The following is a 55,750-nucleotide window of genomic DNA, read 5'->3' as shown; positions in this document are numbered from 1 at the left end:
TTACCAGAAAAAATGCTGCAATATTTGTATCACAGTAGAGGTTGCCTCTGTCATCTCCACGTTCGTTATTACTGACTTTCTTCTTCTTCATTAAACTTTCCTCTTCTTAGTGGTATTTGTCCAGTATGGTTAATTAAGAGCGGCGCCCCCTGGTGGATTAATTAAGAAACGCTCATTCCAACACATTAAATGTCAGTAGCAGCACTTTGTTCCAGTCAGACTAATGACAACAACAAAAAAAGCATATTTACAAAAGGAACTAACAACTGGAATGGGATTATTAAGGACTTGTATCGGTACTCGGTATTGGCAAGTACTCAGATGTAAGTACTCATATTCGGTTTGGAAAAAAGTGGTATTGGTGCATCCCTAGTCTCTGTATTACGATCCAATCTATATAATTAAAGCCAAGTGGCCTGATGGTAGTGATGGGCTGCTGACACGCGAAGCTCCGGTGCATTCACCGTAGCTCATAAAGCAGATGTGAAGCACATTGCCGAGGCATGGTTTGGTCACGTGACTTGTGACGTTCGACACACATATGAAGCAGCTGAGTGCTTTGAATCACCTGAAATCACTTCGATACACACCCATGAACCCATTTACCAATGAACCTTCAAACATACTTTGCCCAAATCCAATAATCTAATCTGTATTTGCACCAACCCCATGTGAAATGACATCAGTCTGTATTTGTGGAGCACAACTCATGAATGTAGCAGCAACATTTAAATGTCACATAACACAACAAGTGAAGATCTATTTAGGGTTACATACAGATATTCCAAATTAGGATCATGGTTTTCAAAAATTATTGTCATTATTACTAGTACTATTACTATTGTGTCCACTACAAACATACAATCATCTGGTGTAGTCCAACAGGAATGTGCATGGACAATCAAATCCAAAACAATCCATGAACCACTGGGATGTGTTGTGCATTAAACAGGTCTGCTGCAGAATGGAAACAAGTTGGACTCTTCCACAAGTCTCGGTTGCCCTTCATTTTAATGACCACTAGATGTCCTCTTCGAGCGCTGTGTCATTGGAGCCTCGAGCAATGAACCAGGTTTCGTAAAAAGTGTCGAAGCTCCAACAAAGCCTTGTTCGGCCATCACTACCTGACAGTACATGAGCACTGCCTGTACAAATATAAGCCATAAACATAACATACTGTGCACTTTTAATCCCCCTTGGCCAAATATAGCGTAAGATTCTGTTGAAAGTTACTGCCCTATAATTTAGATTAGGGTGGCCGTGGCTCAGTTGGTAGAGCGGGTCGTCCAATAACCGAAGGGTTGGCGGTTCGAATCCCACTCTGTCCTAGTCAGTGCGTCCTTGCCTCCAGTGCCACTCACACTGGTGTATGAATGTGTATGACTGTTTGGTGGTGGTCGGAGGGGCTGTAGGTGCAAATTGTCAGCCACACTTCTGTCAGTCTGCCCCAGGGCAACTGTGGATACAGACGTAGTTTACCACCACCAGAGGGAGAACGTGAGAGTGAATGAATAATGGGTCAATAATGTAAAGCACTTTGGGTGACCAAAAAAAGCGCTATATAAATCTAATCCATTATTATTATAATTATTGTCTTTGTGTAAAACCTATTACATACATATTTATATTTGAAAGTACTCAGGTATTATAACTGCACAAGGACATGTGACCTTTAAAAAGTAAGTCATGGTTATTTATTTTCAATAGGCTTCTGCTCCATGACAACATGTATCCACAGTATAAATGTGGTGCAGATATATCAATGCATTCTACAGATAATGTGATTATGTCGTTGAATGGACAGACAGACAGACAGACAACAAAACATTCTTCACCTCAATCAGAGCAAAAGTGAATGTATAATTTTTGGCCCTTCTGATTTGCATTCTAATGCACCATCCACCCTCCTCCCGGCCCCTGTGAGCCAGGCTGTCAGGAACCTCAGAGTGATTTTAGACCGTCAGCTGAAGCTTGATAAACAGATTAATGCAGTTGTTAAAGCAAGTTTTTTCCAGCTTCGTCTTTTGGCCAAAGTGAAGCCATTCCTCTCTTGCAGAGATCTAGAGAGAGCGATCCATGCTTTTATCAGTTCACTTTTATCAGTGCACTTTATTCTGGTCTCACTCAGTCTTCACTCCATCACTTACAACTTGTACAAAATGCAGCTGCCCATTTCTGGACCAACTCCTCCAGATTCAACCGCATCAGCCCCATTCTCTCCTCTCTCCACTGGCTCCCTGTCTGCCCTCGTATAGATTTTAAAATTTTAATGTTTGTTTTTAAAGCTTTAAATGGTCTGGCTCCTCCCTATTTATCTGAGATTTGAACAGTTCACCGCCCCAGCAGAGCCCTCCCATTGTTCTCCCAGATGGTTTTGGATGTCCCCAGGTCCCGATACAAACAGTGGGCTGATCGTTCATTTGCTGTTGCTGCACCAAAACTGTGGAACTCGCTGCCTCCTGACTTGCAAGTCCTCACTGACCTGCCCCTGTTCAAGTCCAGGTTAAAGACTCACCTGTTTAGACTGGCTTTGAACCCGTAGCACTGAGACGCTACTAGGTTTGAATCTGTGCTCTCTTTTATCAATGTGTGTTATACCGTTAGTCAGATAGGTATGAACTGGGGCTGTTCTGTAAGAGCGGGGGTATTGGAGGAGACTGAATGAGGTATGCATGGATCGGGGCCGGAGCCAGGGCTGGAGCCAGAGCCTCAGCCGGGGCCGGAGCCAGAGCTGGAGCTGGAGCCGGGGCCGGAGCCGGGGCCGGAGCTGGGGCTGGAGCTGGGGCTGGAGCTGGAGCCGGGGCCGTACATGGCTGGGGCCGTACATGGCTGGAGTCGAAGCCAGCGAACTGTTGCTGTGCAACGCTCATGAACCCTCGGGAACAAGCATTGCGCATGCCAGTACTCTGGAGGCGTGGCTTTGGAGGGATGTCTGAAGAAAGGGCTTTGGACTTTTGAATTGAGTATTTTCAAAATGTAGCTTGCTTGAACCGTTTTTCAAAGATCTCGTACCCCACCTTTAATTGTCAAAACAATATAGAATTAATAATAAAGGTTATCACTTATAAGAATGAATGCTAACTTGCAGCAACACACTGACACATTTTTATTGTGACATAAACTTGTAACCTCTTTCTACAATGTTCACATCTTATTGCCGCTGACAGTTTGTTCACCTTGTTACAGTATTTAAATTACTATTTGTCATTTACTTAGTTTTTGTCCTTTTAAACTGGGGCTTCTGCAATATATTTCATTCCCTTTTATCTTAGGTAAAAGACACAAATAAAAACTATCTAGCTAAAACTAATTGATTAGAACCCAAGTGAATGTGTACATCTGTGTGTATGTACACACACATACACACACACACACGCACACACACACACTGTGTATGTTTAGATAATGACTGTGCTTGTATAATGAGGGGTGTGTATACTTATAAAGGTTAAAGGTTAACTTGCTTTATTTTCCCTTCTTTGAAATTTGGTCTGTGCATTTGACCCAGCATTAGCACATTAGCATTAGTACACATTAGGAGCAGTGCGCTGGTATTGATGGTACTCAGGAGCCAAGTCATCAGTACTGTGGTCAACAGCACTGACAGAGGACTGAACCAACGTACCTGTTTTTAAGGGGGGGGGGGGGGGGGGGGGGATCTGGAGGAAACCCACTGTGAGGTGTTACTGCTAACCACTTTGACACCATGTCACACCAAGGCATGCATAATGTTCTAATCATATTCAGTTAATTAGGTTTTCTTTTTTTTTTTTTTTTTTTTACCCTTTCTCCCATTCTTCTTCTTTTGTCCTCTGTTTTTCTTCTTTTCACCGGTTTGATTATATACTTTTTGTCATTGTTAGTTTTGCACTTATACTGTTATCATTGTGTGTTATAATTATCGTTGTGTATGATCTTTCATTAATAAATCTGAAATAAATCAACAGATAAAACTGCTGGTTGGTGAGCCAGTAAAACCAACTTTGTGAGTGTCCTGGATGTAAGAAACATAGACTTTGAAATGGAGTTGGCTAACGCCACCAAACTTCATAACTCTCACATAAACTTCAGGGACATGAATCTTTCATATTGAACCTTTGGTAATAGTTCCAACACTACATTTCCTGTGTAAAATATTAAACCCAAAGAACTCAAAAACATCATTATTAGGCTAGTCACAGAAAAATCACTAATAGAAAGAAGCTTTTGGGGAAAATAAAGATGACGTTAAAAAGATGTTAAGTAGTTACATGTAGTCTTTTTGGAGTATTATCTGACAATTCTAGTGTGTGTTAAATAAAAACCACTGCCTTTCTCTGTAAATAGAACTTTATTAATAACACAAGTGTGTCTACTGTCACATTTTATCCACAGGGACTTTAGCCCTGTTTGGCCCAACCAGTGACAGACTCTTTTCCAGTCCACCATCACAGCTGCTATAAATACATTACAGAGTGTTCACACTGCAGCAAAACAAATAATTAGACTGTATTCCTTTCGATGGGATCCAAAGTGTATTTCTTTTTCAAAGGCAGACTGAAAATTGCTACATATTGAGCAAAAAAAAAAAAGACATCCGCTGGTTAATTGAATCATCACACTTGAGCAGGTTTGAGATTAATTCCACATAAGGAGAAGATCAAAAGCGAGCCAGTTAGAAAGATGTCGAGCAGAATAAGAGCACTGAGGCTTGTGGTATAATCCCATTAAGAGCTGCACATTCATTCAGACTGAGGAACTGGGGTGTGTGTGTGTGTGTGTGTGTGTGTGTGTGTGTGTGGGGGGGGGGGGGGGGGGGGGGGGGGCACTAGTGAACCCGTCTCTCACTGTTTCAGATCACTGTGGTGTTCTTCCACTCTCTTAGAAGAAGCTCCTTTAATTATGATTCTGAGCAATGATCAGTCACTATGAAAGCTATTTTTAGAGTTTGTCTCTGGAACAGATGGGATTACAAGAAATGCACGACTCACTGCTTAATACTGATTATCAAAGACATTTTAATACACTGGGATACACTCATATACAGTGTATAAACACATGTTGTCAGCGTCTTCACTGCAAGCATATCATCTAAATGATTCTTTTGAAGCCTTTGTTTGCCGGTCTAAAGCCTGCTTTATATGTCTGCATCAGGGGCCATGCTGTGGGGGCTATTTGCGTAGATTGGGGGGGTATGACGTAAGAGTGCTGTACAGCAGTTGTCAGGATCCGAGTGTGTTTCCTTGTTTTCCCTTCCCTTTGAGGGTGTGTGTCTTGTTTTCCCTGTCTTGTGTGTGTGTTTGTCTGGAGCTGGAGTTAACCACCTACCTGCACACCTGCACCTCCTATCAAACCACCTGACCCCTGCCAACAGTCAGCCACTTCCACTCTCCCCTGGATAGAAACCTGGGGCAGATCACCACTCTCGCCACATTGTCAGCTTACCTCCATGGTAGTTTGACGTACATGGGCTCTGTAGTTTTGTCTAGCTACTTATTTTGTCCTGCTAGTCCTGACAGCATTTTCTGTTTTCTGGATCTGATGTTTTAACTTCACTTTAAGAGAGCTAGGACTGGAGTAACAGAATGCCTTTATTACCCGCCCCCCGAAGGGGAGGCAAGGGGCATGGTTTTTGGTTCAGTTTGTTTCTCTGTTTGTTAACACTCTAGCAGCAAAACTATTGGTTGAATTCATACCAAATTGGGTTTATAGATTACCAGTGACCCAGAATAGATGTGGTTACATTTTGGGAAAAGTAGGTCAAAGTTAAAAATTTTTAGGAATTTAAAAAAAAAAAAAAATTCTCCCATTTACTTATAATGGTGGTGAAATTTCAAATGTCTATATAAACTTCAATTTTGTTTCAACTTACTTCAAACTTAGCACATATATAGAGGCAATTGATATGCTGACATCAGTACATGCATAGACATGATGACACCAGCTGGATCAATGCAAAAATAAGCTACAATACATGTGAGGGGCGGGGTTTGTTGTGCTTTACACCATTCTATCTCTCTCTTTAAAACAAACAAACTGAATTCTGTAGTTGTTTAGAAAGGTTTAAGGCTAAACTTAACGTGTTATACTTTACTATCCCCTAAGGGGAAAATAAAGCACAGTACCTACTACACACAGTATTTTGCACATTACACATTAGGAGCAGTGAAGTGCCATTCAAGGCGCTCAGGGACCAACTCCAGATCTTCATCAGCTTTGTGGTCAGGGTGCATCTATTTAAGATGATGAACCAAAAGGGAGGGGGATTCAGAATCATTCATAAATGTGTAACTCATAGTAAAGGTGAAGCCCGCAGTGTGCTCATTTTTAAGTTTTTCATAAAAATGCAACATTTGAAAAAACATTCTGAATATTGCAAAAACAATTTTCTGTTCACTCGAGTTGGTTTTGGCCTTTTTTCGCAAAAAGAGTTTAAGTGCAAGGAGGAAACAGAACGTCCTGCCCCCTCAAATTAGAGGGGGTATTCCCACCTGGAAAGTCCTTTGGTCCACTTATTTGATTTGGATCAAATGTGGACTTTATTTTTTGTTGTTGTTTGGGTCAGATCACATTCTCATTGCACTTTTTGCTAGGGGACCAAAATGTATAAACAGAAGCACACATGTAATAAACTGCGCTGCCACTGGACAGAAAAGTTGGGGGTGGGGTGAGTCAGAGACAGCCGCTGTTGATGAAAACAAACATGGAGGTCCTACATGCAGTTATCATTTTCAGAATATGCATTCTATTTTTACAGACACAAATTTACAAAAATAATGTGGACTTTCCAGAACAGCTCATTTGGAGCCAGTTTCCTAATATGGACATCTGACCAAATGTCAGTGAGACATTCCATCTGCTCATTGGTCCACATCTGTCGTCGGCTCATGGCTGCGGCTGTTAGCTCTGACTACCCATGTGGCTCAGCTACTTCCAGCAGCTACGGTGGCTCATCAAGCACAAAAAGGTGCATGGTTCATTGGGTTCAAGGCCGGTTCTATTCACACCAGAAGTGAACCAGCCCAGAGTCTGTTTGGAAGTGAACCTAGGTGGTCTTGGTAAGCTTTTTTGATTCGAATCAGAGTTCAAATCAAATCAAATTTTATTTATATAGCGCCAAATCATTACAGAAGTTATCTCATGACACTTTACATATGGAGCACAGGTTCACATATGGTTCACATGTTTGTATTCACACCTAAAAAAAGTCCAGACTTCAGGGGAAACAAACTCTGGTACGTTTTAAATGGACCAAACAAAGTAGGTGTGAATACACCCAAAGTTTTCTAAGGTAGGGAAAAGGAAAAAGAGCTGCACAACAGTGGGAGACTTAGAGGAATTAGTAGTGTTGTAAGTTTCACTTTCACTTTGTACAATCATATGATCTGTGCGTACTCATTGTGAGGTCCATACTAGTGATGGAAAGTGCAATTCTTTTTACAAAGTTGATTCTTTTGGCTCGTTTATCTGTTGTGAATCACTTCAGAATCCATTCCTTTGATTCATCAATTCAAAAAAAACAAAAAAAAACAGCGCCGGTCATGAATTGGCAACCAATATGGCGGTGTCAAATTTCCGAGCATTTGCCTAAATGACTACACCACTTGACAAGCAGAAGTGGTAATAGATCTGACCCTTAATATCTCTTTTTTATGTCCATCTATAAATAATGTAATTGGAAAATTACAAAATTTAATAAAGATTTTCCACTAGTATATCAACGTAGCACTAATTTGACAACAGGTAACTGTATTTAGTATGCTTTTGACTTTTTATCTATCTATCTATCTATCTATCTATCTATCTATCTATCTATCTATCTATCTATCTATCTATCTATCTATCTATCTATCTATCTATCTATCTATCTATCTATCTATCTTCTTATGGTAGTGTAACAGGGTCAACTATTTAGCAGCAATGTGGGTATGTATATTGTGTATTGTTATAATTACACAAAATCTGTTCATTTTATTTTAATTTCTTTTGGTTTAGTACCTGACGTTGTGGGCCTCCGGATCAGTGTGTGTGGAACTTTTTGTTTTGGTCTGTTCCCCATCGAACGGTTTACAGTGTGACGCTGCACACTATAACTTGAGTTTTCGCGCCTTTGCCTCCTCCCTTTTGTTCAGGTTTTCTGTGGGAGAGGTAAGCAGCCGAGTAGTTTGTGAAAATTTTTGGTTTAACTTCTGTTAATTTAATTTTTTTTCATGAACCAACTAGTTTAGGCTGTATTAGGCACTTGTAATGTATTTAAACATATTTCTTTATTATTTGGTTTGTGCAGGAGTGCGCTTTACGTGGGGTACTGACCGGAGGTCTTTATGTTTTATCATTTCGTCAGGTGTGTTGTATTTTGTTTTAATAATTCAATGTATTTTGGCCCTTTTGTTCCGGTTTTCTGTGGGAGAGGATTGCGCTTTACGTGGGGTACTGACCGGAGGTCTTTATGTTTTATCATTTCGTCAGATCAATAAACGGAGACTACCTCCAAAGACACACACGTGCGGGTCTCATCATTAAAAGAAAAAAGAACACAACGCAGAGTCCGACACCACCGGTTACAGTAGGAATATCTACTCTCGCTCAGCAGTTCAATAGACTCAGCGATTTGTGAAGTGATTCAGCGAGTCATCGATTTATCAGTGATCCAGTGACTCAGCCATACTCCGTGGTACTCGGTCCTACTTGGTCACCCTTTCATTCAGCAGTTCACTACCTCAGTTTGGTCCGTCTGTCGCCGACAAGTAGTCACGTGGTACAATCAGAGATCTTACTGTAGTAGAGACTAGGGGTGCTGCACAGTGCGTCACAGCACTTCCGCCTCCAACTTAATGAGTGAGTCCGACTAGTTTATGTGATGAATAGATAATAATATTAGCAAAGTGCTGCTGAATTAATTAAGTTGAGTTCGCCAATCGATTCAACACATTCACTTACATGAATCGATTCTTTTGAATGATTCGTTCATGAATCGCCTATCACTAGTATGTATGATACAGAACGCACCCCCCATATAATCCCCCCAGCGGCATGTGCCCCCTTCACATTCCTTATTGCCACCTCATATGTGACTATCTGGAACCGGTCCCGCTCAGAGTGGTAAAGAAAACTGTAGTTGTCTGTTTCTATCACTGTGGTCATGCTCACACTGTAAACAAACCGCTCCAAGGAGCAATTGCAACCGAGCTGAGACCACCTCTTCCAAGAGATCTCAGCTCAGTTGTTTTGTTCCGGAACGAAGCACAATTACTGCTTTAACATATGAACAATGGAACGGAGCCAAAGATTTGTTCCAGAACAATGGCTCCAAACGATCCAGGTGTGAAAACACCCTTACTTTATGTATTCACATTATACAGCAATATAAATGATGTTTTTGCACCATGTTGGGTAAAAAAAAACCCAAAACTATTACATTAACATTAACATTAACATTAACATTAACATTAACATTAACTATTGTTGTTCTGTTTACAAAAAAAACAAGATATGAGCCTCTTAACCACAAGTCTGCCTTTTCAAACCCAAAAGTAAGCAATGCCTGATAAAGAAGCATGATAGATCTAGTACATGGGTACAAATCATGATGCTGTTGGATGAGACTGAAGAACATTCTCGTGTCATGTCATGAAAACAATAATCCCTTGGTAATGGACCTTGCTGAAGGACTGTAAACCCATGCTAATATGCAGCTCTAAATGGATCTGAAAGTCCATTAAAATACTCCACCAGCAAAAGAAAAACAATAAAATGTGCTTTAACATGCAAGTAATGTTTATTTTTCAATTTCAAAGGCAATATAAACAGTAGTGAAAGCAGAAAACCATTTCTTTGAAAGCAATGGTTTTCCAAGAAACATTTTACAGAATTTCATAACAAGTAACTGAAAAAAAAAAACAGCTAAATCCCCATCATTCATCATTCTTATGAAGAAAGAGATTAATAAACCATTTTTTAAAAAATAAATATGCTATCATAATTAGGATACTAAATAAAATATTTGGCATAAACAATACAAAATATTTATCAATGACATTAGTCAAATGAGATATTTTCATGAAACCATTATTTTACAGACTTGACATTTTGATTTGTGAGTGTGCATGTTGGTGCGTTTGATCTCATTCCACAGAGCAGAAGTTATCCAAACTGTTCTCTTGGGTTTTGGGCAGCTCACTGCGTTCCAGTAGTCGGTACTGGAAGGAAACACGGTTGATATAGTTCCCACTGGACACCAGCCTGACCACTGAGTTATCACAACCAATCTTCATCTGGGCTGAGGCGCCACAGGGAGAGCCAAAGAGAAAAACAGAGAATTTACACTGGAGCACACACACAGCATGTCATGTCCACTGGGCAGCCCTGAGTCCAACAACACTGGGATGAACTCATTTTAAACCTCATATAATGACAATATTTTGGAGCAGGAAAAGTTGATAGCTGATTGCAATTAGGCAGTATTATTTTCCCAGAAAAAAAGGTAGAAGTGATTTGCACCAAATTATTTGCAACTGAAAACTGACAAAACGAACAGTTGATTTTTTACATAATGTAAATCTATCACAGATCAGTGACATGGTGGATAGATAGATAGATAGATAGATAGATAGATAGATAGATAGATAGATAGATAGATAGATAGATAGATAGATAGATAGATAGATAGATAGATAGATAGATAGATAGATATTATTATGATTTTCTATTACAAGTTGCTTTCATGTCTCTTTGTGTTCTTGTTGAAACCTGCTGTTAAAGCCAAGGCCAGGTTTTCATACTCACCGAGGCCACTGTGGGAGAAACAGAGGTCAGCCACCGGGGACATGTGGGATGTATCCACCCCGTTCCCTCCTAACAGCTCCACATAGTCACCTGACCCTGAGCAGCCTGACCACACCTGCCTCTGTACAAAACAAACAGCACACACATAGATTGATGCTTTCCCTTCAGTTCAGTATGGGACAAACATTTCTCTCCCTTTATTCCTCTGTGTGTGAATTTTAGTGTTTGTTCTTGTTCTACTCTCCAGTTTTTCCATTAATTGTGACACTACTCCATTCACAAGAATGGTATCTCCATATCTGACCAGTGACCTTTGCAAATGTTTGTTTTACCCAATCAGTACATAATATGTTCAGTCACTTGGCCTTTTCAGATCAACCCCATCATTAAAGACTCGTATAATTTCAATGTTTCTGAACCAAAAATATAATTGAGGTCAACACTTCTAGATGTATTTCTATCAAACTGTGGTACTGTTCTATCTGCTCGTGGCACTTTTCAACCATGGCTGTTCGAAATGATATTCATATAGAAGTATTTAAGGGGTTAGCAACATCTAAAGGTGAAGTTATCAAGATCGTCTTTATCCTTATTTAAAAAGCAACTGAAAAGGACTCCAATTTATGAAAGATTTTAGTGTTTAATATCATTTGATTTTTTTTTTTTTTTTTTTAAATTCTATTGAATTTTTAATCTTTTTTGTGTGTTTTGTTTATTTGCTTGGAGAGGTATTTATATAAGCCTTTTTGGCCTCTCACCTCTCCTGCACAATGGTGTTACTTGAATTTTTTTTTTTTTTTCTTGTTGTTTGTGATGTGTAAATAAATAAATAAAGTTATACACTGCAACCAACTGAAGACCCCGCACCCTCTCTGAACAGGTGGCTGCAAAAAAAGTTAAAGACCTTTGACTCACAACTCAGATTCCAATACAAACTCTACTAAAGCTCATGAGGATGCATGAGTCTTATTAAACATTCAAATGGTAGTGAACATTTGAACTAAACAAAAAGGTTAAAGGTGTACATATGCAAGATATGTGTAAACTTGTGTGCTGGTGTGAAGTTTGTGGTTTCCTGTGGCTTTGTTATTTGTTAATATTAGCTAACTCCAGTTCAACAGTCGTGTATTATAGAGGAGCAGGAGATGTACTAAAGCACTCAGGAGTGGGCAGAAATATTACCTTTGGATATTTTCAAGAAGCCCTACAGCAACCTCTCCAAAAAAAGAAAAAAATCAATGTTCTTCCTGTTATCATGGATGTATGCAACTGAGACAGCTTAGAAATGATAGCTTAGAAAATCAGGGAATATGTTCATTTTTAAGGTACGTTATATTTCATTCATACATTGGAAATAAAAGAGGGATTACTACATGTAAATATCTTCATATACGTAACATGTTATACCTTTAAACTGTAACTTATCCCCCGATCTGAGTCTAACTTTACCCATGATTCTTTGTAATGTATCTTCATAAGTGAAATGTGCTACAAAGCCAGAGAGAAACCAAGGGAGACGAGGAGGGGATGAATGTCCAGGTATGGGCTGTTCAGCGGCATCCACAGGACTGGGAATCCCAAAACACTTACAAAGAACCAGAAGAGGCAACGAAAAGGTCTTAGCTAAGAACAGGCATACATAAAAAAATCAACATTCAGTCAAATCACACAAATTTCCAAGCTGGAAAATTAACAAGTTTTATGAGGCTGAAAGGCGAGCAGACCTCTCACCTCCGACTAGATCAGTATTACTAACTTATTCTCCAAATGTCATGAAGCAGTTGATTCTATATTAGCATCAGAGTGGGAAGACTCAAAAGGGTTTTATATCTGGAATTGGTGTGAAGTGGCCATTCCTACACATAAAACTCATCACAATTAAGTCACACAGTATAATCCAGTTTACAGAAATACATGTTTTAGAGTTCAGTGTCACATTTCAGACCAAAGGATTTAAACCAAACCAAGAACTCCAACCAAAGCACAGCTATTGCCTGCACTTCGGCTACAATCAGACAGCAGGTCTTGATGCACAATTCAAATTTTTTGGGTGAAATCCGATTTTTTTGTGTGCTCGTTCATATTTCACAATAAATGCGACTTCTATCAGTTTTGAGTATGAACTGAATGTGACCCTGATGTGACCCACAAAAGAGGTCCTGACTAATACACGACCATGCAGACACGCACTGTGTTTACGGAAGGAAATATGTTTTTCCCGCCTCTCCTCCTCCTGGGACACAGAATTGTGATTTTTGTTGGATTTCAATGACATAAAGGTTGGATAAATGCGACCTGGGCGTTCAGACTGAAGTCGCATTGTAAAATATCAGATACGTATCGGATTTAGGACCACATATGAAAGTGGTCTGGGTGGGATTTGAAAAAATTGGATTTGCGCTGTTCAAATTGTCTTTAACAGATCGGATACAGGTCAAATATGGGCAAAAAAATCGAATTTGGACCACATTTGCCTACAGTCTGAACGTAGCCTTAGAAACCAATAGGAGACAGGATGTGGTTTTTTTATACCCTCATCCACCTCAAATCCAAAGGCTACTACTGTCGAACCCTCCAACGACAGATGGGTTCTTCTGATTTACTTGTGGACTACTCATCACTTAATTGGGACTAGTCCTACCTCTAGAGCACAGGTGTCAAACATGCGGCCCGGGGGCCAAATCCGGCCTGCCAAAGGGTCCAGTCCGGCCCTTGGGAGGAATTTGTGAAATGCAAAAATTACATTAAGATGTTAACAATCCTTTAAGTTCAGGTTCCACATTCAGACCAATTCAATGTAAAGTGGGCAGGACCAGTAAAATACTACCATAATAACATATAAATAACGACAACTCCAAATTTTCTCTTTGTAAATGTAAATATTGTTATGTATTTACACGAAAACAAAGTATAATTTCACCAAAAAATGTGAATAACTTGAACAAAAATATGAACAACCTGAAATGTCTTAAGAGAAGTAAGTACAATTTTAACAATCTTCTGTCTGTTACTAAATGTTTTGTGTGTTTGTAGATCCACTGTGATCTGTAAGTTAAAATGTACATGTGTAAATGATGAACTGAGGCAGAATATTGTTAAAATTACACTTATTTTTTCAGTTTGTTCATGTTATTCACATTGCTTGAAAGGATAGTTTGTAGATGTAAACCTTTTCATCATGTAAATTTACTTTTTTCACTCTAAAACATAGAGACAAGTTTGGAGTTGACATTATTTATATACTATTATATTATTATTTTACTGGTTCGGCCCACTGCAGATCAAATTTAGCTGAATGTGGAACTGAACTAAAATGAGTTTGACAGCCCTGCTCTAGAAGGTCCAGAAAGGATCAGCTGTACTTTCATCCTACAGGGGTCTACAGTGTCTTCATATGGTAATACGTTTAAAGCAGATTTTTCACGTACAATTTTTTTTTTTTTTTTATTCTAGCCCTAACACCTTCTTTTATCTATCTATTTAGAACAGTTTACCTTAGGCAAATAAAAACTGATTGACTGAAGGTGCTGGTTGGTGTTTTTCTCCCAGTAGTGGTACTGCAGATCAGTGTTCTGTTCAGCAGTCATGCACAATGACACACTGTATATTTAGGTGCTTAATGATGTAACATGGAAAATAAGACCAACTTGTTTTAAAGGTTTGAGGCAGCGATCAGATTTTCAGGGAGTACTGATAGATTATACAATACGTCATGTGATGTTTTTTTTTTCTATTTGTTGTACTTCTTTATATGACATGTTATTAAATGAAATTGCCTTTTCCTGTTAAATCCATTCCTACAAATTGTGACACTTGGCTCAGTTAACTTGGATACCTTCCTCTAACATTTGAGGAGAAATGTCAGGTTGTTATGTTTGGCGATGGCAGTTTATCATAATGTCAGCAGTTTGGCAGCTAATGTCAGAGCAGCTGCCAACAGCTTCAGGACTCATTTTCTTTTGTTCTGTTTTTCATAGAAATCTTTGACGCAATTTCTGCTCCTATGTTACTTAGAGAGATGCAGATTTCATGTTGCGTTTTTTGACTATAAATCTTTATTATGACTTTAATGGATTCTATGACAGTATATACACTCTGTTCATTTTGTTTAATTTTCAGTTTTCTCTCGGACTGTTTATGCCATAGCACACTTACAAAACCAGAATCACTGATTTTCTATGGTTCGACTTTTTGACAGGTGAAGCTATCTATATTATAAAAGCCAAATGGCCTTTGTGTGTATGTGTGTGTGTATGTGTGTGTGTGTGTGCATGTGTGTGTGTCTTGGGAATCACACAAAATCTGGAAAGAGCTGACTGCTGCAGTTTGGCATACTTATGGCTTTTTCTTTTAACAGATTAGTGATAATTAGGATATGACTGCCACGCGATGTTACAGAGACGTGTCAACCAAGACAGTCCCTGCACGTCTCTGTACCATCACGTGGCGGTCGGGGACAGTACCTCTGGATTGGCAGACCGGGGTGGTGGTTCCCCTTTTTAAGAAAGGGGACCGGAGGATGTGCTCCAACTATAGGGGGATCACACTCCTCAGCCTCCCGGGGAAAGTCTATTCCAGGGTACTGGAGAGGAGGATCCGACCGATAGTCGAACCTCGGATCCAGGAGGAACAATGCGGTTTTCGTCCTGGTCGTGGAACACTGGACCAGCTCTATACTCTCCATCGGGTGCTCGAGGGTTCATGGGAGTTTGCCCAACCAGTCCACATGTGTTTTGTGGATCTGGAGAAGGCGTTCGACCGTGTCCCTCGTGGTATCTTGTGGGGGGTGCTTCGGGAGTATGGGGTCCGGGGCCCTTTGCTAAGGGCAGTCCGGTCCTTGTATGACCGAAGCAGGAGCCTGGTTCGCATTGCCGGCAGTAAGTCAGACCTGTTCCAGGTGCATGTTGGACTCTGGCAGGGCTGCCCTTTGTCACCGGTTCTGTTCATAATTTTTATGGACAGAATTTCTAGGCGCAGCCAAGGGCCGGAGGGGGTCCGGTTTGGGGACCACAGGATTTCATCTCTGCTTTTTGCGGATGATGTTGTCCTGTTGGCCTCATCGAACCTGGACCTTCAGCGTGCACTGGGGCGGTTTGCAGCTGAGTGTGAAGCGAGCGGGATGAGGATCAGCACCTCCAAATCCGAGGCCATGGTTCTCGACCGGAAAAAGGTGGTTTGCCCTCTCTGGGTCGGTGGGGAGTCTTTGCCCCAAGTGGAGGAGTTTAAGTATCTCGGGGTCTTGTTCACGAGTGAGGGAAGGATGGAGCGTGAGATTGACAGACGGATCGGTGCAGCGTCTGCAGTGATGCGGTCGCTGTACCGGTCGGTTGTGGTAAAGAAGGAGCTGAGCCGAGAGGCGAAGCTCTCGATTTACCAGTCAATCTACGTTCCTACCCTCACCTATGGTCATGAGCTTTGGGTCATGACCGAAAGGACAAGATCCCGGATACAAGCGGTCGAAATGAGTTTCCTCCGTCGGGTGGCTGGGCGCACCCTTAGGGATAGGGTGAGGAGCTCAGTCACCAGGGAGGACCTCGGAGTAGAGCCGCTGCTCCTCCGCGTCGAGAGGGGCCAGCTGAGGTGGCTCGGGCATCTGTTTCGGATGCCTCCTGGACGCCTCCCTGGGGAGGTGTTCCGGGCATGTCCCACTGGGAGGAGGCCTCGGGGAAGACCCAGGACACGTTGGACAGACTATGTCTCTCGGCTGGCCTGGGAACGCCTCGGGATCCCCCCAGAAGAGCTGGAAGAGGTGTCTGGGGAGAGGGAAGTCTGGGCATCCCTGATTAGACTGTTACCCCCGCGACCCGGCCCCGGATACGCGGAAGAGAATGGATGGATGGATGGAGGATATGACTGGGGTTTTTCACAGAAAAAAAAGAACTAAAATATATAGTAATCAATTACTGCTTTCATATTTTCATTGTAGTACGTTAAATTAGAAAGTACATTGTATTTCAGAAAAGTAAACTATAAGTTACATTAAAAAAATAAACTTTTTTAAAAGTAGAGATTTTATTTCTTTTCTTCTCACAATGAGGTACAGTATCTCTTTGCAATCCATTATTCTGGCTTTATCTGCTATGCAACACGGCAGCTTGGATCAACTCATAGAACTTTACAATGTAATTTTAGTGATAATAACAATGTGTCACGTCTACTCATTACCTCCGCCAGGAGGTATTGGGATCGCTTTGCTTTGTGTGCGTGTTTGTTTGTTAGCAAGATAACTCAAAAAGTTATGCATGGATTTTCATGAAATTTTCAGGAAATGTTGATACTGGCACAATGAAAAAATGATGAAATTTTGGTGGTGATTGGGGGTGGGGGATGGGGGATGGGGGATGGGGGGGTTCCACGGGGGGTCCTCAATGATTGGCCTTGGCGCAGGTCTGTGCTGTCTTTTCTAGAAAAGCACTCGGAGAGCGCAGACCTCTGCTAACAAACGAACAAACAAACAAACACAGGGGGGACAGATCTGTCTTGGCGGAGGTCTGCGCTCCCCAAGTGCTTTTCTTGTTCACCATTGTCACTACTCCTCTCTCCACTCACCTGCCGCTCATCTGCATCACACACCTGTCCTCAATCACCACACTCTATGTAAGTTCACTCTCCCCTGCACTCTTTGTCGGTTTGTTTTTTATGACTTCTCCTCCACGTTGTGTCAGTGCCTCCCCTCGTCTTGTTCCCGGTCAGTCAGATACTCGCTGGTAACACCCTACAGCTGGAGGACTCTTTGTTAGTTTGTATTGTGCATGCCTCTACAAACGTCCTTTGTCTTTGCCAGCTTCGTCTGGCTATAATTATATTGTTGGACTCTGCGTGCAAAGGAATGTTAAATGAGTGGCAATTTTCTTGCAAAACATTTTTCAAGGTAACACAAATGTATTGCTAGAGAAATGTTAGATAGCAATGCTGTTTCCTACTGCTATGTTAAAGTGAAGTCAAAATCCCACAGCTGACACACTTTGGAGACAAACGTTTGAAGTATTTATAACTGGTTGCCTCTCTTTAAAACATCAAATATGTCATTAAAATCAACCTGATCAGACAGACTGATCTGAACACAAATCAGCCTCATGAAATCTACCTCCGTCTACGGGTGTTCTCACACCTGAATTTCGTTCCAATTCAGGGAGTAATGTATTCCGATGTGTTCCAGTGTTGTGCATCACCTTGTTTTGGTTCGTGTTCACACTGCTCCATGCCCTTCATGCACTCACTGAAAATCTTAAATACTTTGGAGTTTTTGTGCGTGTTATCGAGCATTTCCAATAGATGCTCATCTTCCCAGATGCCAATGAGGCATTCTATCATACTCAGAGTGGTAGAGAAAACTGTAGTTGTCTATTTCTATCACTGTGGTCATGTTCACACTGTAAACAAACCTCTCCAAGGAGTGATTGCAATCGAGCTGAGACCACCTCTTCCATGTGATCTCAGCTCGACTGTTTTATTCTGGAACGAAGCACGATTACTGCTTTCACATATGAACAATGGAACCGAGCCAAAGACTTGTTTTGGAACAACAGGTACAACTGAACTGAATTGCTCGAGGAGGTGTCTGGGGAGAGGGAGGTCTGGGCATCCCTGCTTGGACTGTTGCCCCCGCAACCCAGCCTTGGATAAGCAGAAGAAAATGGATGGATGGATGGAGATACAATTGATTCAGGTGTTAAAACATCCTAAGGTATGACATAACCTTTTGGAAAAATGTGTTGGATGAGTATGTTTTTTAATTAATTATGTCATTAAAGTGCCTGAGGCCTCACAGGATAACAGAGAGTGGACAGGATTTATGGCCTGTACCTCTTCCAGGTTTGAAGGAGCTGCCACTGTGTCCATCTGTATGTACAGGGTGTGGAACAAAGGCAACAGTTGTGTGAGAACATAAGCGTATAGCCAAGGAACACAAAATGTTTAGTGTGGAAATCCAAAATGTACTGTTAGTAATGAAAAGTTATTACATAGTATTGCCACTTTTTTTTTTTTTTTTTGATAATGCAAAGGAATTGCAAGGTAATCCAAATGTATTGTGAGGGACACAAAATGTACAGCATGGGAATGAAATCTGTGTTATGAGGAAATGCAAAGTTATACTGACGGAATGCAAAAATTTAAATGCTTAAAATTTGTCCACAGTGGCCTTTAGGGGGTTTTACTGATCTCAGTGGTGAATGAAAATCTTAGCTCAAATGTTACGTTGTGATGCATTTTAATAACAAACCATGCGACAAAACACTGGAGTCATTTAATTACACAGTCCAACTCTGACCACTGTTTGTATTTTAAAGACATTCTACATTAAGGACAGTTTCAGGAAAATGTTTTCTAAGTGTGGATATTTCTGTCAGGCTTTGGCTTGTTTTAAAGGTTGCTTCGTGGCTCCATCTCACCTGTGGGACCAGCTCATTGCTTCTGGCCTGCCCCAAGCTCAGCTCTGTCAGTCGGATCTCTACAGGATAGATGATGGAGAAGCTGCAGTTCCTGCGCTGATGTGGCATCACCATGGTGAAGCTGCCCTCCGGACTCTGAGACATGATGTTACAAGCTTCAGACACACACACAGGCACGCACGCACGCACGCACACACACACACACACACGCACACACACACACACACACACATACACAGAGGAGGGAGTAATATCAAATTAACAGTTCCCCATCACTACAGAAAGTCATTATTGACACCTCATGTCACAAATTGGACATAATCAAAGCTGACTGTGAGAGGAGACACAATTAGAGCTGTGCATGAAAATCCAATTTCAAGTTCTGATGATGAAGATATGAATATAATGAAATATGAATTGATAGCGGTACACCCTACTGCTGACACATGTTATTATAAAGGAGAGGTGCCAATCAAACAAAGAGCACAATGACACAAATATCAAGAAGTATTACTTCCTTGAACACTGCAAGGATGAAATATGACTGAATTAAGGGTCAGATCTACTAAGATCCCAATTTGTGTGTACTTATTTGCTTGTACAATCTAGAATTTTGTGTGTGGGGTGGAACAGCGGTTTGTGGGTGATTTACCAAGATTGCTTGCACAAATTACATCAGGCGCAAAGTCTTGGAGACCGCCCTATTTGAATGAGGGTTTTGCGTGCGCTACTGGAGACAATACACTGTAGAAACTGCTGTGGGATAAACCAGCACTAATGGAACACAGACTGAATGATCCAGATGCACGGAAATGTGACGTTGAGTTGAGTGGAGTTATAGAAGGTATTGCATGACTAATTCATTCATTCCGTTTTCATTTTAAAGATGTGTGCATGCGTGCGTGTGTGTGTGTCTGGGTGTGTGTGGGGGGGGTGTTTACTGAATGACTGTCAGGCACACATAATTTTGTCACACTGTAGCCTAATGTCGGTGCATATGTCTCAATTATTTTTTCTCCTGTCACTCCAAAAATGTTCACACAAGGGTGAAAAATGCGTTCTCTGCATCTGGTTTCATCATTTCTTTGTCTCCTAACCACTTCCATGTGTGCACAATTACGTACTTTTGAGATGTGTGAAATATAGACGCAGTTTCTATCAGCAAACTTGCTTTTGGGTTTGATAAATCATTTTGCATGTATTATATTTACATTTTCTCCTCCCACCACAGCTGCGTGTAAACGCCCCATATTACATATAGAGGGTCTGCACGTGACGTCACCGCTAGTGGAAGTCACTGCGGATACATCCACTGAGTGGCAGAAAGAGGGAGATGAGTAGCGGCTTTGGCTTGAATACTGCGAAAACTTTAGAACAATCTAAAAAATGGGGCAGAGCTGTTGTGCCATTGATCGCACAAATAGGTTTCAAAAGCACTGGGAGCTATCGTTTTAGCGGCGACCTAAAGCCAAAGACAGAAGAAGCAGATGGTCAATTCAGCAATTCAGAGAAAGAACTGGAATCCACACAACCAAACCTGGATTTGTGTCAGGTAATGTTAATTTATGTTGTATTCTTGTGTAAAATCATCCCTTAAATTCCATCTGGTTTTGCTAACGTTCCTTCTTAGTAAAGCTCTTACTGTTAGCATCTGTCATTTAGTTCTAGATTTCAGAACTGAATCGTTTGTGTCTTCAGTTGTGTGATTGTGAACCTTGTGCTCTACATGATTTGTAAACTAGCTTAAACTGAGGCTAACCTAGTTTTCCAAATAAGGGGCTGCTCTAGCACAAAGCTGTTGGATCTGTGTTGGATCCAGTATTTGATGTGAACTCTCCTTAAATCTCCACAGTACCAGTAGATCATCCACTCACTTGGGTCAGTACTAAGGGTTCAACTCCAGTAAATCAGTAGTGAACTGTGAGCACTACTGCTGGGCCTTCACCGCCCAAATCACCGCCAAGAAACTCCGTCTGCACTGACACAAAACCTCCAAAACAATAGTATGTTGAATTAAAGCACTCACCAGCTGGAATCCTCTAATGAACCAGGACCAGGATGGAAACAACTCTGGGTCTGTTGGATGCTTTCAGCCTTTGCATTGGGGATTTTCCCGGCGTTGAACTCAGGTTCATATAAATGTCAGGATAGGTGATTTGTGTCCCAGATCAGTGTTGGTTGAACACTTGTTGTTTGGTAGCTTGTATGGATCCATGTTCAGTCCAACTGTCTTTAATTTCACGTTATATTCCACATTTTTCCCGGTCTCACTGTAGTTACTGCTATACTCCGCCATGTTGAGCCGGTTTGTTTTTGCCACTCAGTCTGACTGAGAGGGGCGTGGCCTGGGGGGAAGTGACGGATGTGTGTTCCCTCTATTCACTGTGTCAGATGTACTAACTGGATGCAGATGCACTATTTGCACCTTCGAAAGACACACCCCTTAGTGTGCACTGTTAGAAAATCAGCTTGTACATTTTTTTGCGTGTGCAGTGAGTTTGCACACGTTTTAATACACCCAAACCTTTAGTGGATCCGTCCCTAAGTTTCTTTTTTGGATAGTGCTTTGCTGGCAGTTCCACCTTCTTCTTTCTTTAACAGAAACTTCTGTTCACATTGAGTAAAGGGCTAGAAGTGTTGGCAGAAGCTGTTAATGCTCAGTGTATGTACATAGTCCCAGTGACGTCAGAAGGTTTGTTGATAGACAGTTCCTTTATACTCACTGTCTGTGTAAGTGGTCTTCCTCTGTGTGTGTGTGTGTGTGCCCTTGTCCTACAGCCACACTGTGATTGTTATGTTGCTGGACACAGTGTTACCACCCTGTTTGTTAAGAAGCTGGAAAACAGGTGCATGCCCCTCATTCAATCTCTTGCTGTCGCTCTCGGCCGTGATTGATGCTCAACCAAGCACGAATATCCAGGAAGAATACGCATGCATGCACACAAACAAACTGCCACCAGTCCAACCCTCAGTGCATCCATACAAATAAAACAACAGACATGTTCTTTAGACCATGGTGAAGCCTTTCAAGGGTAGTTTTCTCTGGTATTGTCTTAGTTTCCTTTCTGTTTTTTTTTTTTTTTTTTTTTTTTAACCCAAATGTCAAAAACATGGATCAGAAACTCACGGAAAGGGTTGTGTAGCTTTTTGACATTAAGGGTGAAGCCACTGTCATGGCTGTGAATCCGGAAGAAGACCATAGCGACATTCTGAGCTGAGCGGCTGCTGGCCCCAGCTGCTGTTGAGGAGCAGTAGTCTGTGTAGCGCTGGTGCATCGGCAGAGGGTGGTCGAGGTTGCTGGGGAACTTTTCTCCCTTCAGAACCCAGCCATCAAACATCTGCCAAAAAAACACCGAAATAAGTTCATTACAGATTATTGGAGGTGAAAGTTAAAAATAGACCGGATGAGCCCTTTGGCACATGAGTTGGCATCCTTAGAGCCTTTAACAAACTACTGGTGTCTACGTGGCTCTGATCGTAGCTAATGCCTAATAATAAGCTTCTCAACTTGGACTTACAGTTACATAATGTGGTGTTAATCACTTCATAATATACACAGCCTGGTCCAAAAAAGTCCAGAGCTGGATTTAACTAAGCAAAGCAAAGAGCTTTTTATTCGATAACACTGGTCTACAAGTCAAATTTCTCCAGAATAAAAGCAGCCTCAAGTACCAAATTTGAGTCACCAATAAAGAAAAATGAAGTCAAAAATGCTGGTTGGTGTTTGTTTCGCAGATACGGTCTTAGGTCAAAATGTGAAATTCTGTGAATTAATGAGAGAATGGGTTTTACTCAAAAGGAATATTTGTCTCAGAACAAAATACTGTCTGCACATTACCAATAGATATGTTTAATAACACTTCAACATATGCACTGAACGCATCCAGACCAGTAAGTTCTTTAACCCTACCTGATTTATCCCTTTCATGCATGAATTATGAGAACCTTAGTCAATATTTTTTTCTTGAGTGTTTTTATTCCTCTTTAGACATGAAAAAAACAATGCAAATGATTTTTTTTTTTTTTTTTTTTTTATGAACCTATTTTTCATGGAGTCACAAAAATGTCCATTCAGCTGGACACGATGCATATGATTTCTGAAGCAAAGAAACATGTATTTAAAACTCATCATCAGAAAGGGATATACTGTGTGAAAACTATGAAATAATAACATTTTTAATGCAGCTAATTGCTAAATTGCTAATGTTTTCTCACATTTTATATACTCTAATATTAGTTATTACTCATTTCATGGAGATAATATCCTCCTGAGACCCAGGAATTTGACAGTTATAGCTTTTTTACATTAAAAAATTGTCTTGATTGGAAACTGCATAATGCAACACTTTTTGCAGATACATTTTTAAAATAATTTTTATTTACTGATTGACTTTTTAATGGAATGTCCTTTGTAATGCACAGTATTTTTTAAGTAAAACTGCCAAACTTTTGTCCCCTATAGAGGACAAAATGCATTGATGGGTCTCAGGAGGATATGCAAAAAAAAAAAAAAAACCTTTTTGTTTCAGAAAACTGTTAATTACAGTCTAATAGCAATTAGCAACTGATTTTACACTAAAACATGTTACTGCAGATCAGGTTTATCATGAGCAGCAAAGTTCCAATAATTGTATGAATGTCAGTGTTTGGGAGGATGCATAAGTGTCCACTGTGTTGGCTGATATGGAACTAAAACAACAAAACCCATGAATATACAAGAGAACAGCTGGAGAAAATCTGTCCACTGTAGTGACCAATATGCATGAAAGGGTTAATAAGTAGTTTCTCATTTCTTAAACAACCATCTATATACCTATATATCCGTCTGTCTGTCTGTCTGTCTGTCTGTAGGTTTGAGTCATTGGTGTGTGTGAAGGGGAAGACTTTATGCAGCAGTTTGACTCTCCATCAATGTTGAATGTGTGACCACCTTGTTTGTGTGAATATTTAACTAGTGTGCAGACCTGTGGGGAACCATGGCTTCTACATGTGGTAGATAATAAACTTACCTCTGATCCTGTTCGTCCCTTTACTTTCTTTACTTTCTTGGTAAATTCCACTGGTATTTTCAGTTGAATAACCTCTCAGCTGGCATGTCTGTTTCTGCACAGGAAATATGACACCATGGCAACGTGGCCCTATTGTTTATCTGTTGCTAGGTAACCCACTTCAATTCTATGATTCTAGGCAAGTCTGTTATAAGGCTGTTGTATTCCAAAATTACTAATATTTCCCAAAATATTGGGCCTATCAACTCACCATTTTCACTAGTCTCCTCCTTGACCAAAAATGCATAAGAATACCAAACAGCAGCAGTCAGCTCTGTACGGATTTAGTGTGAGAGATGCACAGACGGAGTCCACTTCCACAGTCCTTTTATAATATACAGGGTGTCCCATAAGTCTCCATACATAGGAGACATAATACATATGGTTCTAACATGTATTTCTTTATATTTCTTCTTTATAGTTCTTCAGCAGTGGAGGACACACATTGAAATGTGTTCCAGACAAAATGGCAGTCATATAGAGCATATTATATAAATAAAAATGGTTTATGTCAAGAAACGTTTATTTTTCCTATGTATGGAGACTTTTGGGACACCCTGTAGATACACTATTGTGATTTTCTTTCTCTTAAAGCTAATTATGTTGCCTCATAGGTGGGAATGTGCAGAGCAGCCTTCTGACTTTGACGGACAATAATAGCTCCAAAATAAATGTAGGTATGTTCATTTAAAGATCTCTTTTAGTCTTAGACATGTGTTACTTTCATTTAATTTTTTTCATTGAATTTATCAGCGATCCACCAATCACAATCATTCTTAACCCTTTCATGCATATTGGTCGCTACAGTGGACAACTACAGGGGTTGGACAAAATAATGGAAACACCTTCACCTCAAGATGATAATGCCCCAATCCATACAGCTAGAATTGTTAAAGAATGGCATGAGGAAAATTCTAATGAAGTTGAGCATCTCGTATGGCCGGCACAGTCCCCAGACCTCAACATTATTGAGCATTTATGGTCAGTTTTAGAGATTCAAGTAAGACGTCGATTTCCACTGCCATCGTCTCTAAAAGAGTTGGAGGGTATTCTAACTGAAGAATGGCTTAAAATTCCTTTGGAAACAATTCACAAGTTGTATGAATCAATACCTCGGAGAATTGAGGCTGTAATTGCCGCAAAAGGCGGACCTACACCATATTAAATTATATTTTGTTGATGTTTTAAGGTGTTTCCATTATTTTGTCCAACCCCTGTATTCTCTTGTATATTCATAGATTTTGTTGTTTTACTTCAGTGGTGATTTCTCATAGACTGCAGTGGAAGCCTGGCTTCCCCTAAAATTACGAAAATTAAATGGTTAAATATGTTCGGTTGTGTTGACATTTCATTGACTACAAATGTGTTAGAACACGTTCATCTCAAAGATGAGTTTGTTCAGAATCAGCTTTATCACAAATCAACAGACTGGATGTTGTTCACTTCTCCTCCATTCCAGTGTTTCTGTTTTCTCCTCCATCTCTGCTCAGTGCATTTGTCCGTAGACTGTGTCCGTCTCTGGGCTTCAATGGGACTGAGTGGAACAGTTTTTTTCATTGCCTCAAAACTGGACGGTAATTGGATAAATGCCACGATGTTGTCCCGCCCCCAGACGCCAGGTGTCTCTGGGGATGAATGGAGCTGTGGGCGGAGCTCGGCCTGGCTGGATGCCAGAATCCCACGTGCTGATTGGAGGATCAGTCGAAAGGCTGAATCCCGTTTGATTGACAGCTATTTTGAGATCTGCTCCTTCACTGACACAGTTCAGTTTAATACCGTTGCGCATTCTGCTGTGAAATCAAGAGAGAAACCACTACGAAATTACTCGTTCATTTCTTGCACTGTAAATAAAACACACTCATTGTACTTCTTGTTTCAATTTAACATAATTTCAGCATTTTCTTGTTTCAGTTCCATAATTTAATCATTTCTTGTTCAAGTTTAGTATCATTTTGTAGATAGTTAAATCAGTCAAACTGTCGGCTCGGTTGGAGTGAAAGGAGCATCTCTTGTTTAAAAAGGCTGAAGTCTTACACTCGCAACACAACGGGCCAAGGCAATCTAAGCAGCCCAGCTCTGCTGGACATTGAGAGGACACTGGTCAAGTCCCTGGAAAAGATGCCTACTGTGTACGATAAGGTCACTGAGCATTTTCTTAAAAAGGAACAGAGGGCCGAATTTATGTTTAAACAACTTGACAATTTTTTTTTTATGTAAGCCGACATGGAGCTTCCCCTGTCTGAAACACGAGCAGCCGCCACTGTTTTACTTGCATATCAACCAACACAGTGGACACTTACTGGTCAAAACACAGTAACGTCCTGTCAGAGAGCTCCTTGTTTCTGATAATCCCTTATGGTCCAACTAAAGCAAAAATTAATTTAAAAGTAATTAGGACATTTTTTAGAAGAAAAAGTTGTTTTTTTTGTTGCATATTATCTGAGTGAGTAATAAGTAGTATTATAGTATGTTAAAAATGTGAGAAAATATCAGATTAGTGGCATTAAAAAAAAATTATTTCATAGTTTCAGTCAGTAAATGCATGTTTCGTTGCTTCAAAAATTAAATGCATGGTGTCCAGCTGAGTGGACATTTTTGTAACTCCATAAAAAATAGATTCATAAAAAAATTTCAATTACATTGTTTTTTTTTATGCCTAAAGAGGAATAAAAACACTGAGGAAAAAAAAAAACTTGAATAAGGTTGTCATAATTCATGCATGAAAGGGTTAATCAGTTTGCTGAAGCAGACCACACTCCTGCTCATGGAGTGAGTCACTGGTAACAAAATTGAAAAAATGGGCAACAAACAAGAGAAAATCACCGAAAATGAAGACTTGCGGCCAAAAAGAAAAGCAATGTCAGTTATCTGGAATTATTTCGGCTGCAAGAAGGATTTAACTGAAACACATGTTCTCTGTCAACAGTGTCTGGCACCTGTTACCAGAACAAGAGATAACACGACTAATTTGTTTGACCATTTATGTTGGCACCACACAACTATAATATCTGCCTGAGTATTTTTTCATATTGCAATATATATTGCAGGGTTAAAAAAAATCGCAGTGTCAGTTTTTTCCAACATCGTGCAGCCCCAGTGACAATACATTCACTTTACAGGTTCTATCAGTGGAACATTTATAAATCTATTGTATAAACGTACAAAAACCAATATTTATATGAAATAACACTTTATCATATACCTTGAAAATAACAGCTAACCGAGACTTGTGTCTTTTGTTTTCCAGTTCATCTTATTACAGTATGTAAGACTTAACACATTAATTCTCTGAAGCAGATAATTTCTAAAAAAAAAAAATGCAGACCAGTGTATGTTTGAGCAGCAACTGCCACTATATTTTCTCCATTCTTGTTCATCTGATGCACCCAAAATTGCACAGTGTAGACCAGGGATGTCTAATCCTGGTCCTTGAGGGATGGTATCCTGCATATTTTAGATGTTTCCCTCTTTCAGCCCACTTGACGGTCGTTATCAGTCTTCTGCAGAGCTTGATGATAGGCTCATCATTTGAATCAGATGTGTTGGAAGAGGGAAACATCTAAAACATGCAGGATACCAGCCCTCAAGGACCAGGACTGGACACCCCTGGTGTCGACCCAAGTTAAGGGAAAACAACATTACCTTAAAATGAGGGATATGTGTCCTTTCATTGCACCTTTGAATCAGCAGTGTGGAGGAATAAGCAACAATGAACAGAATCTGTTAAAATATGCTGGTGCTTGGAAAAATTTTTTCTGCCAGTTTGATTGACCAGAGACACGACCCCACATGGAGGATAGAGTTAGTTAAAAAGACTGTAAAACATTAGACTCTGTGCACCGTTTCACATTATTTGGCAAGAAACTGACATCACGTTTCATGAAATAAATAAATCCAGAATCCCTTCTTTTGCCTTTTTGTGGGTGTGTAAGTTCATAAAAATAAAGAGAATTATGTCTGGAGGTTCTAACCACTTGTCAGTCCAAGAAGATTTGTGGCGACATCTTCAGTGTTATGTTGTTAATCGTTTTCAAATACAAACATAATCCAAAATGAATTTTGTTCTATAAATATTGTAATCATATTTACATGCCTGTATTCTTAGGTTTTGTTAACCACGTGTCACTTGTTCCAAAAAGCCTAATGTGCAGGTCCCACAGAGCTGGGGTGTCAGACCCTGTGGCCTACATGAACTGTGTTGGATCTGGCAGGTTGGCTCTGGAAGCAAAGGCTTTTCCTTCCCCCTCACTTGCTCTAGGAAATGTGACCAATGCAAGAAGGAGGCAGTGTAGTATTTGGCCCTTAAACGCTGCCTTAACCCTGTTTGGCAACAGTTCTATCAAACATAGGAAGAAAATAATAAAGAATCCAGGGTGTAGATATCACAGCCATGAACCTCCTTTTCTCCCTTGGGATTGTGTGGGTGTCCTGTACTTGTGTATTTTTTTATGTCTGGGGCTGACCTTAATGAAATCTCCGGCGTTGCAGTCGATGTTGACGTCAAACAGCTCCAGACTTATGACCTCACTGGGTTCAGCGATGACAAAGGCGGCGCAGGCCAACTGTGGCTGAGACGCAACGAAGGTGAACAAGCCTTCGGTGGCCAACATGTCCAAGCACCCTACAGAGAACACAAAGACAGGTCTGGGCATAACACACACATTTTTCACTTTTGTATCACAACTCACTTGATGACAAAAGGAAAAATGTAGCCTAATTTTCTGACACAGGAGATCTTTGAGGATCTTTTAATTGCAAATGTTGACTGGACAATACAGTCATGGCCAAACGTTTTGACAGTAACATACATTTTGTTTTAGCAAGCTTTGTTTATTATTATTATTATTATTATTATTATTATTATTATTATTATTATTATTATTATTATTATTATCTTATATTGACAAGAACATGGAGAAGACTTTTATTTGCAAATAAATCCCATTTGTCATTTGTGTCACTGCTAAAACCTTTGTCCACAACTGCATGGGGCAAATGATTAACAAACATACAACAATGTTTTTAGACTAAACTGATTACTGTTGAAGAATAACTTGAAGATGGACCACTCATACATTTATTAGTGAGCCCACACAAAGACTCCTAGAAAAAAGTACTGTCTTTAGAGAGAAATTAAATATAAGTCTATGGAAGTGATTTAGTGACTCTTACACTTAGATTTACACACTTTGGTTCTTGCCACTTGTTAAGGACCTAATGCATTTTGTACCATAAATAAATAACATACCTATCAAACAAATGCGCAATGTACTTCTAATACATCATGCATCAAGTAAAAAAAAAAACAGTTTTACTTTCTCATTACCACATATGCTTTTAAATATGGATGCATTGTATTTGGTCATTTTGCAGCTGCTGAGTTCTGTGTCATTCTCAGTGGTTCTTGTATGTGAACAACATTAGTATTGCAAATTAGAAAATAACATTGTTAACCCTAACCCAAAAATATAATGCGGCTAACATGATTTGATCTGTGTAATGACTGCAAATGAATGTATTTATAGTGATATGTGGGGGCTGGATTGGTTGTGGAGGCTGAATTACTCAGGACATTTTTGAGAAAATTGGTAGCACAAATATGTCAGAAATATTGTGATAAAAACCACATGGTATTTTTTTGTCTGCATTTTTAAATGCATTGATATTTACAGGGGTTGGACAAAATAATGGAAACACCTAACATTGTGGCATCATAGAAGGTGTTTCCATTATTTTGTCCAACCCCTGTATGTATGTATGTATGTATGTATGTATGTATGTATGTATGTATGTATGTATTTATTTATTTATTTACCAAAAATATTGTGCATTTGTTTGATAAACACATTTTATAGTTGCAAATCAGGTCTAGTTAGTTAATCCAGGGGCATGTCTAAAACATGTTTTGTATGTTTGGAAGCACATAAGCTCCACAGAGAACAACAATATAGGAACAGTCACTGATGTTGTCTATAACCTTAAGAGCTGAAACCAAATAAACATCCTTATGGTAAATTTGTGTATTTTTTCATGTAACAGTACAACTTTGCATGTATAAAAATACAGCAGAAAAATGTAATTTTGTTTATGCTAAAACAAATAAGTTGCTATTGAAAGTTTTGGCAGAAAATAAGCATTACTGAATACAATTTTTATTAACAGTTACAAGGATTTCTTTCTCTTTTTTTCTCCTTGTGTTTAATTTCAATAGAATGTGTAGACAACGATATGTCCAGCATAGGGTCTAATTCCAAACTGTGTTAGTTTGGCACAACCAAACTGTCATTTGGTACTAAATTTAATTATCTAATGTATGGTTCTCATTGGTGCATACAGTATTCACAACGTTTGTACATTTTTATATATTTTTTAATATTTTTATGTTAAGTCACCATTGATTTGTTTTCTAATTATTCTGTATTTAGAATAACGAGGGACTGAGAAAGAAAAGTGAAGATTTGTTCTATCATGTAATTTTGTTTTTGTAAAAACAGATACATTGTCAATGAAAAAACATAGTTTTGACAGGACATTAGTTCCATATATTTGTTATAAACAGTTTAAAATGGCTTTTGAGTCAACACGTCATTTAGGAGATTTCTAATAGCCAGGCTACTTTGATCAGTTCTGATATTCATCATTGTGAATGATACCCAGCCCTTACGTTTCAGTGTGTCATGTATTGATTTAAGAGCTATTGAACAAGGACAGATGAACAGTTACGTAAACACTGACTCTGTTTTCTGTAATCTTGCTAATACTTTTTTTTTTGCACTACTCACTAATATGTGTGGTCTACAGTATGCTCCGTGTGCATGTGCAGACCAATCAAAGTGTATACTGATTAGGCTAAAAAATGTCCTAATATAAATATCTTCTCTGCATAAATGTTTTTTTTTTTTAATTAATGACTTAGCATAGTTGTAATTATGTAAAAGTATTAGTTCCACAAATAGTTTTCCCACTGCTGTAAGTCAGTAATCAGTGTGAAGTACAATCAGCAGATGAAATAAACTATTGTTTTCTGTTTCACTTACTGAGAGGTCGGCGGAAAATAAAATCCTCTGACTCTCTTTTCTGCTCCAAACTGAGAAGAGAATATAATCCATCTGAAGGTTCATTGTCCTGTACAATAAAACATGAGCGAATGGCAGGTGAGATAGCAACTTTACAGGCGTCGTGTGAACAAATGGTAGTTTTGGTGTAAGACTGAAAATGAGCTCTTACCTCAATGTAGCGGCTGAGCCCCATCCAGGATGAGAGGGAGATGAGGAAGAGGAGCAGCTGTGCACGCAGAAGCAGAGGCATGCTGTCAGACTGTCTCTGGAAACGCTTTCCTGAAGCAGAGGGAGAATAACGGAGCTGCTGCCGGAGAGCTGGCAGCTTTTATAGAGTCAGCACAGACAGGCAGAGCCACATCACAGGGTCACACTGAGACACACTGAGCAATGAGGACTGACAGGGGTGTCCTGAGTCATGTGTCCACAGACCAGGCCAGCTCTCAAGACTAATACTGTATTTCTGATACATTATTATGTCACCTCATATTGAGAAACCTTTCATGAAGAGTTATTAAGATGTAATGAATGTCTCATGAAACATAATGTTTTACACATGACTTCATTAACATTAATGAGAATAACTGTTCCATTTCCATGTTGGGAAAACGACTCAGTCTTATGTTTCTTTTCTTCCATCAAGACATTTGTTTGGCTTTGAGCCATCAAATGGAAGAGTCCCCCTTCAATGACCTGTTGGACTCAACACTTGGACCACACTAACATAGTTGGGGAAAAAAACATTTATGAATAGAGCTGTCAGCCCATTTAGTTAATTCACTGGTAATAAAATACCAATGACACCAAATTAGGGATGTAACGATTACCGGTATAACAATAAACGGCGGTAAAATTGCAGACGGTTAGTATTACCATTTAAATTCTAATTATCATGATAACCATGTTTGATTACCGCACCTTTAGGGGAAAAAACCCTATGTAAAGATCTGCTTTTATGTCAAATATTTGAGTATAGTTTTAATTTATTACAATTCTGATTTTAAATACCTAATATTTGGAACCAATATTCACTTTTAAAGTCTTTGAAAAGGTTCATTAAGCATCTGTGTGTTATTTATGCAATGAAGTATATACATTTTTTATATTGGGTTTTATATATTTTTTTGTGTTTTCTGTCCTTTTGTGTTTTTATAGTAGGTTAAAGTGAAAAAAATAATAGATGATATAGATGAAGTTGTGCTGAAAAAAGAAAAGATCCCAGACATGGGTATAGTAAACATTTGTTTATATAGTATAAAAGGCAAAATCAAAAGGACTGAAAAACAGAAAAAATAGGCTCAGACCACTAAGGGTTAATATTTGAACGCTTCTGCCAAGAGAAAGTACATTGTACCAATTATTTTATTTTATTTTAATTTATTTATTTTTTTAATAAAACTTGGTTAAATTATTTCAGTGTGTGTATTAGTGCTTTTTGAATATTTTGACACAATTTCAATAATACCGCAATAATAATGATAACCATGATAATTTTGGTCACAATAACCGTGATATGAAATTTTCAAATCATTACATCCCTACACCAGATGTTATTAAAAACTACAGACAGTTCTTATAAACATCACTGAGTAAAACATTTGCGTAGATTCTCAGCACCCAGGTCATGGTAATCCTCGAATGGTTCAAAAAGCATCTTGGCTTGAACATGTCCAACCAAGGAGGAAGGAAAAATCAAGGAACACAAACACATCCAACACACTCTGAACACCTGTGGCTACCCCAGCTGGGCCATGATCAAGTCAGCTAGGAGGACACAGAACAAGACCACCACCAAATGGGACATTGGAACGACCGTCACCCAACAGGGGTGGGGGTCTACGCGACCACCAGCCCCCTACGTACAATACAATCCTAACAACTCTGCCACACAAATCCCACCTTAGGCACAATGACCCACACACCACACAAAGGCCCAAAGGGGCCGATGGCACTCAAGAAACACAACAGGACTCTTGTGACGTCTCAAGGCATTTACAAAAGGAGAGGATAAATACCCAGCTCCTGCACCAACAGTCTGCAGAACTGAAAAAGCACCTCTGGAGGAGAGGAGAAATGTCGTCAAGCCAAGATCGAAGTCCGTTTGCTTTTGATTGAACCTTTCAAGGATCACTGAGTAAAGTTTGTAATAAATGAACAAAGTAAAAGATTAAAAATGATCATAGAATTTCAAATATAGGGATCATGTTTCTTATGTGTGCTTTATATGGTGACATTTATTTGATTTATTTATTTTACAATGCCATGTAAATATCTTACGATTGGTTCATAAGAATTGATTCGGCCTTTGAGTGGTTCCAGCCTGCAGACGGAAGGACCACAATGATTGATCAATCGATCAATCAATCAATCAATCAATTTTTATTTATATAGTGCCAAATCATAACAAAAGTTACCTCATGACACTTTACAATCAGAGCTGGTCAAACCCAGGCTCTGAAGCCAGTTCACAGAAGTCAGCAGAATCCTCCAGGAGCAAACACTCGGTGACAGTGGAAGGACAAACGGCCTTTAACAGCAGAAACCTGGAGCAGACCCCGACTCTGGAGGATGGACGTCTGACTGACCAGCTGGGGTTAAAGACAGAGGGTAAAGGAAGAGAAAGAAAAAGAGGGAGAGAAAGATTGGGGAGGGCGGGGGGGGCGTAGCAGCCTGTCCAGCCATGCGGTTGTCTCAGTGTATTCAGTACTGACACAACAGTCTGGAATTGGGTCAGTTGCTGTGAAATATGCACAATCTATTCTATACCATCCAGTCACAAGTTTGGGGGGTGGCCGTTTCGCATTGTGGACGCAGACTCCTTTTTGTCGCCAATCAAAGTCAGTTCCAAGTCCACCAGTCTCTTTCCAACTGTTGGTGGTTGTTTACTTGATCCAAAAATAAGGATTGAAGTACAGGTAACACCCTGTATTCTCAAGCGTCTCTGACAAAAGCGTCATGTCCATCTTATCTGTGATTGGTTTACTCTGCGCCTGTTAGTCCCGCCTTCATATTTGGATTCAAGCCCCAAGATTCCAGATGGATTTCTCATTGAGAAAGATGGACGGCTGCCCAGGCTGGGGAGAGGTGGGGAACCAGAGGGAGAGCCATGGATGCACAGCAAAGCGAACTGGAGCTGTGAGAAAGAAGAACAGCGGGTGTTAGGAGAATGACCGAGAGCTACAACCAACGGCCAGAACTGTTAACACCACTACTGCAAATACTAGTACTACCAGCAATATACTACTACTACAAATACTAGTACTACCTGTAATATACTACTACTGCAAATACTAGTACTACCAGCAATATACTACTACTACAAATACTAGTACTACCTGTAATATACTACTACTGCAAATACTAGTACTACCAGCAATATACTACTACTGCAAATACTAGTACTACCAGCAATATACTACTACTACAAATACTAGTACTACCAGCAATATACTACTACTGCAAATACTAGTACTACCAGCAATATACTACTACTACAAATACTAGTACTACCTGTAATATACTACTACTGCAAATACTAGTACTACCAGCAATATACTACTACTACAAATACTAGTACTACCAGCAATATACTACTACTGCAAATACTAGTACTACCAGCAATATACTACTACTACAAATACTAGTACTACCTGTAATATACTACTACTGCAAATACTAGTACTACCAGCAATATACTACTACTACAAATACTAGTACTACCTGTAATATACTACTACTGCAAATACTAGTACTACCAGCAATATACTACTACTACAAATACTAATGCTACCAGTGGATATACTACAACTACAAATACAAGTAATACCAGTGAATATACTACTACTACAAATACTAGTACTACCAGTGGATATACTACTACTACAAATACTAGTGCTACCAGTGGATATACTACTACTACTAATACTAGTACTACCAGTACTATACTACTACTACTACAAATACTAGCACTACCAGTAATATACTACTACTACAAATACTAGTACTACCAGTAATATACTACTACTACTACAAATACTAGTACTCCCAGTTAATATACTACTACTACAAATACTAGTACTACCAGTGGATATACTACTACTACAAATACTAGAACTACCAGTGGATATACTACTACTACAAATGCTAGTACTACCAATGAATATACTACTACTACAAATACTAGAACTACCAGTGGATATACTACTACTACAAATACTAGTACTACCAATGAATATACTACTACTACAAATACTAGAACTACCAGTGGATATACTACTACTACAAATGCTAGAACTACCAGTGGATATACTACTACTACAAATACTAGTACTACCAGTGGATATACTACTACTGCAATTGTTAGTACAAATAATAGTAACCTCTACCATCTATGGAGCTATATAATAAACACTATCACAACAATATGGATAAATGAGTGATGATGATGAAGGAGGAGAGAAGAAGGACCACAGCAGCAGGTCCAGATGATCCAGGGAACACCTGTGAGGACATAAAGCACAGAGACTCCAGGGAACTAGGAGACTCAGGAACATGTATTTGCTGGGGTGTGAATAGTGGAGCAGAGAGGAGGTCAGACAGGAGGAGGAGCAGAGGGGAGCTCAGTGTATCCTGATGAGTGTCCATCAGTCTAAGCCTATAGCAGCAGAACTAAGAGCAGCCTGAGCCACCCTAACTATACGATTCATCAAAATGGAAAGTTTTCTTCCTCCTCTTAAACGTACAGAGGGTGTCTGCCTCCCGGACCGAGGCAAGGAGGTGGTTCCACAATAGACTAGCTTGATAGCTGAAGGCTCCTGTCCTACTTTTGGAGATTCTAGGAACCACTGGTAAGCCCGCATGTTGAGAGCGTAGTGCTCCAGATGATGAAGGATCGTGGGCTGGTTGTTGCACTAGGGATAATTTTATTGCCTTTAAACACAGATAAGCAATTTTGCAGCTGATTCTCAATTCACTCTGGATCACTTTGAACGTTTATTGCCTTAACCTAAAAAAATCTGCGAGGATGTGATAACAAATGAGTCACCATGTATTTAGCATGACTGAAGTAAAACTAAAACAAAAGCACAGGCTGTATAATTAGTTTGTAATTGTTGCTGAAGTGGAATTTGTGTTGCAGTCTGTTTTTATTGATAGCTGATTGTTAATGTTAGGTAAGTCCATTTCATTCTGGTTGTTGTCACTGTAGAAGTGCAGATGAGAATCACTTAAATCTGAGAAGCAAGCGTAAGGATTTTCACAGAAAAATTAACTTCAGTCTAAGGGGGCCAGAGCATCTAGTGGCCATCATTAGATATTAAGATATCTAGGCATGTCAAGATACTAACACATTGACTTCACATCGAAGCAATAGTTTTTCACGTAAAAGCAATCTCAATCCTCTGCAAACATCAAAAAACAAAAGGCTCCCATTAAAAAACTTCTTCATGAACTCTCTTCTGCTACTCTGCAGCAGCACAAGAAAACCGAAAGGTTTCAAAGTGAAGCCAATGCTGAAGTATCTTAAAGTGTTAATACCACTAATGTCGAATAGATGCTGCTTTAAAAAGCCTGGCTCCACTAATCTGACTTAACTTCAACTTTTGATCTTCTCTCTACAAATACTAAGTCCATAAATTCAGTTATAATTTCCTTTTGACTTTCTGCACCATGATGTGGGTCTGACCTTACATGCAAACCCTTTGACTATGTATGTAATGGATGCTCTGATAGTCCTGTAAAAGTGAAGCCTGTACAGTTAATGAGCTATCCACTGATAAATGTGTTTATACTGGTGGTAGATCATTTTGTCTGGGTCATTTTAAATGTAGCTCACCAGCTGAAAAAGTGTGGGCAAGTTTATCAGGGGATGAAACTGAATAACAGAAATAGTAGAGGGTTGTTTTACATTGAGGGAAAGGGAGCTGAGCTCTGGTGGGATTTGTTGTAGACCTAAGGAGGTGCACCTGAGCTCCGCTGCACTCCAGCCCAAGTTAACCTATGGACATGATGTTCCTTCTTTTCTACCGTGTTGTGTCAGTCATCTTTTTATAGAGTCTATGTATGAAACAGTACCATTTACTCCAAAGCACTATGTTCATTTATTCATCCTTTGCTTAATCCTCTTGAGGGTCGTAAGGGGCATCATCACAGAGCTGACACACAGAGACGGATAACCATTCACTCTCACATTCACACCTATGGGTGATTTACACTGACCAGTTAACCTATTAACAGGGAGAACATGTAAACCCCGCACAGGAAGTCCCCTGCTGACCAGTGGTGGGTTCAAACCCGGGACCTTCTTGTTGTGATATGACAGTGTTAACCACTATAGCTGGACCACTGTGCTGCCCTAGAATCACAACTTCCATTACAAAATTACAAGTTATAATATTCATTTAATGTGATATTTTCTTCTTTCACCTATTGTTCAATTGTTTTGGCTGACCCTCCTTTTTGGAACACTTGAGTTCCTGAGAGTCCTGCTGCTGCAGAGTACAGTCACTAATGACTGAAGATTAAGTGTGTAATTACAATGATGCATGTGTTGAAAGAAGACACTATATGACCACTAGATGCTCCACTTTATTTGTCTTAACACAATGCCAGCTTCAGAGGAGAGGCCCATAAACAGAACAAAGACCGACTTTGGATTAACTCGTGGTACAGACACAGAAACAGATGACAGGGAGCTGCCGTGATGTAATTTAGTTTGTGGCAAATTTGTTTAGAAGAGACTAATTGTGGTTGTCCATGCTGCCACTGTGAAAGGTCAGACTCAGATGTAGCTGTGTGTAAGAGATGGTGATCATCATGTCTTGGAGAGAATAGCCTGCACTGTCTCTAGTTCATCTGAAATGAAGACAAGAGGTTCTGTGAGAATCTCTGGTTTGCAATTAACTGGGCCTAATGATAGGTGACATTCAAGTCATTGTGACGCAGGTCTGTGATGCTACATGCAAAACGTCAAACCAAAAAAGACACCACAATTATGAATGTATTGAACAGTATTTGGTTGAACACCACCACCGTCTGTGGTCTCCCAATGCTGATGACCTATTCAAGGTGTATTACTTTCACTTAAAAACCGTGGTCAGTGATAATAATTAGCATTAAGTCCTCGTGCTAAGAAGATGTCCGAAGCTATTATCCAGGGTCTTGCAGCTAAAGTGTGTTTCATTAATGTGAATGACAGCAGAGGGAAAGGAAAATGTTAGCTAAATGCTACATGGCGTGTGTGTATTTCATAATTATGTGCAACCAGTGCTTGGTGAATTTACATAAGTGCTATGATGTGTGTGATGTGCTACTGCTTTACATACTCTAATTGTTTAAATTCAATTTATTAAATGAATCGATAGATTTTAATGAACAAGCACAGTACTCCATAGTCATATTAAACTGCTCAAAATGATGAACCGATATATCATTTTACATTATGCTGGTCTGTTCATACAGTTAATCTGCTAATCTAATCTAATCTAATCTAATCTAATCTCAAACTACTGGAAGGAAAATTCATGGTGGATCAAAATTTCATACTCTGAGACAACTGTAATTCAAAGGAATTAAGGCAAAATTTAAACCTTAATGTGGGAGAGAATATAGAGAAGAGTATGGGGTGCTGTTTGAAGAACAGCTCATGCTAACAATAACAACAATATTTCATCACATTTAGTTTCAAATTATGTAAAAAAAAAAACATAAACAAAAAAAAAAACAGTGTGAATTTTTTCAGGTCACCTTTTAGGACGGTTACAAATATTAAATGTCACACATAAATATTAAATTTAAATCTAAATGTTAAATCTAAATGTTAAGTATAAATGAAAAATGCTACATATAAATTTAAATGTAAATGTTAAATCTAAATGCTAAATCTAAATATAAGTCTAAATGTTAAATCTGAATGTAAATGTTAAATCTAAATCTCTTGGGTGCAAGTAAATATTTAGTTAATATGCAGATTGACACTGCCTGTAACAGGAAGTACCAAAATAAAAGCTTGAGGAGCTAGCACTGTGATGTCTGGGCCAGAGCCATAAATAAAGAGCGTTATGACACTTCCATAGACTCCCTCTGTAAAAAATGGTGGACGAAATATGGACCTACTTCTGGGTTCTGAAGGGGCTGGTTGTTCCTACACTGAATGTGACGCCATCGCAACAAATTCATTTCTATTTCAGCTGATGTAGTAATTCCAGTGCTAAATTAATAAGATATCATCATCTTTCAAATTATCGAGTGTATTTCCTCTATTAGCAGACATTTATGTTGTAAATTCTGTTTTCCTTGGTATGTGTTAGCATTAGTATAAATTTATGTCTTAAACAACTGTTATGTTGGATTTTCAGCTGTAGCCCTATGGTTTGGTAGCTCGACTTGGCCAGCTGTTGAGATTTAACCACTATAACTACAAATTATGGAGTTTTTAAGATAAGGTAATGTTAGGACAAATGTTATTCTCAGCAGGTTTTATTTTAGTTGTTTTGCGGAACCTGGTGGTGTTTGGTTCAGTTTGTCAGCTGAGGTCATGTGCTAATTAGGAGGAGAGTTGCTGTAGAGCTGAGCTCTGCCAAGAAAAGTTCTCAGATGAAACCGCCATATTTGGTCATGTGTCTGAAGGGAACGAACTGGAATACAGGGGCGTCATCACAGACTTCATGGACTGGTGTGAGTGAAACCACCTGCTCTTGAACACCGGGAAAACAAAGGAGATCGTGATCAACCTCCGCAGGTCACCCTCACAACCCACACAAGTGATCATCTGGAGCTTGGACATTGAGATAGTGGACTCCATTAGGTACCTGGGTGTTCACCTCAACAATAAACTGGACTGGACAAACAACACAGACGCCCTGTTCAAGAAGGGTCAGAGTCGCCTCCACCTGCCGAGGAGACTGAGGTCCTTTGGAGTGAACAGGGCTCTCCTCCGGACATTCTACGATACTTGAGTGTCCTCTGCGGTCCACTTTACCATCGTGTGCTGGGGAGCGGGCACTACAGAAAGAGACAGAAAGAGACTCAATAAACTGAAAAAGGGAGCCGGCTTTGTCCCAGGCTGCCCGCTGTACTCCACTGAAGAGGTGGCGGACAGACGGACGTTGGGAAAGCCGACGTCCATCATGGATAACCCCTCCCACCCCACGCACCACACTGTAAAGGCCCTGAGAAGCTCCTTCAGCACCAGACATTTACATCCCCTGAGCTCGAAGGTGCGTTTCCGCAGGTCATTCCTCCCACAGCCATCAGACTGTGTAACAGTACACAGTGACCCTCCACCACCAACATATCACATCATGTATATGTGCAATCACTATGTAAATATGTAAATATCTTTACATTTTATACTTTAAGAACATCTATTTCTACCTGCCTTTCTTTTGCACTGGTGTGTTGCATATTACTGCTGTATACTGTTAAATTTCCCCATGGTGGGATCAATAAAGTCTATCTTAAAAGTTCATTAAAGTTATTATTCATGAGTTAGAGGAAGTGAAATGTCTGGAACTTGATGTTTGTTAGATCCAACTCATCCTATTAGAATTCTGCTGAGTTTTGAGTTTGTTAATGTCGAGTTTTTAATGAGTTTATGCCCATGCTAACACTAGCATGCTAAGTTAGCCGCTATGCTATCCGTTGGTTAATGTCATTATTGTGTGTGTTGGACATTTGCCCCACTACTTCCTGAACTTCAGGTGGCTCCTCTACTTCCTGTCTTTCATTATTGGACATACTGATCAATGCAGGTGTGTCTGCTACTTATTATAAATTGAGTAATGAAACATGAGTCTTTGATTTCCTCTTTGATATCCTGACATGACTACACATGAACCTTTATCTTGTTTGGCTGTGATCAGACTATTATAGGAGTCATATAATGAACGACTGTGTGAGTTACTCAAATACTTATATTTTCCTTGGGGGTGATCTGAGTCATCCACATGTGCCCCCCCACCCCTGTGAGAGTTGCCCACAATAGTGGCAACTCTCTGCTCAAACAGGGTGAGTTCATCCTCTTCTCTCCCCTGCCTGTTTTGGCCACGCTTTGCCGGTGGGCAACAGTCCTCCACTTCATGTCCATCTTCACATCATCTGATCATGCAGAGAAGGGAATCCCAGAGGGAATCCCACCTACAGACCCTGTTTATACTAATTTGCATATTTAAATGGGGGCGTCTAGAGGGAGGAGTCAGGTACTCCAACGTATGCCGTCAATTCCACACAGATTAGGATGTACAAAGGAAATGTGCTTGGATTCAGGCGTACGGTCAGTTTTACTCATCTGGGGCCTCATGTATCTACGGGTCATACAATAGTCTGATCACCGCCTAAGATAAAGGTTCATGCGTAATCATGTCAAGATATCAAGGAGGAAATCAAAGACTTTGGCTCATGTTTAATTAACTTAATTTATTATTTTCCAACAGACAATGAGGCATGAGGAGACAATAAGACTCAATCCCAGCAGGACAGTCTAAAATACTTAATGTAAAAAAGCTTAACTTAGCTTAATGTCTGACAACAGTGATCAGTCATCACCAAATTATGCATGGACATCACTCATCATGTCCACTTTCACCAAAGGATGAGATGATGAGATGGTGATGATTGATTGCAGTTTTCGGACATTAAGATAGCTTAAACTTTTTCTCTATAACGTGCACCTATGGAGAGGAAAAAGCTTAACTTGGACAGCATCCATAATTCTGGGGTTTTTGTTTTGATTTCAGGAGAGTTGAAAGGGGATTAGAGATGATTAGAGATGTCCATGCATTATTTGGTGATGACTGATCGCAGTTTTCAGACATTAAGCAAGGTTAAGCTTTTTTACCGATTAGCTACTCCGCCATTGAGGATGTGTATAGGAGATGCTTTTGAAAGATGAAGACGGCTGAAAATGGACAAGAATTTGAATACCGACACCAAAGTTGCTAATTTTCTCCTGGACAGTTTGGATAATTTAATTCAACTTATTGTAAGCACGGACATTCCAAATATTCTCTACAGATGAATAACGTTATGCATGTTTGTTCATAGTATGGTAGCTTGTATGCATGTGGGTCATCAAATTGACCGGGTAATAAAGAGTCTGAGAAACAAAAATGGTGAAATGAAACAAAAATGGCAAAATGAAACGTAACTGAGACATTACATTGGTCAAGTGAGTCCTTGTTCAGTCGTTACACATAGTATAGTGGCCTGTAGAAAAGAGAGACAGTGGGGCATATCGAGGCACTGGCATGGATTCAGCTTCATGCCACTGGTGCCGCAGTTGGTCTTTGAAAGTACTGTGAGGACTACCTGTTTTAGCGACTCCTCTGGCCGGAATCAGTGGTGTTTTTCCAGGACAAAGACTCCGCTTCCCATAAGCGCTAGCAACTACTGTCGTAAGGGCATAACTCTGTCCAAGGCGTGCATTTGTTTTAAAGCTAATGAATGAAGAGCGGATTGCTGCATTTCTTTTTTCAAGACAACAACTTGCAGGGTGCAAAGCGACGAGGAAATGTATTTGTTTGTGTTACCTAGCGCTATTTTTTGATGCAAGACAACCAGCAAACTTCATTGTCAGGTTGTAGTGTAGTTTAGTGTCCAGAAGGGGAGCAGACTATCTGTTTAGTATTCCTCACAGACGTGTCCCAATAATATACATTTGCACTAGCTTTTCCACAAAGTATTCAGTCATTTTCATAAATGACTTCAGTCATTCAACATCTTCATCATTCTGCATTAGCAGTTCAGCGCTAGTGGCTTCAGCCTTCTGCATTCACAGTATTCTACTTTTAAAATTTCTTGTTCCTGAAGATCAGTTTAGTATCCAGGCCCCGGCATCAACATTCAACTCCATACAGAACCATTTCAGTCTCACCTTACAAAGCCCTTAATTTGGGACTGAAACAGTGCTCCATATTAAACAGATTACCGATGCCAAAAAGCCAGCTGTCCGCCCAACGCAGAAGCATTTACTAAGTGTTTGAGCTACCAACAGCCACTACAGTCCAGTCCAATGTTCCAATGCATATGGAGAAAGAACAGAAGCATTCTATACCTGTGTACAAGGAAGAGGGACAACTCCAACTCTGTTTTCTTTCCTTTTAACTCACTTAGTTCTTTTAGTCGGTTCAATGCAGAGGCTTACCGGTGTTTAAAAACATGCTCTATCAGTCTCCCTTTTAGTTTTTTCTTTTTCTCCCTACCAGTCCAGCTCCAGTTCCAGTGTCCACCATTACAACACAAATAAATCCAAGAAATCCCTTTCTTTAGGAAAAAGGACAGATCTTACTTCTCACTTGTTCAGCTTACTTCTCACTGCTAAACTTTGCCGGTTGGCATAGTGTAGTCATAGTGACATAAATCAGTCCAGCCCTGTCCGACCTGACCAGGGAAGCTGAGAAATAGCATTTGGAAATAACCTATTTTGGTGCTCATACTCTCGTGTTAAATTCTGGACTAGGGTCAGGCATATCTATCTATCTATCTATCTATCTATCTATCTATCTATCTATCTATCTATCTATCTATCTATCTATCTATCTATCTATCTATCTATCTATCTATCTATCTATCTATCTATCTATCTATCTATCTATCTATCTTTAGAAAGTCTTCACAGTTCCTTTAATTACTTTGCTAACCATCACGCATGAAGCATAAACATAATTAACAGACCATAATCTTACAGGATAGGACTCGTTGCTTGCCATGGTAGATCCTTGTAGTAGATGCTCATGCTGGATCTGGCAGCCCCTAATCTGGGATGGAGGCGGAGGGGATATCACGCTCTACAGTATTTTGAATGTGATAGCAGGACCAGTTTTGGCCACAAACCTACATATGGCTCCTTTAACATTTACATGTGACAATATTTACATGTAACTATTTCATTTGTAAGATGACAAATATTTTTGTGAAGGTCCTAAAAGGTGACCTGAAAAAGTTCATGCAACTTTTTAAAAAATGGTTTTGAAGCTAAATGTGACAAAATGTTACTGTTATTTTTAGCATGAGCCTTTTTACAAAAGGCACCCCATAGAAGAGGCGTTAAACTACTGTCATATATTCTGGTCAGGTAAACATACTGTAACTGGCTTCTGGGCACAGCCTTTTAGTTGATCTTTTGCAAAATAAAAACCCACTGTTAGGGTATGAGGAAAGATGAGCAGACATAAACTACAAGGTCTTACAACAGCTCCTTCTAACACATGTAACAGTAATCAAACAAAGTTCAAAGACCTGCAAAAGGTGACCAGCTAAATCACTCTAAATAAAAGGATTTTGTACATTAAATGTATGAAATTAAAAAGTAGAAATAGAAATAAAGTTCATATTTTGAAGAAAGACAGGGGAGATCAAAGGGCAAAGACCTCAGCTCCAAAATAAAGCCAAGTGCTAAATTCTATTACAGCTGTGATAACGCTGATGGCTGCTGGGCATGGCACCAAAGGCCCTGACTTCCATACACTTACACTGAACTTCTCTTTAAAAATACTAAGTCATTTTTTCCCCCCAGGAGTCAGTTTGGTCTCATCCATTTTCTTTGGAATCTACCAATTCCTAGCAAAAAGTCTCCAGAATACAAATCCCCCCCCCCCCCCCCCCCCCCCAAAAAAAAAGCTTTATTTGTAAATTAATGAGTGTTCCTTATGGGTTTTTAATCCCCAAAGCAGAAAAAATGTTTGTGAATTTATTTGGATCTGTGTATGTATGTATGTGTCCTTTCTCTGAGCTTATTCTTCCTACACTGGCATAATGTATCCGGCTGAGCCAGATTCATCTGTAATATAAGTTCACTCAATGTAACAATAAATTAGTACAGAGCAAAGTATGAACAATATTTACAGTAAGTCTTGCACATTGCGGAGGACCATACAGCAATAATTTATAAATGATCACTTTTTCTTTTCCTTTTACCCTCCTTTAACTTGTATATACTCATCATGCTCTATCATTTTTTAAAATGTAAATAATGATAAACATTTCTGTGTAAATGTGCTACACTGCAGATAATAAAAATGCAGTAATGGAAAGGCACTACTAATAAGCATGATAAAAAATGATATAGCAAACGTAACATATCCATTTAAAATTAGTCATTGTCTGTACTCTGATGATGGTGAAAATATAATGTGTAATACAGATATGCTCATGTCTTTTCCTTCATGTAAATGAAGCAAGGAGCAGCAGCAGCAGCTGTTTCAACACCAACATTCCAGTGTGTCTCTCTGGAATACAACCCCATCTAGTGGTAGATTTAATAACATTTGATAGGTTTTTCCTTTCTTTCTCTAGTGCATGATATGATGAAGTTAGTAAATAACAGTAAATAAATGTAAATGACAAATATTTTAAGTATTCAGTGAGAAATCCAGACACTTTTTCTAATATTGAGATGTCCAGTTAAGGACACTTTGACCACTTTGGACGTCTCTGTGATGGTTGCCTCAGCTGTCCAGATGTGACAGGCTTCCCTCCACGTGGCTGGAGTGAAATCAAGGTGATTGTCGAGTCCAGACGTCGATGTCTTAACCTTCCCTCATGTCCCAGCATGCCTCTCATTCTGCACACCTGCTCCCTGACACAGACAACAACACACTTGAGTATTTTGGCCTTGATGTTCACAGTGTGTTTACTAGCTTAACACACACACTTTTGCCAGGATCTGTCCATCAGCACAGCGGTCCGACCCGACTCCCCCTCACTGCCTGACCGACCCATTCATCTCCTGTGGGGACCATAATGAGCCGACACTCCCTGTTTGGAGCGACCTGACAAAGAGAGATTACTTTAAAAGCTGCATAGATTTTCTCCCCTGTGCCCCTCCTCCTCATTCCTCTCTCCTGAAAGTGGTTAACTCAAAGTGCATTAATGAGGAGCGATGGATAGCACAGTCTTTTTTTAATTACCGTCCAGCGCAGAGCTTCAGGGGAGGTCTGGTGACTTCCTTTAGCTGGTCTGTTTGTCTTTGGCTGCTCATGTCTGCATAAGTCTCTACAGTCGGTCATCAGGATGTAGTAGAATCAAGGTTGGATGGTTTTAAATTAACAATATTGTTCACTCAGACCATCTAAAACGAGACCACATCATGACCCAGACCAGAAGAGATATATAGTAAAAGCATTATATCTGCTATGTTTTACATTATAATGGACAAACCAGGACATTTTCTAACCCTAATGCTGACAGAACAATCCTCTCTAAGGCAATTAAAAGGCCATTATTCTTTATGTGATGTCCAGTGTAGGAAACATTGACTGAACCACAAAGAAACAATCCAAAACACACACTTACAGGCCTATTTGAAATATAGCATCAGCTGCACATGCATAGACAGGTTCGTCTATTCAGTCATTGATTCATTTTCCAAAACGCTTAATCCTTGACAGGGTCATGGGTGTGCTGGAGCCTATCCCAGCTACCGATGGGTGAACGGGGGTGCATGCTGGACTTGTCACCAGTTCATCACCGGGCCAACATTTACAAATGAACAACCATTTATTGTCCCATTCACACCTATGGATAACGTCGACTGACCAGTTAACCTGTTAGTGCATTTCTTTAGATGGTGAAACAAAGCTGGTGTGCCCACACAGACATGTGAAGAACATTCACTCTTCACTCAGAAAAGTGATGTTTGTCTAATAAAAAGGCCTCAAGATAGTCACAGTTTATGGTAAAGATAGTACTTTCAGGTGTGTAGTCTTACATTTCCATATTTTCACATTCTGAGCAGTTCCATAGTTTTACAACAGTACAGGTTGACTGTAATCATGATTTGGTCCAAATGCAGCCCCCCCATAAATGTAACAATGAATGTGTGTGAAATGATTATGTTAAGGCCGGAGCCTGACGTAACTGAAATCGGACCCTGAACTGGACCCTGACTGGAATTCACAGCGGTGAAGCAAAAATGTCTGCACAAGAATCATCTGAAAAGTGGGTGTTAATTTAAAACCCCAACTTTCAGTGACATATTTGTAACTGTCTCTTGCCACAATCTCACTAAAGATGTCTTAGCAGCTTGAACAAGATGAGACTTGAAGTGATTTTACGTCATTTAACAGTGGGTGATCCAGACAAAAATGGATGGGGGGGCAAAAGAATTATGGGGTCCAGGGTCAGAGCCCCAGTGGGGGTTTAAGGGGGCGAAACAAGATTCTCAGCACAGAAACTTGAACTGAATTCTAACAAAAAAGCAAAGAACCTGTGTGCAAAAATTAATAATAAAATAAAATTGAAGTGATTCACAATATTAACTTCATATAAAACGATTATAAACATAACAATGTGTATGATAACAGAACTATACACTTAAAGACTTTCGTCACTAATTTTTCATCAAATCTGTCAAACCCCAGTCATAGCCTTAGTAACACGATACCGTAAGTCTTTCTGTCATTACTCACCTGAATCTCTTCCCTCACGGCGAACAATTTCAAAGTGTACTCCACCATAAACAAACCATGTGTTTACAAACAGAGCCAGGAGGTAACTTGGGCATCTTTGGAATTTTGTTGCGACATGCATTGTGGGAAGCGGAGGTTCGCGCAACCACCTGGCAGCGCCAGCGGCAGTGCAACCATATAATATTATATAGATGAAACAAACGTGACACGGAAACGGCTGAAATGTGGAAACGGCTGAAGGGAAGCGGAGCTCCAGCCATTTCTGCGTCGTGTTTGTTGCAGCTGCCGCTGCCGCTGCCAGGCGAAGCTCCGCTTGCTCTGGTTCCACGTTTTAGCCGTTAATGCGTCGTGTGTTTGACATGAAATGTGAAATGAAATTCACACTTTGAAGGAAATATCAAGAATTCCCTCTGTAAATATATACTTTTTTATTTTTTTCAAATAATAAACACAATTGATTAAAAAAAAAAAAAAAAAAATGAATTCCCTCTGCAGCCAAACAAATGTACCCTCTAGATTCTAGAGGGTACATTTGTCTAGAGTCTAGAAACAGACTCAACAGGTCCCAAAAATACCTCTCCTATCATTTCCCTGAAGATATTGCTGGGCGATATCTCGGAGTCGGGAAGGTGTGTTGCATTTACATTGGAAGTCAGAACATGGAGCTCCGAAAACATATTGTCCGAACTTAGCCCTTCCCAGTTTAAAAACTGGAACATCGGAACACGGAATTCGAAAAAAAAAAAATTGACAGTTAATGAAATTAAACAAAAACCCCAACATGTATGCTTGTAGATGCTAGATTTTAATGCTTTTCCATCTTTAAAATTGTGGTTCAGTACAACTGAACACACCATTGGTCGTAGGCATAAGGCAGCTCAAACACAAGGATGTTAAGGATCAGCTGTGCAGTGTTATTAACTCAGGATTACATGGAAAATGATTCAACACCTTGCTGTCCCAAGGATCTGCTCTAGGCCACTTTCTGGAATCAGTGTATTGTATACTGATCAATTTGGGGGGGTCAGGGGTCAGTACAAAGCCGTCTCCAGTGCTATCTGTGCCCATGTGGTGATGTGTATTACATGAGATAAAAGATGCAGTCCATTGAGCTGTTTCCACACAAAACTAGGTGCTACTTTGTTATCTTTAACACAAGCTTGACACATAAAATTGTCTTATCAATTGACAAAACATAATGTGTGCAAATGCTGGCACAATTCAGATAATTAAAAAAAATATATTCAAAATATTATGTAACTTCATAATCATTGGGCACATTAGCAGCCTGTGTGTCTCAACATTGTTTATCACAAGAAAAAAATTGAACTTGGAACAATAATTCATCACCACTTGTCCTGTCTTTTACATTTTTCTCAAAGCTAACACTTCAATATATGCTAATTAGTGTAAGTGGCTTGCACACCTACCTAAGTGGCAAATAGCAGATAAGCAATGTCAGTTACCACAATGAAATGATCATCCATTTAACATTAGCTATGCTGAGTTCTTACGTCCATGACCTATGACTCCAAAGTGTTGCTAAAGTTTGTCATGACTCCAGTTGTCGACAAAGCATTGAAATGCAGAATGCACTGATCAGTGTTTTTACCTCCGCCAAGGAGGTCATCAATGGCCAAAAAACAAAACCTCCTATCTGCAAAGTTTTAGATTTTGAGTTTTCACATTAAATGGTGAGAACAAGGATGACTCCACATTTTCAGTCTATCTGCAAGATAATCCCGCCCTTTCTTATGACATGAAGGTCACCTGACAAAACCTCCTAGACCATACTATAATACAGCTAAACGCTTTTTTTGTTTCCTGAAAAAAGTGTTGGTTTTTTTTTCAGATAGGAGGTTTTGTATTCTGGCCATCGTTATGTTTTTGCTGGCATTGGTTTGTCTGTCTGTCTGTCTGTCTGTCTGTCCGTGTGCAAGATGACTCAAAAGTTATGGATGGATTTGGATGAGAATTTCTGTAAGTGTTGATACTGGCACAAGGAACAAATAATCAAATTTTGGTGGTGATTGGGGGGTGGGGATGGGGGTGGGGGGGTTGGTACTGATCTGCCTTGGTGGAGGTCTGCTCTCTCCGAGTGCTTTTCTAGTCTTTTGCATGTTATTGTTACCGACGAACTCTTCAGGGTTTAGGTTTATTATGTCCAAACTTGTTGAATAAGGATAAGGAAGTTTCATTGTCACTGTAGTTACACAACAAAATTAAGCTGGTTCTCTCATGACAACAGAGACATGGTAAAACAAGCAATAACAACCCCATAAACAGCTGGTTACATTTGAAGCAAGACATCTTACATCTTATCACTGCTTTCTTTCCCTTTTTTCTGTCTTTTTTCAATACCTGATTGTGTCGCTGCTATAAGGTTGTGTGGCTGTAGAGTCAGATCGTCAATATTTACTGTGATTTTATTATCTTTTCGTCTTTCATGGAAACAATAATAATAAGCATAATAAAAATTAAAATCCCAGTAATGATGCCAACAAATAAACCTGACAAAAAAGTGAGTCCTTGTTGTCTGAAGATTTAGACAACACCAAGTAAAAATATTGTTAATTCAAAGATGTCAGAGACATTTAATAAATGGTCATGAGACAGATCCTGACCAAGACTGATTTGAGTACAGTGAGACCTCTGTACTCTTAGGTTCCATGCAACAAAAGCAATAGTTTTTTTGTGTGTTTGTTTTCCTCAACATGTTGATGTCCACCGCATCATGACAGACTTTTCACTGCAGCCATAAACCTGTACGCACTCAAACTATAATTCACTTCTGTTGAGAATTGAGTTTTCTGTAGTTGTTGGACCAGGTAAGCGGTAAACACATTTTGCAAATCAAGAAATGATGATTGATGCTGCATGTAGATGATGAGAATAATTCTACATAATAGTATAATTACAGTATAATATAGTGTAATTACAGCGTTCACTGTGGAATAATTGTGTGATACAGCAGGGGATGTCTTTTCCCAGGGAAAAAAACAAGCAGACAGACACAATGTGCGAATGTTGAAATGTAAAACTGAAAATGCTGACAGGCTGGAGTACTGATTTAAGTACATAATATCTTTAGTTATGTCCTACTTATTTATTTTTGTACTGTAATTGTGGAAATTTCTGTCACCATTAAACCACAACTTAAATACATTTCCACTGAGAATAGACTATAATTCTGTTTATTTTCCTAATACCTTAGCAAGTGTCAACTCATGCAACTCTCTTTCGTGGATGTGTTTAATGTGGCAAAAGAATACAACTGATGTATCTCCTGGTTTTTCCCTTTTTTTTTAATGTTTCACCTAGTCTACTTTAATTTTGAAAGATACTTTGTAGCCATTCCTCTAATATAGGCTGAATCACATTCAAGAAAAAATGGAACAGCAGTGTAGGAGAAACAATGACAGACAGATAGCTAGATAGCTAGATAGATAGACAGACAGACAGATAGAATGATAGATAGAACAATAGAACGATAGAACGATAGAACGATAGAACGATAGATAGATAGATAGACAGACAGACAGACAGATAGAACGATAGATTGAACAATAGAATGATAGAACGATAGAACGATAGAACGATAGATAGAATGATAGAACGATAGATAGAATGATAGAACGATAGAACGATAGAACGATAGAACGATAGATAGATAGATAGATAGATAGATAGATAGATAGATAGATAGATAGATAGATAGATAGATAGATAGATAGATAGATAGATAGATAGATAGATAGATAGATAGATAGATAGATAGATTTACAAAAATGCTAAATACATCTAAACACAATACTGGTACACAATACAAATGTTGAATTGTTTGACTTATTTTAAAGTATTATTTGCTGCTGAAATCCAGCCTTTCTACTGTGATTGATCCCAATCCTACCAAAAAGTTTTGGCATACACTGATGATTTGATCTGCATCAAATCCAAGAGTAGATCACATGATGCAATTCACATCTGATCCGATCTGGATGAAAATCTAATCAAATAACTTGAAGTCAGCCTGGTCCTGCTAGTGGCATTTAGTTGTTGTTGTACAATAAAGGTTCTGTATTTTATTTTCAGAAGATAAACCAACTCTTCTAAACTCTGAAGCATCATGCTCAGGGCAGGTGGGTGGGCCTCTGATGCTCAATAAATGTGTTTCTTCATCATTCGGCCCACACTGTGGTCTGGCCAGTCTAATAAACATTGATTAGACCACATAATCAATGCATTCAATGACAATGATTCAGTGCACTGCATAAATGTATTGACTGCAATCAGCTATGAACAGCAGCAGCCTTTTTCATGCATTTTTCTATTTTTTACTAGCTTTATTCTGATGGAACAATAATTGCAGAGATAACAGACGTATTTCATTAAGCGATACCAAGATAAGATCAACTCTATCGATCATCTGTCCAATTTAAAATAATAAATAAATAAATATGCAGAATGGCTGTGAAAAGCCTTTTTTCTACAGCTCTGTGCTTGTCCTAGCAGAGACCAGAAGGTGGCAATGTTTAGCTGCTGTTTAGCTCACAGCAGCCTGGGTCTGTCCTGCTTTTAACCTGCACTAAATGATATTTTCTGAATTTTGGCAGTAGAAATGTCACTTTTCCAAAAAATGTACATTGAGTGAAATACTGGAATGAGAAAACAAAGTAAAACAAAAGCTGTTCTTTAATCACAGTGAGAATCATTTTCACAAACACATTTACAAACGGTATTTAGATGCAGGTGTGTGAAATGACATCTAATCTGCAGTGCGGGTGAATTTGGGAATTACCATAACACACCTGTGTGCTCATAAAATTTCAGTATCTCAGAAGAGGATCGTCAAGATAACCGTGTGATACATATCAACTTACAAAACGAAAAAAAAACAAAAAAAAACAGTTGGATTTAAAGAGGAAAACCCCTACATGAAGCGTTTGACTTTCCTGTTTTTTTTTTTGTATTTTTTTTTGTGGCTATGCATGATCAGGTCATGTAATGAATGTTGATAAAGTAGAAAAGCTGCTTTAATCAGGACGGATCACTGTGCAGAGGTGGAGAATGTCAGGGAGAGCAGGCACAGCTGCTTAGTGAGAAATCCAATATTGACTGTCGGGATAAATGTCCTGCATATTCTCTCATCTGTCCCAGGGGCTGTGGTATTATGCCTCTCACGTTAGTGCTCCTAATTGGATTAAAAATGGCTTGTTATTGGGAGAAAAATGACTGAGAAAACTATCATGATTATTGCCTCTCAACAAAGTGGGCTACAAGACCTGAAGAGGTAAAGGAATTGCCACAGCTTTGGAAAAGGCCAAATTGTTTTGAAAGAAAAACAGTCTTTGACTGATTGTTTTGTAAAACATCTTTTGTAATATTTCTACTTTAAAACATTCTGTGAACTAAAATTAACAACAATAATCACTACAGGGTGAAAAAGTTTTGATGTGTATTTTGCTAAGCTGATGTAATGCAGATATCTACAGCATTTAGCATGGGTGCTAAATAACTAGCCCTGGTCTGTCCTGTTTGACCAACAGCCTGTGGACAAAACCACTGTGGTATTTTTGGATTGGTTTTGGACATCAATTTTGAAGCTTAATGTATGTGTTTTGGCCTTTGAGAATGTAGAGATAAAAGTGACCATATTTGGACAAGGAGTGGGAGCTGTGGAAGAGCAAGAGGTGATGGGTAAGTTAAAAACAAAATGACAACTTAATGACACAATAAAACATCAAACTTTATCATGTATTTGAGTATCAAATCAAATCAAATTTTATTTATATAGCCCCAAATCATAACAAAAGTTATCTCATGACACTTTACATCAGTGGTTCCCAACCTTTTTTGGCTCGTGACCCCATTTTAACATCAGAAATGTCTTTCCATTCTCTGTGTCCAGCCAGGGTGAAGCATGGTTACGCATGTGCTCACATGATCGGGTCAATCTAGATATACCCTCACATATTATGCCCTGCATTTTTTTTTTAAACGTAATTTTTATTAGGAAAAGTGTGTGGTGTTTTAATTCTAATGAAATATATAATGAATCATTTAAAAAAAATATTAGTAATTGTTTTTTAATCAATGACTAGAAATTTCAGGTGACCCTATTTGTATTCCAGGTTTGTGACCCAAAGGTTGAAAAACACTGCTTTACATATAGAACTGGTTGAAACCAGACTCTCAAACCAATTTACAGACGCTCAACAGAATCCTCCAGGAGTGAACAGGTGGTGAGAGTGGAAGAAAAAACTACCTTTAACAGCAGAAACCTGGAGTAGACCCAGACTCCTGGAGGATGGACGTCTGCCTTGACCAGTTAGAGTTAAAGAGAGAGAGAGTAAAGGAGGAGAAAAGAGAGAGAGAGAGATTGGGGAGATAGGGGGAGACACAGCAAACTGAACTAGAACGGTTCAAAACTAAGACAGCTGGTTCTAGTATAATTACCAAAAGCTAGAGTAATAAAACCATTTGATCAGACTTTTTAGTGTAACTCATAAACCACAAGTACAGTAGAGCTGTTTGTCAGGAAAAAATATGTTTTATTCCATGAACAAATGCTCTTAAATTCATATTTGGAAGACAAACCAAACTATCAGTCCACACTGAAGCCTTTAACAGAGAAGCAAAGTCTTGTCCCTTCTGGTTGTGTCCCATGGGACCTTTTTTCAGAAAAAAATGGGTAATACAGTCAGTAGCTAGAGACAAGTATTTTTTTTTTAATTTCCTTTGAATGATATACCATTTACCCATATGATATTTGTCAAAGAAGTCCCAGTTTGTTGTAAAACAGTTGAAGTATCAGGCTGTGACAATGTGTACATAAAAAGACTACACAGCAGAAGGTGGAGGAGGGAACATAATGGTGACTGTCCCTGCATGGTCTGTTGACAGTCTGAAGACGTCTTTACACCTTTCATTTGACCAGGCAACAGCTATTTTGGTGTCAGTGACAGTAGACATGGGAGATGCAGTCCTATGAGCCATTACTTTACTATCTGTACTTTCTTGACATGTAAATTATATTTAAAAAGACAATCATCATATTCGTCACAACTAAAGTTCAAAAAATACTTTCTCTCTTGTCACCAACTGTCGCTCATGTAATTTTTGATGATAGATCCTGTGGTGCAGAACAGAAGGGACGGGACTTTGCCCTACAATCTTTTTAACAGAGCAATATTTAAAAAAAAAAAAAAAAAAAAAAGAACTACCAGCACATTTATATGAATACAGAGAATAAGGCCATAAGGTCTCCTGGAAAAAGAATTATATTGACTTACTATTTTTAGAGAGAAATTTAGTGAAAGTCAGCTGGAGTCATGCTTTTTTAAACCAACAGTAACTAGTAGCACTCAGTGGTATTAAGATACTACTACCATGGCCTCATGAAGAAGAAGAGGAAGAAGAAGAAAAGAAGAAAAGGAAAAGATGAAAAAGAAGAAGATGAAGAAGCTGCTACTACACTGAAGTATGTGTCAACACACCACCCAGAGTGTAATACACCAAGCACATTTAACATCTCATTCATACACATTACATCTGGATTAGATAACAAAAAAATACACACAGGTATTTATCCTCTAGAGATTTCAGTATATTTGTCCAAAATAGTATATTTCGGCAAAAGCTGTATAAAAAAGATAAAACCCCCACACTTTTCCATACATCTTACCATATATACTATAGGAGGTACAGACCAACACTGCCTCGATGGAGTTTGAGGTTTTAACATATTACTTGTAGATTCTACTTGACTTCAAAGTCCCACAATAAGACATGCTAACAGATAAAGGCAGCGGTGGACCAGCAAATAAAATGAATGTTTTGGTTAATTGAATCTTGTGGCTCAGTGGACACAACAACGCAAATGTATTATTGTATTAAATTTGGAATATTAAGTCATAAAAGTAAGTTGTAAAATTCTTCTCTGTCCGCTCTGTTAGAAGTTACTTCCTGAATTTCAAAATGACAAATGTAACCTTTAAGATCAAATAAATAAAATGAACGCATTCTAACAATGCCTCCTGTATTGTTTTCTTCTTTACCAAGAATGCCACATCAAGTCCTGACAT

General features: G+C 39.2%; 1 protein-coding gene and 1 long non-coding RNA gene across 2 annotated transcripts; one reads left to right on the top strand and one right to left on the bottom strand.

The window, feature by feature from the left end:
• Positions 1-9,739: 9,739 nt before the first annotated feature.
• LOC115425650 (corticotropin-releasing factor-binding protein-like) lies at positions 9,740-31,591 on the bottom strand. The gene is made up of 7 exons (XM_030143326.1): positions 31,433-31,591; positions 31,243-31,330; positions 28,669-28,826; positions 22,285-22,495; positions 19,158-19,312; positions 10,765-10,885; positions 9,740-10,258 (listed from the first exon to the last, which is right to left on the bottom strand). The coding sequence occupies exons 1-7, from the start codon at positions 31,511-31,513 to the stop codon at positions 10,104-10,106; spliced, it is 969 nt and encodes a 322-aa protein (XP_029999186.1). The 5' UTR covers positions 31,514-31,591; the 3' UTR covers positions 9,740-10,103.
• On the top strand, positions 16,462-18,430 carry LOC115425672 (uncharacterized). The gene is made up of 2 exons (XR_003936259.1): positions 16,462-16,513; positions 18,322-18,430. It is a non-coding gene; the product is annotated as an uncharacterized LOC115425672 (long non-coding RNA).
• Positions 31,592-55,750: the final 24,159 nt, after the last annotated feature.

The sequence above is a fragment of the Sphaeramia orbicularis genome, chromosome 9 (genome assembly GCF_902148855.1).
Source record: "Sphaeramia orbicularis chromosome 9, fSphaOr1.1, whole genome shotgun sequence".
Taxonomy (NCBI): Eukaryota; Metazoa; Chordata; class Actinopteri; order Kurtiformes; family Apogonidae; genus Sphaeramia; species Sphaeramia orbicularis.
This window is presented reverse-complemented; position numbering and strand designations above follow the sequence as displayed.

Coding starts and splice junctions, on each gene's coding strand:
- LOC115425650 (XM_030143326.1), bottom strand. CDS start 31,513: ATGCCTCTGCTTCTGCGTGCACAGCTGCTCCTCTTCCTCATCTCCCTC. Junction 28,827..31,242: donor TATTTTCCGCCGACCTCTCA/GTAAGTGAAACA, acceptor TGTTCTCTGTAG/GGTGCTTGGACATGTTGGCC. Junction 10,259..10,764: donor TTTCTCCCACAGTGGCCTCG/GTGAGTATGAAA, acceptor GTGGCGCCTCAG/CCCAGATGAAGATTGGTTGT.